The 72,089-nt window shown below is 39.5% G+C and overlaps 4 protein-coding genes across 4 annotated transcripts; 1 reads left to right on the forward strand and 3 right to left on the reverse strand.

Annotated features, from left to right (window-relative positions):
* Positions 1–10,976: 10,976 nt before the first annotated feature.
* Positions 10,977–21,120, reverse strand: fndc7a (fibronectin type III domain containing 7a). The gene is made up of 12 exons (XM_054596766.1): positions 21,063–21,120; positions 18,077–18,334; positions 17,138–17,398; positions 16,258–16,515; positions 15,930–16,184; positions 15,094–15,348; positions 14,070–14,327; positions 13,207–13,464; positions 12,493–12,747; positions 12,014–12,277; positions 11,873–11,902; positions 10,977–11,026 (listed from the first exon to the last, which is right to left on the reverse strand). Exons 1-11 carry the CDS (start codon positions 21,118–21,120, stop codon positions 11,889–11,891), a joined length of 2,394 nt encoding a protein of 797 aa, XP_054452741.1. The 3' UTR covers positions 10,977–11,026; positions 11,873–11,888.
* A 989-nt stretch (positions 21,121–22,109) lies between these two features.
* On the reverse strand, positions 22,110–25,685 carry tmem59 (transmembrane protein 59). Its single transcript, XM_054596031.1, has 8 exons — positions 25,439–25,685; positions 25,160–25,265; positions 24,754–24,848; positions 24,479–24,631; positions 24,266–24,338; positions 23,666–23,783; positions 23,433–23,550; positions 22,110–22,831 (listed from the first exon to the last, which is right to left on the reverse strand). The coding sequence occupies exons 1-8, from the start codon at positions 25,592–25,594 to the stop codon at positions 22,679–22,681; spliced, it is 972 nt and encodes a 323-aa protein (XP_054452006.1). The 5' UTR covers positions 25,595–25,685; the 3' UTR covers positions 22,110–22,678.
* A 1,345-nt stretch (positions 25,686–27,030) lies between these two features.
* tceanc2 (transcription elongation factor A (SII) N-terminal and central domain containing 2) lies at positions 27,031–29,570 on the forward strand. The gene is made up of 4 exons (XM_054596565.1): positions 27,031–27,213; positions 27,311–27,452; positions 28,630–28,823; positions 29,070–29,570. Exons 1-4 carry the CDS (start codon positions 27,115–27,117, stop codon positions 29,256–29,258), a joined length of 624 nt encoding a protein of 207 aa, XP_054452540.1. The 5' UTR covers positions 27,031–27,114; the 3' UTR covers positions 29,259–29,570.
* A 61-nt stretch (positions 29,571–29,631) lies between these two features.
* On the reverse strand, positions 29,632–33,101 carry cdcp2 (CUB domain containing protein 2; the record flags this gene model as incomplete). Its single annotated transcript, XM_054596800.1, has 5 exons — positions 29,632–29,937; positions 30,080–30,258; positions 30,473–30,826; positions 31,709–32,050; positions 32,750–33,101. Coding segments are annotated over 5 exons (1,533 nt in total), but the record flags the coding sequence as incomplete, so codon positions are not given.
* Positions 33,102–72,089: the final 38,988 nt, after the last annotated feature.

Raw genomic sequence — 72,089 nt, forward strand, 5'->3', positions numbered from 1 at the left:
GTACTGCTCCTACAGGAAATATAATGCTGAGAGCTGTCCTCTCGAGCTTGTACAGTGTAGTGCACGGCCCCGGCAGCAGCTTCCCAGGACACCGTGGCCGAGTCCGAACCACACTGTAGGACACTGGTCACGTTGACAGGGTCACATGGTCCTGGTAGAAGAGGTAAAGAGAGGATATGTGTCACATCGTGTGATCCAAGTCCAAGAAAATGCTTAACATTAAATGTAAACAAATATGTAAACGTACCCGTTGTCAGGGCGGTTTGACTCGGGGAGCTGGTGCAGTTGCCCTGGGATGCCACCGTGACGTTGTACTGACTGGCACACTGCAGGCCGGAGACGGAGCATGTGAGATTTGACGTGGAACAGGTTTTAGAGAAGCCACCGGGGCCCGTCACTGTTGTTGTGTAGGAGGTGGCACCAACAGAGGCGTTCCAGGAGGCCAGAAGAGAGTTTGCGCCACAGTCTGTCACTGCTGTTAGGCTGTCAGGGGGGCAGGGCGCTGGAGGAATATATTACTGCATTAAATAAATCCAAGTAACAAAATAAAGTTCATGGAAATGATCATCGTTGCATCATCTTTATTACCGGTCTGAACGGCCTGTGGGAGACTATACAGTCCACTGCAGCTGCCAGAGGAAGCTTTGACAGAGACATTATAAGTCCGTCCACACTGAAGACCACTCAGCCTACAGCTGGCACTGCTAGTGTGGCACGTGACTGTATGGTTATCTCCATCCAGAGGCACAGCAGCGACGCTGTAGTTGAGCGGCACAGCAGAAGTGTTCCAGCTGGCCGTTGCGTCATTGGTGCCACATATCAGCTCCGTCCTGAAGTCCTCTGGAGCGCATGGTACTAACAGAGACAAAACACAATGTGAATTAGTCTTCTGAGTCAAAACTAGAAGTTCTTTAATTAATAGGTACATTTCTTTTTTCTTTTTTTCTTCCTGAGAGTTAGATGGAAAGATTGATACCACTCGCTAAATATTAAATTACCACAGGCAACAGGTTAGCTAAGCGCAGCATAAAGACAGAAATCAGGGGGAAACATCTGGCCTAACTCAATCCAAGTTTTGATAAAAATTTGTATTTCTTGGCAGATTGCAGTGACTTTCTGGAGTCAAGTGGGATAAAGAATATTTTTATTTCCTCCATTAATTGCACAATAAGGATGGAAATTGAAAAACAGGAAATTGAATAACCATAAATAGACCCCAAAATGTCAAACTATTCCTTTAATACATTGTGTTATATTTTTACATGCATGTTGTGTCAGAAACATTCAAGACAAAGATGAAAAGTGACCAAAGCCCCTTGCATGTTATGATATGGATTAATGATAGCTCTTTAACAGCTGGCAGCTCCACTCATCAAACTCCCTCTTAGCAGCTTGAATAATTACCTTCGTGATCTATTTATCTTTTGGCTAATAACCAGACCTCTCTCTCAGTACCTTGGTCTTGTCTGAGGGGGGCACTGACGTTGCTGACACAGGTGCCGTCAGTGGCAGTCACAAGGATGTCGTACGCTTGGCCGCAGACCAGGTTACTCAGCGTGCAGTTGGGGCTGAAGCTGCTGCAGGTGAGGGTCTGTCCGTTGCTGGTGGCTTTCACTGCATAGCTCACTGCGTTTGCACTGGGGGGCCAGTACACCTGAGCAGTGGCAGCGCTACACATCAGCCAGCTGGATACATTAGAGGGAGGACAAGGCTCTGGAGAGGGAAACAAATCAAACCTTATTTATAAGTCTTTAGGAATGACACTTTCATTCCAGTCTTGCTGGTGGTCAGCGTTGCGTTACCTGTGTTCAAAGAGACGGTGTCACTCAGTTGACCTGTACAGTTGTCATCAGCTCCTGACACACCAATGGTGTAAACCTCTCCACACTGGAGCCAAGGAAGGCTGCAGGAAGTCTTATTGGTCGTGCACTCTGACCTGTGACCTCCGCCGCTCACAGCGACAGCAGTGTAGCGTTTGGCGCTGTCACTGGCCACCCATGACACAGGAACAGGATCCGGAGCGCATGTGTGCACGGCCGTGACGTTGGTAGGAGGACACGGCACTGGAAGGGAAATAAAGATGAATGAGAACATTTCAGACTGCTTGGTCTACAACCTTAAAGAAGTTAAAGCAGCCTTTCTCACATGTTTGCACTGTGACCTCCGTGCTGGGCAGACTGAAGCACGACCCGGTGACAGAGAAGACGATCACCCTGTAGGAGCTTCCACACAGCAAACCTCCCATGGTGCACTGTGTCTCTGTAGAGTTACAGTACAGAGGCTGACCAATTCCTCTAGATAGGAATGTGGTGTAGTTCTCTGCAGGAACTGAGATGTTCCAGGTGACCGTCAGCTCGCCGGTAACGCAGGCCACACTGGCACTCACATCCTCAGGACCGCATGGCACTAAAAGGAGAGGCGACATAAGTTATTTGTAATATTCATTTTTTCTTCCAGACAGAAACACTTCGCCCCTCTCACTTTACTACCTGAGTTCATGTTGATAGGTGACGAGGTGGACTGACAGGTTCCATCGCTGTAGGCGACAGTGACGTTGTATCTCTTTCCACAGGGCAGAGAGGTGATTTTGCAGTTGTTGACCATGTTGCTGGTGCAGTTGAGCTGAACTCCGCTTGGATCCTCCAGGGTTGCAGTGTAGAGGCCTGGGAGCTGATTGTTCTGCCAGACTATTAGAGCATGGTTGGCGTCACAGTCTCTGAATGCCTCAATGTTGGTTGGAGGACAAGGAGCTGGTGGAGAGGCAGAGGATTTAGTCAATTAGATGCACAGTGCATTCGACTTTGGATCAGTTTTGAATATATGTTTGTAAAAACTAGTAAGACATGAATAACCAGAGTGATCGAACCCTCTGATCTACCTGTCATAAAGGGGACCTCCTCGCTGGCGCTGCTGTTGCACTCTAGATTTGAGCCGATAACGCTGGCAGTGTAATTCTGTCCGCATCTCAGGCCTTCAATCAAGCAGTTTGTGCCCATTGAATTGCAACTGTGCAAATTCCCATTCTGGTCCTCAGCAATGGCAATGTAGAATATAGCACCAATGCTCGGCGTCCAGGTAGCTTTTACAGAGTCTTGGCTGCAGTCCACTGATGCGGAGAATTGGTTAGGAGCACAGGGAACTGGAGGGGAAAGTTTGTGGTTAAGGCAAATATCTCATAAAAAAAGTCAGAATAACCGAACATCAATGAGATTAATAAGTGTCTAACAGAGTTCCCAATACATACCAGTCTGAGCAACATCTCCCAACACCCTGTGAGTGGAGCAGTTGTCATTGGAGGCGGTGATAAACACACTGAGGTGTTCACCACACGGCACCCCGGTCACCGCACAGCTGTTGGAGGAGGAGGTGCAGTTGTAGGTTTCTCCAGTGTTCCCCTGTGCCTCCACCGTGTAGGAAAGTGCTCCAGCAGCAGAATCCCAGGTTGTGAGCAACATGTCAGCCTGACAACCGGCTCCTGTCTTTACGGTTGTTGGTAGACATGGAGCTGGAGGAAAGGAGTGACATAAATAATGATTTATTTACTCTCTCTTCTTTTGACATTAATTCAATGTAAATGTTAAAAACTAAGGTGCTATTTGAGAATGAGCATGCAAATACTGCAGTATATCTAGTTATTGGCCTCATTATATTTAGTTATTATAGTTATTGTAGTTAAAGTCAAATATCAGATATTTTGTGTCTAGCAGTACTACCTTTTCAACAAAACTTTTACTAAATTTTATTACATAAAATCGGAAGAAAGGTGCGTTTGTTGGGGACTATTTTCAGCTGCGGAGTAATACACACTAGGTGCTCTATTAAATTTAGTAGGCAGGGCATGTATGGGGGACTAAAATAAACTAGAGGGCCCATTTTCATCATAATAAAGGAGTGTGGCTCATTAATGTATTCTTAATAGTTTTTGGATGATAACGAAAAATATTTTCATGGGAATTGTTGACAATAAGAAAAGTATTAAATATATATAAAACAAACATATCAAGTCATACTTACAGGTCCGGATAAACTCAGGTGTGCTGACGTCGGTGTTGCAATCAGAGCTGACAGCGTACACATTGTACTTGTAGTACTGACCACAGCCCGTATTAGTGAAGAAACACGTGGTGTCTGCCGTCCTGCACTCGGTCACCACGCCATTTTTGTCCACAGCCGTTGCCACATAGTAGAGGGTGTTGTTGGTGGCCTGCCAGCTATAGACGATCACATTGCTGGAGCAATCGTGAATGGTCTGAGGATTAGCCGGAGCACAGGGGACTGGGGGAATGCAATTTGACATTTAAAAAAAACAAACAGTTAATGTGGAGGTTATAAAAGTGTGGAATATATCTCATATCTGGCTGAATAAACAATAGTTTATATTGTGATGCCCTGCATTTGTTTAAAAGTAGGTATTTACAGCAGGCTCACATGCTCAGCAATTCACCTTCCACTGTTTGAAAGCCCTCAAAAAGATCCTGAGATTTGACTCCAGTCTTTTGTAATTAACCTCTTTGTAGCATTCAACACTTCACTGGAGGAAACACAGGTTTGTGCTGGACATTCGATCATTTCCCTGGGGGACTGTATGTGTGTTTGTGTGTCCTTTACATTTTCACTTCCCAGACTGAAGCTATAGCTGACCTTTGAGATAACTCCCTGACTTCAATAGGCTGTTTAGAGCTTTAGACTGACTGGTGTTGGATGTCAGGTCTCGGTGGCTAAAGAGAGGGCGTGTTTCACCGCTCAGCATGAGAAAAGACCAGAGGACACACCATGGGAGAAAACTAAACAGCGTCCCACAGGACAGACTTATGGGGACTGTTTGTGATAAAGAGCCTTCCAGATGTGTCAGTGTATGTGACAATAACATGTAAAATGAGTAGGTGTGCGCATACATGTGGGAAACACATACAGAGAGGTGATGAGGCATGGGGAGAGGTGTGACAATGACAAATAAACGCCATGTTTTATAGTTCCCTACAGGTGCTCCACTTACCTGTCTCAAACAAGGAGGTGGTGTTGGAGGTGCTCTCACAGTCGTCAGAGATGGCTGTCACACTGACCAGGTACTTCTCTCCACATTTGAGCATAATGATGTGGCAGCTGGTGGAGGCCGATGTACAGTTGAGGGAGGCTCCGGTGCTATCGACGGCCGTGGCCCTGTACAAGTTGGCCCCGAATACCAAATCCCAAGTTACTGTCACCAAGCCGCTGGAGCAGCTGTAGTCCACAGAGATGGTCGGCACCGGGTTAATAGCTGAAGAAAGATGTGTGAACAGATGAGACAGATGTTCAGAATTCTTCTTCGGCCTAGTCCTCATGTTATGGTTGGTCCAGCAGGCTCTGGGCCCTCTTAAGCAGCTCAAAAAACAACCTTAGCATTGGTTAATCAGCTTGATTCTTCATGAATTTTGTTATGAGAATTTCTCACAAGCATCATTTTAAAATGTTGAATATGTCAGCATCAGAAAATGCTACAATATAGACCTCAGCTGTTAAGTACAACATTTTTTGTATTCTTTGTATGTTTTAGGCAACATTACCCCAAATTCCAAATTCGTTTTTTATTTATTTTTGTTTTACATAAGAGGTCCAGCTGGGAATCGGACCCTTCTGGCATCTGATTGAACCTAAACATAAGTAACATCCCTATGTGACTGACTTTTAAGGCCAACAAAATGACTATGTATTCGATCTCGCATAGGCCAAAGAACACAGGAAATGTGTGTATTGACAATACTTTATGGGGATTTCCATATTTTGTCAACTCCATAAAATGTGCAAGCTCAGATTGTGGTAAGAGCGTAACTATTGCTTCAGTACTTTTCTATAAAGTTATGACTATTGATTGCACACATGCAGCAGTGTCTGTGGGACCCCAAACACCGAGGAAGTAACGCCAATATCAACACAACACAAAACTAGAGAGTGTATCTTTTCTGACAAATGAATTATACTGTTAAAATACTCACTAGCGGTAATGTAGTTAACATCAGAGGCCTCCCCCGGAACTAAGAAGACATTGACGGATGATACTCCCACTGTGTAGGTGGAGCAGGGCTCCAGATTGCTGATGTCCACAGATGTGGTTGATGTGTTTCTGACCACCGGGGCGTTGCTGGGGTTGTCATTGTCGCGCACGACCACTTGATAAAGCAGGACTTTATTTACAGAGTTCCACGTCACTCTGGCTGTGGTCTTTCCCGTCGATACAAGAGTCACACCGGTTGGTGGCTGCACCACTTCCAAGAAAAATACAGGTGTTAATCGAATGTATTTGCATATCCCCATTCATGTTTTCACATATCCTTAAGTGTAAGGGATTGGCTCACACATAAATTGCTGTTAAGTTGTTTTCTGAGTATCAATCTTTTAATTCTGCTTTCCATAAATCAGCAAAAAGAGCATCTCATGTGCACTTACACAGTGTGATTGTCCTCGTACTACTTTTGGCACCTCTTCCAGCACTGTTTGATGAGTAAACGTAGCAGTTGTACGTTTTAGAAGGAGTTAGGCCGTCCACTTGTCCACCCAGAGTTTTGAAGGTCTGATTGTAGATTTTTGCAGTAGAACTAAACAACTCCTCCACAAACAAGGTATAGCTGTCCGCTCCCGACACACTGGACCACTCAAACCTTATAGATGTGCTGGAAATAGCTTTGGAAAAGGTGATCTGAGATGTGGCAGGCACTGTGGGAATGTAAGATAAAGGATTAAACGTCATTCAACAGAGAGATTCTTCTGCTTGGTTTTATTTAAGTGGCAACTTTAAAAAAAATGTCATTACCTGTTGTGGCTACTTCAACGTTTGTGCACACGACAGTGTAAAACTCAAAGACCTTCAGTGTGACTTTATAGACACTTCCGGGTCTTAATCCCTGAATCAGCCTCTGTGTGCTGGGTGCAGTCTGCATCACCACCAAGGGGGCGATGCTGGTGGAGTTTACAACTCTCAAGTCCAGTAAGTAAACTGAAGCTCCAGGGTAGCTGCTCCATATCACATTCAGTGTTGATGCAGAAGGAGAAGTCAATGACACAAAATTACATCCTGAAAGAAGAGAAAGGAAGAATTGATCCTATCTGGAAATATAATTTTAGTACCTTTTGAGATTAAAAGGGTAAAAAAATAATAATAATATTCAGCATTTAGTCAGATTTTTTGTTTAATTATTTTATTGTGTTTTTGTTGGAAGTGGAAAAATGCCAGACTAATATAAAATTAATGTAAAATTATTTGTCATCATGTTATTCATTTTAAAAATATGATGTTATTCTTGGGTGATATTATTGCTTTTCAAAATTGAATGAATGTGCTTTCAAAAGCTTTTTTTCTGTGCTCAAAATATCTATATTTCACCGTAAGCCTTTAGTGTGTCTGTATTTTCGAGGGGAATCAATCAACACCAATGAGTTTCTCCTACTTATCAAGATACACGTCACCTGGAGGGCTTCTTTAACTGGCTTTCATAAATAGCAAGAACAATCTGTCTTTGCTATCGTTTTTTCTTTAATTTGTCAGTTTTGTTAATATCTGTCATTAAAAGTAGGGCCCATATCCTTAGTGGATAACGGTGCATTTTAATTTTTGTATTAATTTCTAAGACAGTTTTGATCACAACCCCATTTTTCGGTTAATATTTTTAGGCCACAGTTAAGAAAATACAATGTTATATACAATATAGACAAGTAAAGATTAACCATAAAGATATAAAGCTTATCTGTGCTGTTTATCTATCTTGCCATATCAAAAAATGTAATTATAATTGTTAGCATCTAGAAAATCAGTGTCAGTGTAGCAGCAGCAGAACACTCACCTGTTGCCAAAACATGTTGAGTCTAAAAAAAGACAAAACATATTAATTACAATAACAAAATATGTTTAAAAAAAGTGACGAAATAAAAAACTGAATTTAAAATAGTATTATTACCTGTATGACAGACAAAAGGATGACTGATGAATAAAGCATCCACTTCTTATCCATTGTAATTGTCAGGGTTTCAGTGCGTTACATCCATATGTCGGTTCTTTACGCTGCAGCTCAACTGGAATTTTAACAGGGTTAGTGCTGTAGATCAACTAAATGGGAACCAATCAGGACGTCCTAAATGAGGACAGGTAGATGCCTGTGGCCTCTCTGTCATCATGAGAAGGAAATATAGTATGAGGCCTGTGAGGGCGGAGGCGGGGGCGCTTGGAATTCCCCACCCATTTACGCTAAAACTGCACTTACACCATGTTTTCCTGGAATATTTTATTCCGATTACATGGATCTGGATAAGATAAGATAAGATAATCCTTTATTAGTCCCGCAGCGGGGAAATTTGCAAATCAGCTCCAGCTTTGAACGGGAAAACATCAACTTTAACATTTGACATAAGAAGGGATTTGTGTCTAAATATCTATTTTCTTTAATAAAGCTAACTAGTATATGGAACAGGATTTGCCTGCTGTAAAATGATATGATCTGATTTGTTTGACATACTGAGTGACTGAAGAGGGGATTGAACCAAGTCCCCCTGCTGCATCCTCCCTGGATTGATGTCATTGTTCTTTGAAATGTTCGGTCATTATACATTTTTTGCATAATAAGTGATATTTATAACTAGTTTGGTATATATATGTATATACCCAGCTTCTAAAACACATTTTGTTTTTTGTTTTTTCGATTTTTCTTCAATCAATATGAGGAATAGATATGACTGGTTTATAAAGATCATTTTGTGCCCCAGAATATTAAAATTACAAACAATAATGGACCCATACCATTATCACCACTTAAAATGACTAGATGGCTTTCCTGTTCATAATATGTGCACTATAACAACTTTTAGCTCATTGTATTCGGCTGAGGCTGTTATGTAAATACGTTAATGAATGTGATATATTTCTGTGTGTTGCAGTTTGTGACAAAGAGAGCAGTTGGGTCTAAATCTCTGTCCCCTCTCAGAGCTCTTCCCGGCTGCTTGTCTTCAGCGCAACATCTCCCAGTTTGAGAATGCAAATTATCTGGGTGAAATGTATCCAGTGTTGAGTAGCTTTTGTCTGCCATATACGGGAACCAAACATTCTTGAACACACGTTTTGTAGTAAAGTCCACCTTTGGGATTTCTGGCCACCCTGCTTGTTTTAGTGGGAAATATACTGAATGCTAGAATTAAATAAAGCTATATAGGACTGGATATTGTATAGTTTATAAATAATACTAACTGGAGAATCAACCAAATTAGCATTTCCCTAAAATCAGAAAAACTTGCAACAACATTTTGTGAAGAAAATAGCAGCAGCATAACCTTGCTGAGATAGAAAGGATAAAGTGTACATTGGTTTGACGAGGACAATCTGTAATCCAGATTCTCTCTACTCTTTAATTAAGGTTGTTTGAATCAAGGCACAGTTGTATTGTACTCTGTTTGTACTAGAGACTACAAAACACATAAAGGATGGTTTTATCTTTAATCAAGATCATTTTAACAATGTTTAAAACATACTATAAGTTTATGTCAGTTTGCATGCAGTGCTTTGTCAATACTGTATCTGAATATGAGCATGCTGAAAAACCCTTTATTTTACTCTTTAATGTTATTTAATAGTATTCATGTATTTTCATGCAAAATAGGTCTACCCAACCAGCAGACAAAAAAATTCAACCCACGGCAACGTCTCAAAACAAATGTACAAATGTTCAAAGTATAAACTGACAGGGTACTGCAATGCCATCAGGTTGCCTTCTGCCCAGATGACAAGGTTTTATACTCCAAAAAGTGCAATTCTGTTCTGCCTCGTTCTTTTGAGAGTAAACCTGACATAAAAGCACATCTGTTAAAGAAGAAGGGTTGGACATACTCCGTTCAATTCTATGTTTGTATTGCAACGCGCAACTGAATGTCAAGACTATGAATGTGATTCAAGCAAACAAATCACTCATTGATAATTTATACAATTCAACAATTAGCAGCCTGTTAAGATTTTATCTTTTGTATATAGATTGGTCATTATCGTCATTACTAGCCCAACCCTCATGTAGAATATATATGCAATAAGCTCAAGCAGAGTCACTTCGGTCAGTTTAAGGTCAGTGAAAATCACAACAGGTCTCTTGAATGAGTAAAACCTATTTCAGGAAGTTTCTCTGATGGTTTTGTTTCTGGATTATTTGTTGGGGACTGAATGTAGCTCACGTGTCCAACCACCTGATCCTCTACTTCTTAAAGAAAAACCCAAACAAGATGATTGACAGCACACGTTGTTGTGATTCAAAAAGTGATGAGCTTTATTGTTATCGTCCGTCAACAGCGAGAAAACAAATCCAATGAAAGCAGAGGCAAGACTGAATCTATCTCCAGCAATCCGATCAGACGTATCATCCACAGGACTCGTCATGACTTCAGGCTAAATAGATGGACACCTGCTGCCCCACTTCCAACTGACCATCTTATTTGGACATGTCATACGGTCGCCGTGTGGAGGTCTTCTACTTGAGGAGTCCTAAGATCTTATTTAGAATTTAGTTTGTCTTTGAATTACTTTTGCCATGATACATTCATGTAGAAGGGTTCACTGTAACGTTTCTGTTTCTGCTTTTTTTTAAACTTTACTAAATGTCATTACATGCTGAGGTTACATCATTATGAAAGGGCAACTGCATTGATTAAACATGAGGCACAGCAGAGCAGAAGATAAAAAAACATGCAGCCTATTATAAAAAGTAACAATATGGAGAATATTATTCAAAATCATTTGATACATGCCCACAGTTATTTATTTGAAAGCCCTCTTTTATATATTTTATTGAAGTAGTTCAGTTTTTCAACTTTATTTTTTTCATATTTATTCAGCGGAAACAGTCTGTCAGACTCTATACAGCTTTTCTTGCAAACAGAAGTAACAACAAAACAAAAATATCACCTCTAACAAGGGTGATATATTTATTTTGGGTAAGTTGATTCTTTACAGTTGTCGTTGGTGTAAACCCAGTCTTCTGTCCATGTTGGGGGGGTGGTGGTAATGGGGGTTAGGGGGTGTTCACTGTTGGACAAGAAAGATGAGAAAGAGAGGAATTATCAACCTGAATATGGTGGAAAAAATACAAATATCTCATCATAGCTTCAGTACTGAATCATCACACTCAATAAGATGAATTCATAGTGGAACTATATCTGCAAAAAGCAGAATACAGCCTTGTCATAATGACTCAGGGGCTATTGAATATCCATCATCTTCTCCATCATCACAGAAACAATAAAACGCACTTGTCACGTTTCTGCAGCAGCTCTCAGCTTTCCCAGAGTCATATTCATCTCATTCTTCCTCCCATGCTTTGTAGACGCACACATATCCCAGATGTCCCAGAGGTAAAGACAGACAGAGATCAGCCTAATCCGTGCTTTTCTATATTATATGCACTACTCAAACACGCCTATTGTTGTGCCAGAGTACTGTAGGCACAGTCAATTTATGGCTGATGTGATGCTGTCACAAGGTACCCCTCAAGCTGTGAAGTAGCACAATGGAAGCAACCTGTGAAAGCAGCTTCCATCAATTTCTTACACAACTGTAATATCAAGGAAAGCACGTTGTTTGTCTCGTGTTGTTACGCAAGTCCAAGTGGTTTAAAGACTGTGTTCTTATCTGGTAGGAGTTGAGTACTTATAAACTTACCGCAATCAATCCACAGTCTGTCTTCTGCTGGAGATCACTTTTAAAAGAATAGTTTTGGTGATTGCGCTTATATAACTTCTTGCCGAGAGATACATGAGAATATCCGTACCACTCTTGTGTCTGGGTGTTATCAAGCTTATCGTCTAACCCTTAGCAAGAAGCAAATAGGTGTGTATTAAACAATGTAAAGTTTACAGTTTAGAGGATACTTACACATACCAGCATTACTTCAAGGGCAGAGAACTGAGAATAAAACAAAGATAAATACATTAATGCATCTTGTTACTACAAACATACACAGCTTATAAAAACAAATGTTTTACACACACTCTACTCATCCACTCTATGACTCACCTGAGTATCTCCTGGGTTGACAGAAGTTGACTTTGATCCCATTCTGTCCCACTGGTGCCACCACTACTGTGTACACGTCTCCACACGTCGCCTCCTGGATGTCACAGTACTTGCTGCCGGCGGCAGCGATGCACGTGTAGTCGGCTGCCGTCCCGTTCAGCTCGACCGTGTGGTTCTGCATCTGAACGCCCAAAGATCGCCAGTACACCCTGAGGGAGTTGTTGTCCCTGCGGTACAGCTTGACGTTTGTTGGACAACAGGCACCTACAAGAATGAGTGTTGAGAAGTTGCGTTTGTGGTGATGTTCATGTCAAGGACCGTACTGGTTGCTTTGGATGTGTTCTCTATAAACTTTATTACCACTGACCCAATGCAATCTTCCACCTGAACATTAACCCCTCACACCACAATCTCAAACCGGTGCACATTTCATCTGTGTTCATTTTTCTGTGTGTGTACATGTGTGTGTTTGCCCTTACTGGATGAGAATCCGCGATATTTGCACTCCGACTTGTGTCCCGTGCTGCTGAAGGCCTCCAGGTTGACGCTGTAGTTGGTGCCACAGGTGATGCATCCCATCAGGCAGTGGTTGTCCAGGGTGTGGCATTTAGCATGTCCGCGTGAGGACGTCAGGGCGGTGATGTAGGAGCGAGCTCCGCTGCTAGGTGACCAGGTCACGTTGGTCATAGCCTGGGTCACCTGGGTCACATTGACATACATGGGGCAGCAGGGACCTTGGGGAGGGAATCACAGAACAATAATCGACATGAACTGAATGTAATGAGAATATTTTGACTGATGTTTCATGATACTTTATCATCCATTTATTCATATATTAATTATTCATAGATAAAAATGTTTGAAAATAACCTATTTAAGCTCATATTATTCTTACGAGAAGTCTATTATTACCAGAGGGATCAGCATTTTACTGTCCTGTTTTTAGCTGCCTACTGCATGTTCTCATACTTTTAACTAGTGGGAGTGTTTTTATTTGTAAGAAAACTTTAATGGACCAAAAATGTTTCAGCTGGGATAGTAAAAAAGGGATAATCATCACAATCAAAAAGTTTCACAGCCACTTTGACTTTAGCACATGGCCCCCTGGGACAAACTTGTGGTTTAGGGCTGCATAAATAAAATTGATTTGACTTGCCATTCAATTCTAGCGAAAACCAATCATACCGTCATACCTGTTTCCAAAGTTTTACTGAATCCAGGTAGACTTCTCCCCACAGTTGTGGTGGCCACTGCCATGACCTCATAGGTTGAACCACAGGGCAGCTGTGTGAGCTCACAGGAGTTGTTTCTTGACTGGCAGCTTTGGGTGCCATAGCGTCCGACAGCTGTGATGGTGTAATTTGTTTTGGGGTTGTTGGGGGTCGTGAAAAGGACTGTGAATGTGGAGTTGTTGGTCTGCGTCACATTCAGAATCTCTGGAGCGCACGGGGCTGTCGTCATAAACAAAAAACACACATGTTAATACAACAGTGAAAAATGACTTTAAATGGTAAATATCACGATTCACTTTCTTCACAAGAGTTACATGAGAAGAGTGATACCACTCTCATTTCTGTAAGTAGAAATTTGAAGCTACCTGATCAGCTGGGTGGCTTAGCTTTGCTTAGCACAATGACTTGAAACAGAGGGAAACAGCTAGCCTGGCTCTGTACAAAGGCACAGAGTACACATACCAACACCTCTAAAGCTCATTGATGAACAAATTTATATTTGAATTGTGCTTATCTTTTAAAAACAACACATAAGTGCTGGTAGTTTTGGACAGAGGCAGGCTAGCTGTTTCCCCCCCGTTTCCAGTTTTTGTGGTAAGCTAGGCTAATCTAATCAGGCTGCTAGACGTCACTTAATATTTATTGAGTAGACACAAAAATGGTGTATTTTCCAAAATATTAAAATAGCAGTACTGTGTTATGTCTAAATTCTTTTAGGTTTATCAGGCCATCTCAATGAATTCCCGGCCTTCCCTTTCTGGTGTGTTTGTGGATAAGTGTGTATTTCTGGGGTGAGATGTCACTCTAAATAGCTACACTGATACCTGTCTCATGTGTGCGTGGTGCACAGGTGCGGTTGCAACCTCGTAACTCGCTGCAAGGTGTGACAGTCACAGAATAGGCCGTGTTGCACCTCAAATCTGACAGCGCGCACACTGGTGCTGTGTCGTTACAGTGGATGACATCGTTAGTCTGTGCCGCCGTCGTCTCGTAGAGCTCGGCCCCTTTGACCGAGGGCCACATGATCTCCAGCGTCTCTGTAGAAACTAGCTTTATGCTAACATCCTGTGGGCAACAAGGGACTGGGGTATAGGCAGGGAAGAGAAATGCAAAAAACAGGTGAGAATATTATTCAGCACTGTGCAAAGAACCATACTGATGATTTTGACATGTTTCATAATTATTTTCCACCTTCCACGCAGCCATTGTTTTCACTTCATGTCAACTTGCATGTACTTGAAACTTAGGTGTGTGGTCGAGAAACACATGCTAGTGTGCTTAAAGGAATACTTTGGGCAACCTTTACTTCTTAAAGATAACATTTATCGCGAGCCTCCACGGCTAACAAATAATCAAATACCGGAGTCAACTCTTAAGAATATATCATGTAGAAGTATTCCTTTTATACTGAGGATTTGGTATTGTGAGAAAAGGGCCAGACCTAAATGGAATGAAGCCATGAATGATTTACATCTGATCTTTTTCTAACAATGCCATGGTGGACAGTTTAGGGAATCTCCATCATTTGAGATTTTAGAGTGAGCTGACAAGAAGCCTTGCGATCATGGGCTATGATGATAAAAAATCGAATCCAGAAGCCAAACCACAAAAGATAGGACACGGCAAAGGATAATATGGATTTAGACGTTTCTTATATTAAAGGGTTGCTGTTGAGCAGCCACAGGTTACATTTTTTATGTGAAAGTTGCTGATAATAAATAAGGCAATGGCATACTTTGGAAGATTATTGGTTGTAAAAAGCACAAAACCACTAGTATGGTCCTTTTGATTTGATATCATGAGCATGTATATGTGGTGGTGCTACATGTGGGTGCTTCTGGCCCCTACTGGTGGTGTAGTTGCGGACTTGTGCGTAAGGGCTGGAGCCGGCCTGGTTGTAGGGGAAGACGGTGGTGAGGTAGGTGTAGCCACACATGCAGGAAAACGGGCATCTGGTTCCAGTGGTGTTACACGACTTCTCAGTCCCGTCATCCCTCTTTATGAAAGCCACGTAGTGCTCCACCAGTGGCACATCGTCCCACACCACCGAGCAGTTGCCTGCTACAGGTTCCTCCACCCAGATGTTCTCTGGGGGACACGGATCTATCACAAAAACAAATAAGACAAAAACAAATGAGAATGGACAACACTTGTGAAAGGAATAGTCTGACATTTTGGGATTGATACCAATCGTAATGATGTTTTTTTCTAACTGTTAGCAAGAAAGCCAATAAGGCCAAAACTAAGGTCTGCCAATTGTTTTTATTATTATTATGATATTGCTGTTGAAGCATATATTTATTTATTTTCTACTGTATCAGTTCAACTGCATCTGTTGTCTTTCTGCCACACATCTCATAGACTACTCCAACATATACTGTTGCCTCTTATACAAACATGCATAAACACACTCCCACAAACACTCTACTTAACCCAATCTAATTGTAATATAACTCCCAGACTCTTATCATTTCATAACCTACGTCAGCGTGACTGCCATTTTGTCACACTGCTTCACCAATAATTAAAAAAAAGAAAAAGAAAAAAAGAAAGCTAATAAGTATATTTCCCAAAATGTAAAACTACAATTAAAAGATGTAGGATTTGGGGTCTGATGTATCAATTGCATACAAGTATGTTGTATTGTATGTGGCTATGGCTGTGTGTTTGTTTGATATACCCACATGTGATGTAGTCTGCTGGTTGCGAGGGGTTGCTGGGGCCGGCACTGTTGAAGGCTACGACAGCGACTGAGTGGTTCTGGCCACACTCCACAGGTATAATAGAACAGTAACTATTAGCTGTTGCAGTACAGTTTTGGCCAGTAGTGGTCCAGGCCATGTAGTTCTCTGCTCCCTGCACTAACACCCAGTACACAGCGATCCCAAGAGACCGACCCTGAGTCACCTGGACGTAGGTCACATCTGGGCTTGGAGGACCTGTAAAGTAAAACCAGAGAGAGTTGAGTTACACCATCTGCTGCATTCAGCTCCTTCGTCTTATCATGCTTACGTGTGATCTGGCAGACAGTGAGGTCGTCTCCAGCTCGCCCCTTAGAGTCCCAGGCTGTGCCCTTGATGCAGTAGGTGGTCCCTGCTTCAAGGCCATCAAAGGTCACCATGGTGTCAGTGGTGTTCAGTTTGACGCGGGAGTTGGAGCCCTCCCGGATGATGCAGAGCATGTAGAGGACGGCTTTCTTCACCGGGGGCCAAGTCACCAGGATGGTGCTGTTGTCAGGAGATGTGGTGTTCAACTTGGGCGCCATTACCACTACAGACAGGTTCAGGTAGACGAAAATCAGAAAAAAGAAATGACATGACAAACACAGATTTCTTACTTCTACTCTCTTGACATTCTTTTGTGTAAGAAGTGCGATATGGAAACAATATCTCTGTGAATATGTTCTATTACTCCTGATGGGAAGGGAGACAACCCAGTTCTCATGGTTTCACTTTTCATATTATGAGAATAGTATAGTGCAAAAGGATGGATACAGTTTCCATCCTCCTGCGTTGGCCATAAAGAGTAAGGACTCTGTGACAATGGACGGTGAAATGACACGCTGTTATGGCCGGCGGAGTGAGCCAACAATCTATTGTCCTTCAGAAACAACAGAAAGGCTGCGTTTCACTCTTCATACACCGATTACCATCTTAAGTAATCTGCTTCTAATGTGCAGTCTCTGGACATGTGAAAGTGAGAGAAAAAAGGTAAATATTACTAAATTTTACGGATTAATAGTAATAATATTATTAGTCTTATAGTTAGTGAAAATCAAAACTGTGTGTCTGTGTTAAGTGATCAGCTTTTCAATCTTCGATCACTTTTTGAAATGCTCCTGCCACACGATGGAGTATTTTTAAGGACTCTGTATGAGACAGTTGGTCCGTACCTGTCCTGGCCTCGATGGGGTACGAGGGCTGGCTCCTCCCCCCAGAGTTGATGGACATGACACTCAGCTTGTAGTCCGTGTAGGGCTGGAGCTCCACGACAGTGCCTGGGGAGCTGCTCACCATGGTCTCCGAGAAGAAATCACCAGTCTTGGACTGAGCCCTAAGGATGTAGCTTGTTGCCCCGGAAACCTCTGTGAACTCCACAGTGATGCTGTCGCTGTGTTTGGAGTAGACCTGTTGAATGCTGGGGATTTCAGGAGCTGGAGAACAAATGACAGGAGTTAGATAGATTATAGAATAAAACGTTTAAAAAAGTATTTGTACTTTTCTTGAGTTCCTACCCCACTTTATGCTTCTACTCCACCACATTTAAGAAAGATGGTGTACTTTTTACGCCACTAAATTTATTTGAAAGCTATGGCCACGGTTTTAGGATTTTATATGCAAAACATGAGAAGACTTTATAAATTAGGGCTGCAGCCAAAACGCTTAATTGCTAATTTAACTTCTAAAAATAGTGAAAAACATCCAATCCAGCTTCCCAGAGCCGACAGTCCAAAATCCAAAGATATTCAGTTATAATGATTATAAATAGTTTTCTCTCGATCAACTTATCGTTTAAGCTTAAAAACAATGATGTATTGCTTTAGACACCTCTCTATACAGTGTATAGCTGAAGCATGTTGATGCTTCACTAATAATAATCCAATTACTTTGTTGTATTATTTTACTTGAGTAAAGAATCTAAGGACTTTTCCCTAAACTGTAGAAATACATGATATGTATTTATAGGCTGCTGTAAGCCTGCAAATTTCCCCGCTGCGGGACTAATAAAATATTATCTTATCTTATCTTATGTCTTTATGGACAGTACCGTATCTGAATCACCTCCAGGACTCATTTTTTTCCCTTTCCCTCTCCTTGCTGTTGTTACTGACCTGTTGTCTCCTCTGTCTTTGCACTGCTGAGGACATTGAGAGCATTGTCCATGGCTTCTAGCTGCATGGTGTACACCGTGTTCGGTGACAGGGAGATGACTGAGCCCATCACGGAGTTGCCACTGAACTGAGTGAAGACGGATCGTCCCGGGGAGTTCTTGGGTGTTGCTGTGATCTTGTAGGAGCTGGCGTCAGAGTAGCTGCTCCACTGCACGGTTATACTCTTAGATGTGACCGTAAACACTGACAGAGTGATGCCTGGGGGAGATGGAGAGGAAAACAATGATGGGATACATTCAAAAAGAAATTCCTATTCTGGGTAGAAAACAGCCAGGTGCTAAGTAAATATGCATATTTCGGTTGTTTCAGAAAAGGTGTCGTGATTGATCTTTATTTATAAAACCTTAACCTTTTCGGGGGACTTTTCAAGGTAATTTGCATTTCAAATGAATGGATACTGTACGTTATTTGTGTTTGGGATCATCATAAAGTAAGGCAAATATAAAAGAAGATAATTTACCATTTTGAGCAGCACAGATCTGAAAATGACAAAAACATGGCAGGTAAATGAATGAAACAAGGTAATGATAATGATAAACGACAGGAAATGCAGTACTTTCAAGACAAGGACATCATTCCAAGGGTAGCAGGCTATTGGTATTTCACATTATACCCTGAGGCTTATTATGCCTCAGGATGTAATGCCTGTATCATATTCTCGGCGCATGAGAGGCAGCCGGCTGCACATTACCTTCACTCAACACAGATTTCAGGAGTGGTCAGCGCAGGTATTTCTTTCAGGTCTGAATGAATTTGTCTATTGAGCTAAGGTTGGGCATGCCGCACACACTTGTTGAAAGCAGTCACACTCAAAAGAGCCTGTGTTCATATGTTTCTAACGTCCGCTATTATTCATCTGGATGTATAAAGTATACACTGTATCAAAGATAGGAAAACATGCAAACTACCTGCACAGAGGACATTAAAACTGTTATTTGTTAAATACTTTCAGAAAATCAGTGTACAATATGAGAAAAATTATCATCTCTTACCTCTGTGAAGGTCAATAAAAGCAAAAGTTTCAGCATTTTAAACTGTGTTGTTCCCATGCCCTAAGCAGATTTATTATTTTAATATAAAGTGCTGAGCCACTGCCTTGAGGCGAGATGTGTGATGCTGTTTCTCAAAATGACTTCAGGGAAGCAGCTCTGGCTTAAATTTGCCTTTTTTTTTTGTTCTCTCTCCCTCCCTCTCTCAGATGAAACGACAGGTCCTTTATTGTTTCAGCAAATACCAAAGAGCCCAAAGGCTGTGACTCCTCCCCACAGGGGTGTTTGGGTGTCCTATCGGAGAGAGAGGAGAACGCTCATCTTTTCTAGATGAGGATGTAGATAAAAATGTCTTAAATGGTATACATTGATTGCTTTTTTTGTCATCTTGAAATATTTTGCACCCACAGAAGAAACCACTCTAACATCACAGTTGAGAAACATACATTAGTACAACTTGTTTAAAAAAAGATAATTTGATACAAGTGATGACCTATTTCTGTGTCTGAAAGGAAGGTGTATGACCTGATTAAGGTTTCATCAAAACAATATTTGATCTCTCCTGGTTTCCATGTCAATGATATCTTGTGACCATAACTGACAAAACCTCTTTTGCAGCAGTGAAACATTGTGTTCTCAGTTTGTCGACACAAATCTATCAACAACACTTTGTGTACTGTAAATAAAGATATGACATATTGGTTGGGTGTTAATAAAGTTTAGCCTTTGCAAGTGAACAATTCACCTATTTGTATTCCTATACGTGTATATATATATATATATATATATATATATATATATATATATATATATATATATATATATATATATATATATATATACTTCATCTGTTTCTGTGTCAACTGAGGTCAATTGTCACTTTCGCCTCAACACTGACAAACAAAACAAACTAATAGAAAGAAGCTGGCTTATGTAACGACACGCATGCATTAGGTAACTTCATACTACGTGGACCTTTACTGTACTCTACTGTACAGTTCTGGTTGTGCATCCAGTCTGCGTTAAGATGAGAAAGGCCAGGCGAGGTTATTGTAATAGTGTTTCTTTTTTCGCCAGTGGCCTAGTATCAGCCTCAGGTGTGCATTATAAAGATGTGCTGTGACAATCCCAGAGGACCAGATAAACTCTTTTGTGCATAAAGGCCAATAGGAGGGAGCTGATCAAATTCAACTCCACACAAGTGAGATAATCATTGCTTTCACGGAACTCAACAAACAAAAAGTAACAGTGTCAGCTTTCCAAAATCGCCAGTGTGTTTGTTTTGTTCAGAGATCATGCTCCGGAGAAAAATAGAGATATTGAAGACATCTTAAGAAAGAAACACAAAAATGAGAACCCCCTTTGTTCTATGTAAACCATTTAACCTAAGTTATTAAATCCATAGACTCTCGCTTTGGATACCTGCACCTTTTCAGGGCTCGACATTAAGTGTCAACCACTACATTACATTACATTACAGTCATTTAGCAGACGCTTTTATCCAAAGCGACTTACAGTCAGTAGTATGTTACATATCATTCACCCATTCACACACTGATGACAGGCTACCATGCAAGGTGCCACCATCAGACTCTAACTAACATTCATCATCCAGTCCACACCGATGGCAAGCCTTCAGGAGCAACTTGGGGTTAAGTGTCTTGCCCAAGGACACATCGACCGCTGAAGCCGGGTATTGAACCATCAACCCTCTGATTGGAGAACTACCTTGCTCTCCACTACGCCACAGCCGCCCTAATCTAACTGTTTTAAAGAGTACTAGGTTTGTGTTTATCAGTCGCATTGTTCTAAATCACTGTGTTAATAGAATTCATGGCATTGTTAAACACACGATGGGCAGTTGAAAAAAAAAAAGGTCTTATTTTTAGTTCACACATTCTTCTTCCTTGGCTAAACTTGGCACCTATATTACCCACAATGCAACTCTGGCATTTTGGTCAGAGATTCAGGTGTGTCATGCTTGTAGCAGCTCATGTAGTCTCAACCCGCTACAGAGGTCTGGTTAAGCCGGATCTCCCCTCCCACGAGATTTTTTTATGTTTTATTTTCAAACTTGTACCCTGCAGCCCCAACTGATGCAAGAGACATTACTTGAGGCAGTTTATCACACTTTGCACGAACCAACTTTTTTTTTTTTCATATATGCAGTAGTACTCCCCAAGACCTGTAAACAGACTTTGATGTTCAAAGTCTGTGCAGTTCTGCTGCAAATCAAATTACCACACAGCAAACCTGGAGGCTTGGGAGTATACCAACACAGAAACACTGTACATAGCACAGCGAGTGTGAGGAGAAAGGGGGCATTGCAGGCTAATTCAGCAAATACTACAATCTTTTTTGTTTTGGGAAATTGCTGCCTCTTTGACACGTCACCTTATAGCCACACCCACACACTTAAGTGATCACGTTTAGAGGATAGTCACACTCAACAAGCTCGGGGAAAACCTGTAAGCAGGTAAAATGTAGCTGTGTGTTTACAGATTACACATTCCTTTTCCAATCATGGTGGGAAGCAAGCTGTCTGTTGATACATTACTGCACATGCAATACCTTAGACATTTCATTACCCGTATACGAAGATTCGAGTGATAAAACACTTGTCACTTTCATCACACAAGAAAACTATTGCTATTCAATTGGCTGCATAGCTAGACAAAAAACACATTTTTAAACAATTTTAACAATAAATGGCCACCGGAGCTTAAATGTCCTGCAGAAAAAAAAGGAAGAACGATCCCCACTGTGATGAAATATTGGAGATTTAAGTAAGATCGTCACAGCATTGTAACAGGAAACAACGCATCATAATTTAACTTTTAAGGGTTCTTAAGTTCTGCCCTGGAAAATTGTTGCACCATCCTACAGCTACATCCTTGTGTTGAAAAGGAGTTTACAGAGAGACTCCTAGTTACTACAGTAAATAATGACAGAAAAAAAGTCACACCCATGTCAATAACTTAACTCCATTGTATTTAATCAATCATGAGAAAAGACAACAGTGAAGCAGGAAACACCTACTGAGTGTACCGTCACTATTAATTGAGATTAAGAGCATAGAATTTTATTGTAAAATCCAATATCAGTAAATCATTGCAGTAGAAACATGAGAACGTACAGAGAGAGAGTATGCCGTATTAGCACAATCTATATGACAAAAAGGGTTTGGGTTAAAATCACAAGCATTTCATTTAACCATTATTCAAGAAAAATAGGCACACCAACAGAGGGCAAATTCACACATCAAAATTGAAAAAAAATACCCAAAACCTATTTTACGATTACTTTAATGCCTCATTAAACCAATATACAGACAAAAATACCGTTTCATCACTCCAATTTTAAAAGCAGTCAAGGGAGACCAGACTTTACATCAGTTATACAAAATCTTCTGCAATTATTTACTCCTGTTTAGACCGCGAGAAACCCTGCCCAAGAATGTCTTCCAGAGGATAAAAAAAAAATATATATCAAAAAAAACAACCAAATGTTATTCATTAAAGAAGAAATCCCTTCTCTGCTATGGCTTTGGCTTCTAGATGTCAGACTGGCTCAGGTTGACTTTGGAAGGGAGCGGCCCGGCCTCTTCCTCTGACCCTTTGGAGGTAATGATCAGCAGGGAGGATGCTGGATATGGAGTTAGTTTCTTTTCATTTACATACTCCCTGTCACCATAGATGCTCAATTTCTGAATGGAAAAAAGAAAAAGAAAAGAGGAAACTATTTTAAATATTGTTTTGACATTGCCAACAGCTAGCCTGGCCTTGTCCAAAGGTAACAAAACGTTCTATCTTTTTGCTCAAATTGTACAAAAGTCAGAGTGTAAAAACGCTTGGCGACCAGCTAAAACTCGAGTTACTGATCCCAGTCCAGAAATATTCTGCTAATCAAAACAAACAAGATATAAAGTGTTAATGTGTGATCTTTAGAGGTGCTGGTAGGCATATTGTGTAACCCTTGGACAGAGGAAGGCTAGCCATTTCCTTGTTTCCAGACTTTATGCTAAGCGAAGCTTACCAGTTGCTCGCTCCAGCCACATATTTACATATTCAGCAAGAAAGTGGATAAGCAAATGTCCCATAATGTTCAATTACTCTTATAACTTTTGAGGGAAACAAACATTAACAGCACATTAAAAAAGGCAACCAGCCATAGGGATAGCAAAAACAAAACCACCAAATTGCACTGTAAAAAACATTTACATGCCTAGATTGAGTTTGCATGTTAACCAACGTGCCGGGAACTCTAGAAGAAAAACAAATTAAAATAAAATAAAGCCCAGAACTTACCTCAACCGGTACATACTGGTCTACTGCAGTTGCCACAGTGGCACAGCAGATCCAGATCAGGACTAGCACAGAAAGGATCAGAGTTGTGGTGAGGATCCACCCTGGTAGCCATGGGTTCCTGATGAGACAAGTGCAAATACAAGACTTGCATAACTGGTCCTGTTAATGTCATGCTCTACGAATCAAGATAACAATCTAACTCCCTTGACATTGGGGGTACGTGCGTTCCAAACCTGGAAAGACAGTTGAAGAGGTTGTATTCATCATAGCTGCGGTCCCCGGTCAGGTCTCTGTCCCTCTCCTGGATTAAAGTGCGATGGTAGTCCTTGTAAACTGGGCTCAATCCGGGAACTTGAAAATGAGAAGTAACACTTACTTGACCTGCACTGTGCATACACACACACTATCTTTTTACTTCCCTTTTGATTTTGAAGAAAGAAAGTGGAATCAGTCTATATTACTGTCTCTTGCACTGCCCTGTCTGTGGGCAGTGTGTTTCAGCTGAGGATTGATACATATGGGAATGAATGAAAATAACCCACAGTGCCAATGTTCATTATAATGAAGGAACACGTCACTCAGTGCAACTATAGGGCTCATTTCTGTATTTTTTGGGACAACAATGGAGGTGTATTACACAGAGAAATACACAAATCAGGTTCTTACTATAACAAATGTCTCTTATTTGTTGATTTGTTTGTTTGTTTGTTTGCACTATCCACTATGCTGTGGGACTAATAAAGGATTATCTTATCTCATCTTATTTTAAACAGGCAATCCTCACAAAGACACTTTTATTGTTGTATTGTAAGAAAATCAAGAGGAGGACTTACAGCTCTTCTGTGGCTCCTCTCTAAAGTCTTTTTCAACCTCAAACTGGGAGAAAAACTTGACTTGTGGTTCAGTCTGTTTAACAGAAGACAGTGCAGCATTTGTCACATAGTTCTTCTGTACATTTAGACAGCAACAGAATGTTTCCATACAGTATGTTGGAGTAGATCGCCTAGTTTCTCCCCCACCCCCCCACTCCCTACACAGTACATTACCTGGAAAATGACAACTTTGCCATCATCAGCCTGGAGGTAGAATGTCCACGTGGAGGTGATGAAGCTGTGGGCCTGACTCATCACATCCTCCCAAAACACTCTGACCAGAGTCAGGGGGTACAACAGGTGAATCCTAGGCATCATGGCCTCCAACTGGGGGAAAAAACAAGCAATCCTGAGTACACTGAGAGATTGTGTATATAAATACAGACCACTGAGTCATTGTTACATATACTTGGCATGTATGGCTTAAGTATGTACCAACCAGGCATTACCTGCTCATGTCTTTGCTCAGCAAATGGAAGCTGATTCTGACAGCCCAGGTTGCACGCGTACTGCTCATCAGACTGGGAATAGGCTTCACGGCAGGCTGCGGAAGTGTGGATGTGGTGAGAGATACACGTTAAAGATAAGATAAGATAATCCTTTATTAGTCCCGCAGCAGGGACATTCACAGGATTACAGCAGCATAGAGGACAGTGCAAACAAACAAGATCAAAAAGAAGTATTATAAATAAGCAAATGAGCAACAAAAACAGTAAAGAATCCATAGTAACTGAAATATTATATATACAGACAGAAACTATTATATTGCACAGTGTATTAGTGTCATGTGTCCTCTGATCACAGAGGTCTGGACACTGAACTATGAAAAAGGCCAAAGGCTCAGTGTCAACTTACTTGATTCACACTCAGATTTCGTCTGATTGAGATCTTCGATGTCACGAACAAATTGACAAATGGAGAACAGACGGCAGCCTCTCTGACAGGCATAGAGTTCCTCCTCCTGCAACACAAACAACAGGACCAGTTAACAACAACAACAACAACAACAACAACAACAACAACTCATATAGACGTTCTCATCCACAAACAACATGTCATTAAACTAACTAGGTCGTAACAAAGTGATTACAGGGCACACCTTTATTTCCTCATCGAGAGGAGAAGGCTACTCACCCGTGGGTACGTGTGCAGACTGTATGTCATTTCACACGACTTGTGGCACGATGTTGTGTTTCCCAAGACGCTCTCAAACACATCTGTAGATGCAGATGTGCACGCAAAGAGGACGAGCAGTCCCGACACACAGACAGAGACGGAGAGAGTCCCCATTTTGTCAGCGAAAAACCTAAACAAACAACACGCTCTTCTTCCTCCTATTTAATCTGCCTGTAATCTCGCGGGAACTCGCAATCACGCGAGATTGTTGTTGTAACATTTCCGGTGTTTAAGTGCTGCTCGTAAACTTGAGTTAGTTTTTATTTAATGATAATAATAATAATAATAATAGTAATAATAATAATAATAATAATAATAATAATAATAATAATAATAATAGTAATAATAATAATAATAATAATAATGATAATAATAGTAGTAGTAATAATAATAATAATAATAATAATAATAATAGTAATAATAATAATAATAGTAATAATAATAATAGTAATAATAATAATAATAATAGTAATAATAATAATAATACTAATAATAATAATAGTAATAATAATAGTAATAATAATAATAGTAATAATAATAATAATAATAATAATAATAGTAATAACTTTATTTATATAGCACCTTTTAAAAAAAGGTTTACAAAGTGCTTTAAAGCCAGCAAAACAAAATGAAATAACAAGTGACAATAAAATAAACAAATAAAATAAATAAAATAGTGAAATAAATAAAATCAAGTGATAATGGTAAAATACAGTAAACAAATATAAGATAAAATACCAAGACCAAATGAAAATGAAACAATAAAACGACGACATCACATAAAAGCCAATCTATAAAAATGTGTTTTAAGAAGTGATTTAAAAGAGATTACTGATTCTGCCATGCTTATCTCCTCCGGTAGGTCATTCCAAAGCCGAGGGGCTTAGTAGATAAACAAACGATTACTAGTGTGAATATGTCTTATTAAGAAACAGTTCTTGTATCACATAATGTTGAGCAGTCTGAACCCCTGTGGAAATAACTTTTTGTGTCCTAGTTTCTTAAGTTTCCTCACTTCAATGTTTGAGTTGCATGGTATTTATAGTTCCTTTATTTGTGAGTCCTATACTTGTTTGATTTTTTCTTTTGTTACTGCTTTTGTGTATAATTGGCAAGAATATTGTTTGTATCTTGGCAAGACAATAATAGTTACCGTATACATGAATAAAAAACACCTGCATCTGTTTTTGGAATATTTCATTTGTACAATCAGGTACTGACATTATTCCATTCACTCCTCTCTCATGTAATGATTTCACTCAATAAGATTGTTTTGAGAAGTGACATAATCAAATAGCACCCAGGTTAAGAAATTGCACTGTGAATTGAAGACAGAAAGAATTTGGAGATTGAATGAGAATAATAAAATGTTATCATAATAATGGGGTGTTGAAACATTCTGTAATCTATTAATATTTACTTGTTTTGCTGTATCTATAAATATATACTTGATACTTATTTACTTAATTTTATAGTTTGTGTACTACTCTCAAAGCAATTTCCTTATTTCCCACCTTGGTGGTGCGGAGCTGTTATTTCCGACAGCATCTAAACGCAACATTGGTTCCTTCTGTTTACCATCTCTGCTGCAGCTAGCTAGCTAGCTTAAGTAGCTTGCTACCTTGTATTTGAGGATGGACAAGTTTGTAGTGCGGCTTCCCAAGGGGGAATCACCTAAAAAACCCAAAAGCAACGGAAAGGTTTACAGACAAGCAACCATTGAATCGTTACGGGTGAGCTATCAGTCCTGCATGTGATTTAAACAGGCAATGTTAACGTTGTGGCAGACCTACTTAAGCTCTCATTGCCCTTGTGTTGGGTGTGTTACAGAGGGTGGTTGTGATTGAGGACATATTGCGCTACAAGTCCATCCTGGAGCTGCCAGAACAGAACAAGGACAACCTGCTGACTGCCCTGAAAGAGCTGAGCAAGAAGATCCCATCCAGGGAGGTGCTCAAATCCACTAAAATAGGTACATTGAGGAAATACTTGTTGTTTTAAAATGTGCTCTTTGCAATGCTTATGTATTATTATATTCCTTTATTGATCCTTGCAGCAGCTCAACTACACAGACACAGACAATAAATACACATACTATACAACTACACAGACAATAAATACACATACTATACAACTACACAGACAATAAATACACATACTATACAACTACACAGACAATAAATACACATACTATACAACTACACAGACAATAAATACACATACTATACAACTACACAGACAATAAATACACATACTATACAACTACACAGACAATAAATACACATACTATACAACTACACAGACAATAAATACACATACTATACAACTACACAGACAATAAATACACATACTATACAACTACACAGACAATAAATACACATACTATACAACTACTATACAACTACACAGACAATAAATACACATACTATACAACTACACAGACAATAAATACACATACTATACAACTACACAGACAATAAATACACATACTATACAACTACACAGACAATAAATACACATACTATACAACTACACAGACAATAAATACACATACTATACAACTACACAGACAATAAATACACATACTATACAACTACACAGACAATAAATACACATACTATACAACAAAATAAAGATAGAACAGGAATAAAAATGTATATGCTGGTCAGCATGTTGACAGACTGTGGTCTCCGCTGTTGTTGTACAGTCTGATGGCAGTGGGCACAAATGAGCGTCTGAAGCTCCGTCCTGCTCTTTGGCAGAATCAGCCGATGGCTGAATGAGCTGCCCAGCTGCCACAGTTCCTCATGGAGAGGGTGAGAGGGATTGTCCAGGAGACTACTGACACAATGCACTATTGATGTGGAAAGAGTACACATGTACTGTGAAGCCATGAAAAGTTATTCTTTTATTTAAAGTTTATTTATCTCTGCTCAGGCTATAACACAATTATAGTATATTGGACAGTTCATAGGTTAAGAATACTGCATGGTTACAAGTCCTGAGTTTTCTCTCCCAGCAGCATTATTACTTAAAAGAGCAAACTGCTATCAACATTTTCTTTTCCTCATACATGAGAGGCCCCTTAATCAGATTCACATTCCACAAATTGGTTCATCACATTATGAAAACATTCCCTCTCTTCTAAGGTCACACTGTCAACAAAATGCGGAAGCATCTGGACCCTGAGGTGAGCTCGATGGCTGCAAAGGTTTACACCGACTGGAGGACATTCATTGAGGAGAATTCTAATAAGCCGTCTATTGAAGTGCGCTCCGACAAACAATCTGAAGGACTCAGGAGCAACGCTAGAAGACTAATGTCTGAGCACCTGGAGGTCAAGGTGAGAAAGAGCGTCTGCAGTGAAGTCCAATGTAATGTGTTCTACTCATTCTATTTATTCCACCTCTAATTTGCATGTTACATAGCATTAAGTGTTATATTTTGGTTATATAAATTGATGGCGAATCCTATATACATTCAACTAGAAAAATAGTGTTACTCTCAAATGTGACTGTGACAATTCCATTGGAATCTTTTTATATATCTGTTTGCTTATTCATGTGTGTTCTCTTTTTCTGTTCTACAGGAGGATTCTGGACTTATTGACAACATTGAGAGAGAAGTGTTTCACCAGAGCTCTCGGTTAGTCAGCAGTTCATACAGACGGACGGTTAGAGCACTGGTGTTTGCTTTCAAGCACAACCCTGATATCCGAACTCAAGTGAAGGACAACACAATATCAGTCAACCAGCTGGTTTCTAAATACAAGAAATAACTGGTGTTGAATACTTTTAGTGGTTTTACTTGAAATTTGTCAAGGTTTCTTTTGATGCTTACACATTTCATTGTTACATATATTTTTTATCATTTTATTTATTTTCTGTAAAGGAGATATAAAATACTTTTACACTTTGTGGCACATAAGCAGCCATACGATGTTTTATAAATGAATGTCAAATGAAGTGCTTTATTGTTGGTGGTAAGGATAATGTCATCCCTTTGTACTGAAATCATTTTGGGGTTTTTTTGGTTTATGATCTGTTTTTATACTATTGGTGAACATTTTTATCCAAAATATGATTGAAAATAAGACAACGTAAGCTTCCGAGTCCTTTGTTAAGACCATATGTATAACTGTACATATATTTCTAAAGCAGCACCAGCCAAACAATAGCTATCACCATGAGAATAACTGCCAAAACACAGATGCTAATGAAGACAATATCGCTCAGGTCATGAGGCACAGCTTCTGGACCACTTGCATTGTCATTGCTGGCAGTGTGAGTTTGCTGGGCCTGCTCCTCGAGACGTCGCTCCTCTGAAGAAATGATGGACACTGACGCTATCTTCCGCAGGGCGTCACACTGCACTCTATATTCTTGAACATTCTGCTGCTTCCCATCAGAGAAATCAATGTAGAGTTTGTTTACCAGCACAGTGATGTTCCGGTGTTTCTGCAAGGGATCAGGTGTTACAGTATTAATAGAGGCAAGTCACAAATGTCTGTCACAAATCAGCATCTTTAACAGCTCATGTATGGTAAATCATTGCCAGTCATGATGTACCAGTAAGTGATATGAGACTGTGGCTAGTCACCTGGCCAGCAGTCCCACAGTTGACAAACTGAGCAAGTATCTTATAGGAGGTGGCTGTCAGCTGGGCGGCACAGGTTGGGTCTCCCAGATAGATGCTCTCACGGTCCAGCTGAGGTAAGGACTGCTGTGGTATCAATATGGTGAACTCTGATCTTGTGCAGCTAATGTTTACAGGTACCACTTGGATTGAGGAGGGAAGAAGACACATTACACACATTATTCATTTTCTTATGACATGGGAAAGAGTTGTTTGTCCAGATGAGTATTTAGCAGTTTTTGCACAAAGAATTTGACTGATATTTAGAATGTGAACATTGTTAGCAGTAGATGATAAATGACTTAAACCTACAGCACCCACAGTATAAGTAGAGTTAACCACAAAGGGAACATTTACCTCCAAGATAAGAAGCAGTGAACCCTCTATGAGCCTCATTTCTGTCTGTGCTGAGCACCACCAGCAGCTTGTTGCCCTTTGAGACGAGAAAGGGAGGCTGCTCCCGGCCACACCAGCGGCCCAGCAGGGTGTCTGTCTGACTGTCCCCATCGTAAACTGCAACAGAGTCGTAGTCACACTGGTCTGACAGACTGTTGCGGTCTTCCAAGTCCACGACGGGGAAAAAGAGTTTGATGCGGTACCCGGCTGCTAGAGTGATGCTCCAGTGGCAGTTGATGTTGTTCGGGTAGATGTTTGGGAAATGCGGGCTGCTGAAGTTGCCGTTGACAGCTGACAGCACTTGCTGGCATTCACCTGTTAAAGTACAGCTGATCAGATAAGCTTGTCAACTTTATTTATATTAGATTCATTCAGTGGTTATCGTTTTAGGATGCTGCATTCATTTGATACGAGTGACTCTCTAAAAAAGTAAAAGTCTCTGTTTATAAAAGTATTAATATTGGTAAAATAGGATAATTCCTTTACGGTTTTAAGGAATAGTTCCACATTTTAGGAAAAAAATCTTATTTGTTTAGTGCCTGAGAGCTTGGAGAGAGTGGTATCAGTCTTCTCATATAACACTTTGCAAAAAAAACAAAAGCATTTTCAACCTCTTGCCAATTGGTTTATGCTTGACAAGGTGAAATGGGGACAGTCTGTGATGAGCTGTCTAAAAGTAATTCTGTAGTGTTTCAATTTGATTCAAGCTCGGCTTTGGTTAGAACACGCAAGGACTTTTACTTTGGGGACTTTTTCTTGATCGTGGTAGGGATGGTGTGAAACCGGTGATGAGCTCCTGTCTATTCAGAGATAATGCTTTACATTGTAGCAGAGGTGTTCAATTTTCATTTCATCAGATGACAAGATCTTTTTTGTCATGTTCTAGGTCTTTTATGTGCCCTGTTTCAAACTTCCCGTTTGATATAATGTGTTTTTTTCCTTCTAATGTTTTGTAGCTTTTCTGTTCTAATTAGGCAAATAAATAGGATTTCTGTAAAGGTTGCTTTAAGTGAACCCGAATGTCTGACAGAATCATAATATAACACTTTCTCCTTTTATTCCATTTCCAATTCCTGCAGTTTAACCAAAAAAACAAGACAAGATAGTCAAATACTGAAAGCATTCTATAAGCCTATTGCATACTGGTGTTAAAAGTTTATATTTTGGAATACAACTAATCAAATCAAACTTTCCAACCTGAGTAATAGTAGGCCTTGAACCCACGTCCACCAATGTTGAAGTCGGACTTGAAGACCACCAGAAGATGATTGGACGTGGTGACTATGTTGGGGGGTTTGTCTGCACCGCAGTATTTACCCAGGTGGCGATGGGTGACTGTCGGGCCATCGAACAAGGCGACAAAGTCAAAATTACATCCCTCGTTGTTTTCCAGCTGGAAGTCCAAGAAGACCAAGGTGACCACACTGGTGTTGGACACGTGGATTGCCCAAGAGCAGTCGGCATTGTTGCTGTACTCCTGAGGGTAGCCTGGGCTGGAAATTACACCTGATAAGCCAGTTAAGACTCCACCGCACATATCTAGAAAGGATAGAAGGAAAACTCAGAGGCACCTTACATTTTTCCTTTTGAATAAGATTAACACTACAGATGACAGTTAGGGAGTCCAAAAACCTCTAGAGAGGGTTGTACGGATTGCAAAGATATTCAAGGTCCCTAGAGGATGAATTCTAATGACTTTGATGATCCACTGACTTTTACTTCAGCACCACTATGAGGTTAACATTTTGTGTGTTTTTTACTGAAATACCTCCAAAAATATTGAATCAATTGCTGTGAAATTTGAAATCCCCTGACCTTTAACCTAGCACCATCATCGGGTCACATTTAGCTTAGTGACTAAAAGTTGTAATAAAAAATAAATGACATTCCCATCAGCCATAGCTGTACTTTCTGTGTATTGCTAATTAACAAATGTTATCATGCTAGCACACTAAACTCAGATGATAAACATGGTAAAATGATACCGGCTAAACAAAAAATATGATTGCATTATCATTGTAAGCATGATCGTTTGCTGATATTAGCATTTCGCTAACAGCCTCACAGAGTCTCAAGCATGTCTGTAGACCTTCTGTATAATGTTTTAGAGTCTGAGTTAGAGGTCTAGAAGATTTATCTAAAAACCAGGACTTATGGCATTGCCAGAAAAAATCAACTCAGGTTTTGAGCAGTTTGCCCACTGATCCCTATCATATTGCATCAAATATTACGAGTTACCTTTCCTGTAGCCAACACTGAAGCCCCTGTAGGCCACATGGCGGTCTGAATGGAAGAGGATGGACATGACATTCCAAGAAGAGGTGAACTGTGGAGGGGAGATGTCACCACAAAATGTCCCAAGGAGGTTCCCCTCATCCTCGGATATGCCGTTGTAGATCTTGATGTAGTCATAAGCACAGTTAGCATGGTATTCCAGCCCAAAGTGGTGAAAGGTGAGGAGGACGGAGGAGCCCTCTGCCACAACAATAAGCCAGGAGCAGTCAATGTTGTAGGGATACAGGCCTGGGAAGTTTGGACTGGAGATATTGCCAGATGGTGCAGAGAGGATTCCTCCACATTTGACACCTTGTAATGACAATAAAGTTGAATTTCAGCTCAAGAGACAAATATAATAAATAAGATTTATGGCTCTTTTCTTGATTACTTATTTATTTGACATTTTTTTCTGCAACCTCATATAACCCCTAAAAGTACATTACAAGCTGACATTGAACGATTGAGGCTGAACTTTTTCTGTATATACACTACCTGCAAGATAAAGCACTTCCATCAAATGTAAGCTTAGCTCCGTCAAGATAACAAATAGCAACTCACCTTTTTTAGAATCAGCCTTGTCGACAAGCAGTAGTAAATGAATCAGTATAGCCACCCTGAGACTCATGTTGTTATTGTTGATTCGGCTTTTGTCATGCCTTAGCGACACTACCAGCAGAGACAAACAGCGGCAGTGTCAGAGTGCACAGCCTTGAGACATCAGCAGTGATGCCTGTAGAGGTAATAGGACTTTGAAAAATTCATTCACTGCCTCAATGAGAAACCTGATACCCACGTAGGCCGCGCTTTGCCCTCTCTTCACTAAATTTTAATGATTGATATCCAATGAGCATGAGTGGCTTGTCAGGACACTGTTTGGAGAGAAGCCATACATTTTTAATGACAGTCTCACACACATACTGAACACAAGCTGCAAGTGGAGTTGATAAAAGAGATAGGAAGAAAGACAGGAGGAGTATCACATTTGTCACCAATATAAATGGCTTCATTAGACCGCTGTGAGGAAATGAAGATCCCAGAACTGTTGATGCAGTGGACTTAGGGGCACTGTGTAGACTTTTCTTGTGTAAAAGCAGCTTCAGCACGACACAAAGACACGACAGGCACGACAGGCACGACATCTTAACTTTGAAAAGGAATGCAAGGCTTTGAAGAAATGTACAGTTTTGTTAGATGTGTATAGATTAAGAAAGAAAAGAGAAATATCTCAGTTTATTGGATCCTTTTTCAAATTGATTTAACCTTTATTTAACCGGGTACAACCAATGTAGATCAAATCTGAGTGAGTTAATGCATGTTGATTTAGTACATATTATAAACAACCAACAGCAGTACATTACAGAGTAAAAACCAAAGTCCTTGCATTGACTGAAATTGCTACGTGTTGTTGCAGGAATAGTTTGTAGTTTAAACTTTTGGTTATAAATGCTTCGACATATTAGAGACTTTAGATTGAGTCTAGCCTGAAAAGCATTACCAACTGAAGGCCAAAACAAAATAGACATTTTTTCAAATCTCAGTCCGCAAAAAGTTAGATGAGAAGATCAATACCACTCTCATGGCTGTCCATTCAATATGACACTACTGCTGGGAGACAGCTGGCTTAGTTTAGCACAGAGACTAGAGGCAGGGGGAAAACATCCAGCCTTCCTCTGTCCAAAGGTAAAAAAATACTACTCGCTTATATATACTTTGTTTAATTTGGGCTGGGGTCTGGGGGTAACTATTTTTTCAGCAGGAGCAGTGACATCCTGGAGTCTCTTAAGTCTCCAAGCCAACTTTCTTCTGTCTGTAGCTTCATATTTAACTGAAAAAGTCATCTAACTCTCGAACAATGAATCTAGCGCGGATCCTTTAAGTATCAACACCACTCTTATAATCCATCATAACTAGTCATCTTACATTTAAATGTGTTAAATCACTTGCATTCTAATGTAATCAAAAATAAAAGTACCCGCTGCAAGAAATCCTTCCTGTCACTGCTGTTTCTGTTACTGCTGAGACTCACACATGCAGCTTGTACTTGAGAAGAAAATGACAAACCTACATCCTGCTTTATCGAAGTTTTTAACAATGCATAATACTGTGGATCTAATTAGCTCATCATATGTTTTGCAAACATGTTTCTTTGTCTGTATAGTACCTTATTGCAGTTGTTATTCCACCTCTCTTCTGTTATTTTATCTAATAAATCAATTGATTTCATGATTAATTCATTTTTTCATTACAAACTAATTGAATAATAGTCAGTAGAAGTCACTGGCCATCGCAAGGTCATCTCTCTCAAAGATACAAGCTTTTTTCATGCAAATTTTGAATACACTTCAGTTTCTGTATCTGAGACAAATGCTGAAATGCCTCTCAGACAGAGATTTTGTTGTATTTGCCAAATGCCAATCATATCCCCTGACTCATTCCTCCTGGTTTAGCTCGGTCTTATACTTGAACAGTGCAGACACATGTAAGCAATCCTAACTCAGCGGAGTGTATAACAGACAGCGAGATAAAGCACTCTAGTAAAATCCTATTCTGGAAATAAATGTTTGCTATTCCAGCGGTGCTGTGAAGGCCGGGGCTTTTAAAGTGAATATTTAGTGGCTTCAGTGAGCAAAGCCAATTTCCACATAGACCTGCTAGATGGTGCTGTTACACTATGAAAACACAGTGGAAATCACCACTGTTTTTTTAAAAGCCATGCCGAGTTCTACACTGAAATAAATAAGAATATGATTAAAATCAGTCAAGTGTTTTTCACACAGCAGTTCCTGGAACTAAAGTCAACCGCCTTGCCTTTGAATTTGAATTCTGTCCTCTCTGAAAGCTTGTCATTGTTCAAGGATGTGAACACTGGGCAGTAATGAAATGTGTTTCAGAAAGATATCGTTTGTTTAGAGCAATTAAATCACCTATAAACAAGTAAATACTCAAAGAAACAAAAACAACAACAACAAAAATATTGTTGAAACTATTAGAAGATTTCAGCAGAATAAATGGGAAGGTCGTTTAAACAAATAGCAGCCCTTTGACCTGGGAACTTGGAGCTAATTGAATGGTTTTGGTCCAGTTATATAATAATATGGTTATATATATGGTTGTATAACATAATGTATTACCATCCAGTGGTTGGCAGGAGGAGTGTTTATATTTGTGTGTGTGTTGTTGTTGTGGCACTTGACAGTTATGGCATCTGGCAAGAACACAGATGATGTGAATCTTAATACTTGTGTTTAGTTGGAGAAATTTTAAAAAACCTAATCTGTTTACAAAACATCTTTTTCCAGCTCAAGACAGCTTATGTTTGATTCTGCAACGGCTATACAGGAACTGTTGGTAACTGCTCACTCTGATGAATGTTCTCTCAGGCTCCTGACAGTCAGGGGGAAATGAGATGAATACATAAACACATATGTCACAGGATAATAAAAAGTTAATGTTTCTGACACAGCCTGCAGCTGGGCAGAAACATCTCCATGCCATCTCTAAGTATTCAGGGTGATATGGTGTCTTTGTTAGCATGATTTGTCTTTTAATATTGTTTAATGCATGGTGTGTTTCTGCAGAGAGAGCCTAAGGATAACCCTAAATCAATTTATGCTGTATGCTGTTTAGATGCAATAGTGTTTAGTCCCTATATTTTGCATAACTGGTTTTATATTCTACTCCTGTTTCAGCTGCTTTTGAGTGCAGTTTGCACTAAAAGCAACATTTCTAACAAAAGAGTTTTACTTAATGACATCAGAGTATTCAACATCACAAACAATTTTCTAGAGGATCAGTGGCAATGTTTACGCCGAAGTGGACCATCCAAACTGAATGTATACAGAGGAAACATTGCTACAAGCTTGTACATTGTATTCCCAGCTGGCGCTCATTTACAGCCAGAAATGTTGTTTTGTCTCCCTCACAGTGAATTTGTTAACATTTTCTCTGTGCCACTTTGTTACATTTCCACCCTCTCTCTCTACCAAGGACAATATTGATATGCCATTGCACCTCCAATTCAGGGAGCTCACAGATTGGATTATGGACCATAATGAGCTAAGCCTCCCTCTATAGTTATGAGGGCAGTGAAACCGGTTATCTGGGTTGAGCGACAGAAGGGAGGAAGAATAGACTTCCCATGAAAACCTCCACTTCTATTCCCTTCAATCTGCTACATTAGAGGAGATTACTTGTGTTATTTTGCTGGTGGATTTTTGCTATTATACAAATTAAAGTGCATATAATGTGAATATGTACCAGGAGTATCACAGAAAATGACCACAGAAACAAAGTAAAATGCAAATAATGAGACACTGTAAAGTCAGTGCTTGGAAGCTTAACAGGATTTAGCTGTTTTAATTGGAACTTCTTTTTAAAAAAAAACAACAACATTGAACTGTATGAAATAATCTTACTTGTAAAACATACTGCATGTAAAACTAATGGGTTGTCACAGCTGCAGCACAGATATTCTCTCAAATATTGATGTTTGGCATGCCATATTTTTTCTAAATCCTAACAATTGTTAAAAAAATATGAATAGCATAAAGAAATTGAAATTAATTTGAATGAACAAAATACAGTAAGCGTACAATATAAAATCTAAAGTTAATATACAGTACACCTACATACACTATTTTTATTTACAACTGATGGACAACCTAGATGGACAGCCCCAAAACAGACAAAGGGTATGACTAATTCCATCACTAAATAATAGTTCTATAATTAAAATGGAATGTAAACAAAATGTTGAGCTTCATACTTTTCCCTTAACCTCCATTCATGCAAGCCAATTTCTAGACATTAAGTTCATATATAGTCAACTTATGACAACAGTGTTTTGAGAGAAACTTAAGGCCATCTTAATAAAAAAATAAATAATTCTAACCAACATTATGAGGAAACACTGAACACTTGAACCTTATCTGACATTGTGTTTTATTATTTTTCCCGAGAAGAATATCCACTAGATGCAATATAATAAGCCTATAACGTTATACCAAACCAAAGTGCATTTACCTTAACCTAAACACAAGACTATGACCACTTGTTTATATGTTTCTCATTAACTGTAACTGTAATTGTAATTGCGTACCATGGAGGTCAACATGATTGAACAGGACAGAAATTGAGGGAAGGCTGCAGCTAATTTATTTAGACCTAGTGATGTGTAGGTTGCGTACGAGTCGGCTCCTTTAAGTGAGCAATGAGAGTCAGCTGTTCATTCTTTTCTTTTCCCAGAAAAACCAATGCATGATGCCGAACAAAAAACATTATTGAACAGAGCAGAAATTACCTTTGTTTTATATTATATCACACAAATTAAATTGAAATATACAGAATGTGTCTGTGTAAAGTTGTGTTATTATTTATTAACCATACTATTGCATTAGTTGTGTGATATTTTTGCTATACAGCTAGGATCTTATCCCACCTTTTAACTATCAATATGAACAAATATTTCAAAGTAAACCAAACATATTTGTGGAAAGTTGGTTGTGTGCGCAGGCAGAAATTGATGTACACCATGCCAACCGTGGTTAATAAGCAAGTATATCTCTGGCCTGAAGCTCACAAATGAACATATTGTACGTAATTTGTCTAATTTGAGTTAGGGTAGGCTATGTGGATAACTATTTATTCGGCAGAAGCAGTGACGTCCTGTTCTCTTGATGATAAGCAAATCCAACCGTCTCCTGTCTGTAGCTTCATATTTAACGTACAAAGTGGTATTGACCTTCTCAACTAACTCTGGAACAATGTATGTCCCGCTGATCCTTTAAGAATCAACACCACTCTAATATTCCATTAAGTAGTCATCTTGCATTTAAATTCAAGTAAAAGTGTTACAGCATTTGCATTTTAATGTAATCAAAAATAAAATGGCCCGCAGTGAGGAATGGTTCCTGTCACTACTGTTTCTGTTACTGCTGAGGCTCACACCTGCAGCTTGGGATTGAATAAGAGAAAATGACATCCTACATCCTGGTCTATGTTTGCATCATGCTGTGCATCTTATCTCATCATATGTTTCATCAATATGAAAGAATATTTCGATGTATACCAAGCATCATGTGAAATGATTGTGATGCAAAAAATAGTTTGCATCATACTGTGAATAGTATCACATCATATGTTTCGTGAATATTACAGAAGATTACAATGTATACATCATGTGAAATGATGGATTTCTGGAAAATATAAGGATGAGTAGCCTATAATTATATGAAATTAAAGCTAGGGTGGGTATTAATTAATTGAAATATTTGAAAAACTGTCCTAATAGCCAGTCAGCTATATGTAGGTGAAGTGATAAAATATCTGCTCATAACTTTGCTCTCCCATATGCCTCTGTGGGCCGCACCCAAAAATTGCCACCGAAGACTTTGACCAATCAGAGCGAGGCTCCGATTCTATATTGGCTGTGGGACTGTCCGGTCATGTGAAATGATGTCTTCCTATCAATGTAACTGAAACATGAACGCGCATAACTGACGTTCGGTGGGAGGAGCTAGCAGGTAGCGTGGCAGGGAGATAATTATATGAAATTAAATGTTGTGGAACTATAAAAGCAAAAAGGGGTAGCCTACAATATAATAGAGAGTTCTGGGAGACTCTTATTGCTGAGCTGAGCCAAATGATCTGTCTCACTAAAAAGCGCCGCAATTCCCATCACTATCAGCCACCTGAGGTTGGCTGCTGCACTCACGTGACTTACTCTCTACAACATAAATGTAACGCATCTTGCGTGCCATGGCGGTCCTTTAAGAGTGACTATAATACATATTTTTTTACAATAAATATGCATCAATTAACAATGAGAAAACAGTATTATAATGTGGAAGTGGTCGCTCTGCATCTAGGCTTTAGTTATCTAGACTTTAGTTATCTAGACAAAGTGTGTTCAGGTACAATAGTGAGTGTAGGTCACCTGGTAATTGGCAGCGCAGACTCATTGTGGTCTGTAACGCCCGCAAAACGGTAGAACATAAAGCACGCTCTTTGCAACGCTAACCGCCACGCGGCCTGTGCTGACAGCTGGGTTGTTTCAAAAAGGAACTCTTTTCTATCAGACTGTCAACTGAAAAACAGGCGACTGGTGTTTAGACAAAATGGCACGAAGCTTCCTAGAGTTTAGCTCATTGTTTAGCTGCCTGGTCTGTCACTTTACTGTTTTGGTTCACTCTCGCCGCTCTCGTTGCATCGTTTTCGGCCGCAAAGCACCACCAAACATCGGACTAGCAAAAGTTAGCCACTAGCTAGCTAGTGGAGCATGTAGCAGCTAAAGAGCTATATATTTCCTGTAGGAGTTGGTAGGCTAAAAATAGACTGAATATTAGTCTTATATTCACCAGCTAGACAGAAGCAAGACCCAAATGAATGTTTCTCCATAACTGCAGTAGCTAAACAACTGCTAAAAAGTAGGAAATATCAACTTAAACGATGGTTATATTTCAATGTTAAGTTCACAACTTGGTTTTGCTGCCCTCAAGTGGCCAAAAAGTGTGTTATTGAAGGGCTGAGTTGTCAAAACACTGCCCACTATTGTTTGTTAAAGTCACACTGGTATTTGCTCATGTGCTAACTCTACTCCTCATGTAGCGTTTCATAAGAATTATATCGTTAGCCTGCTAACTGTCCAATAATGTCACTTTCAGGACAGCTTTGTGAAGAAATAATTGATGGTCGTCTCTTCAACTGTCAAGCAAAGGTACTGTAAGTGCTTGATGCTTACAAATACATCTTGAGCCATAAAGTGTTGTTGTTCAGTCCAGCCAGCAGAATTGCTAACTTGCAGTAATATGGCCTTTTTTTCTGCAAATGACTGCTATGTTGTTGCTATATATGTGCAATTGTGAACAACTTTCTTCAAGTGGCTAAGCTTTTCTTTTGGTCTGGCATGTGTTATGAAGTGGCATGCTGTTGTTTTGAGGAGATGAAGAATAACTTGAATAGGTTGTGCCAGTTTGATTCCTAATAGAGGCTAAGATTGTGTTGCTTTTGGGATGCAAACATCACTGTTGCCTTTTACACAGCTGCTTTAAATAATTATTTCCCTATAATATTGGCCTCATGGGAACATTTTGTAACACATAGGACGGGTTGTCTCAATTTTGATCATACTGCTCATCAATAGCCCATCACCTTACATAGAAGAGTTTGTATTTGTTTCTATGATTTTGTGTGACATGCCCAAGACGATAGTTCTGCCGCATAGTTGAAGTGATGGACGTTCGGACTGAAAACAGCATGTTGCTGCAGGTAGCTGTAAGATGATGAAATATGATCCAGGAAGGTCGGTCTGAGTAATAGATTTGTGAGGCTTACCAGACTCCAAAACATAGCACAGCAGTTTATAGCACTATGCGGAAAGATTTTATTACTCTGAAAAATTGTTCTGGTGACAGTCGTTTTATCCCTTCTTTTGCAATTACTGCAACGTAAACAGTAGAATTACCCAATACAGATTTCAAAGTAATTTATCATGAATGTGGCTCTCATGTATTTCATTTGCCAAGACAGTGAGTTGCCAGACGACACCAAGTTTAATTTTCCTTCCAGGCAACATTATCGTTTTCTGCTGAAGCCCTTTGCATTGGGTCTCTTTTGTGTAATTGCAATGGTCTCATTGAAAGAAATGAAGGGTCTCTGTTTTCCGTGCAGGACGGCCTCCTGCTGCAGCAGAGTCGCTGCCCATCTTTAGGCGCAGACTGAAAACTCACCTCTTCAAGAAGTACTACCCTGAGCCTTCCTCGTAGCATTTATTGCATTCGTATTAGTTGTTGCACTTACTGTATTCGTATCAGTTCGCTGCACTTATTGAATTCGTATTCGTTTACTGCACTTATCCTATTCGTAGTAGTTTGTAGCACTTACTATATTCGTATTAGTCTGTTGCAATTATTGTTCTCGTAGTAATTTGCCTCTGCACTATACTTTTGCTCTGGTTTATGCTTTAAGATGCTTGTTTAAGAAAGGAGATGCACTTATGACTTCTGGTGACTAGTAGTTCTCTTGAATACCTATGTTGAATACACTTCCTGTAAGTCGCTTTGGATAAAAGCGTCTGCTAAATGACTGTAATGTAATGTAATGTAATAAAATTGTACATTGGTTTTAAACGTTGTGGTTTTGCACACAGCATGACACGTAGTTATTTCCCTGTGCTTTTGGTGTTATGGGCAGCTCAACTTGGCTATTGTCACACATAGGGTAGGTATTCAGTAACATTTTCTCCAAATGCTTTACAGTGAGTGAAGCATTCGCAAAGTGTTGTAATAAAACTCTGGATACAAGGCAATCCACACATGTTCCTTATAATACTTGGCTTTGGGCTCAGTATCTAAAGCATTTCTTTTGGTGGAGAAGTTTATTATCATCACTTATCACACCCCAATCTCTGCTACTGTTGTATTTTTGTGGCCTGCAACTGGCCTATCTGAAATCTACTAGTTTTTCTTATAGGCATAATCTGTTGTAAGCAAAACGAGAGCCATCCTACTAAAAATCAAAACACAAGGTTTGAACCTGATACCCTGCTCAAATTGATTGAAAAGCCTTTTTAATACACATATACTGGACAACTATCTAGTATTTGCTGATGCTGTTTGTTTACAACTGTGAATACAATATCTGTTCATCTTTGCTAATTGTGTAAAATCATTTTGAAGCGCACAGTTTGAGATTGTACTTCATCTGTGACAAGTGAAGTGTTTCTGTTTAACGATAACATGTTTTTTTTTTTTATATCTCAGCCTTTCATAGAGCAAACATACAAAAGTATAGCATCAAAAGCTGAGCTCTATAAATCAATTCCAATTGAGGGGTCTAGACGGCGGTGTTGTTTTGAGCAAAATTCGACAGCTTCTTAATTAATCACTCGCACAGTGATGCTGCAGTGTAAATACTCCAGATAACAGAAACTCAAGGGGGGGGGGAGAAGAGCACCCTGGCATATAAACAGAGTACAATTATGGCCCTTAGCAAGAGCACTTGATTAGGCTGTTTTAGTACCCTTTACTCACTGGGTACTAAACATCTGACTCATAATGCATCAGCTATGTCAGAAGATTGCTCTTGCTATGATCTTGCATAAATATTCACACAGAAATTAAAGGAATGGAATGATGACACAGACAGCTCAGCTACTCAATGACAAATATGATGGCAGTGAATTGAAAAAAAAATATATAGCTTGTGTCACATTATTTTGATCTTTTGAAGTGAATCTTGTAATCTGTCAGTTTAACATACTGAGTCTGTCCTCCCCAAGAAAAACTGAAGCACTGGTCCTTTCAGCAGATGTCCAAAAACAACATATGTTTACTTACAAGTGACTAAGTGTTCTCTCAGCCGTATGAGTTATGTCTCTTGTCCTTCAGGAGCAAAGAAGGAAATAGTGTAGAGTCCATAGAGGAAGACGGTTAGTGTGTGTTGGTAGAAACAAAAAAATGCTTTTTGTTGACTTTTCCTGCCAACAATCAACATTGGTTTCTTTAAACCATGACCAGGATCGTTCCAAAACCAAGTCATGGTGTTTCTCTGAAACGAACCAAGTCTTCCTTCTACATAAAGCTATACAAACCTTTGTTGAACATACCATAAATAACCCATACCTTTAGGGCACAGCTTATAAATGCCATGACCAAGGTGTGATTTCTGCTTGATAATTTCCAGTATCCTGCTGAGTTGCAGCATACTGAGAACCTGTGACTCAAGGTCAAAGATTTAATACCTCATTGCCATGTCAACAGAATTGACATTACTTTTTTTCTACCCTAAAAACACATAAACAACATGGTCAGTGTGCAACATGGTATTTCAGTGTATTGCATTGTTACTGTATGAAATCTAATAAAAAAAATTCTCTGGCCACAGTTTTCCTCCCTACTGTTAACCCTTTTGGCCTAGTTGGCCTTTTGGGTCTGAATCTACTCGTTGCTTCCTGACAGATGGCCTAGTGAACCAATCATTTCCTTGGTCTGTGGGGGGGCACCAGCTGTATGTAAGCATAACACGACCACAGTGTACCTCTCATTCAACATTCGCACTATATTTAGTTGCAAATAATGTGAAGTCTTGCATTGCACAACAATATGAAAACCAATTTCACCGGTGCTTGACAAAGGCCATGCCGATGGTGTTCCATCTGAACAGTTTACATAATGCTGCAGTAATCTGACAAAACATGCGGTACGAACACAGAGCAATTTTGTGACATTTCTGTCTTTGGTATTAGATGTTGCTTTCGACAGCAAGAGAAATGTATTCCAAGAGATACATGCCTGCATTCACAGCAAAACAAAGTGTCTGTTTGTATGAGAAACCAATTCAAAGTAAACTCTGAATAATCCACCTTGCATAAATAAACAGTTGGAGATAATCAACCCCTTATGGGGAACCAATGGACATTCTTCCCAGGAGTCATTTGGAAATGATGCCCACCAGTATATTAATTGTTTGGGGGACAACAGCAGCGATCGAGACAGAAGGTTAACTGCTATTGGCCAGTTACACTCCTGGGATTCAGAATGGCCAATTACTGTGATTAATAGGGGTCTAATTAAAAAGTCTCCCTCCTAAAGAATGTTGAAATGCAGTAAATGAAGATACTGCATTTTCCCTCTCACATTTTATTACTCCTACGCTGTCCATATCTGTGGATCTCAGTGTTGTGGGTAGATCGTCAATGCCGGTCATAAGACATTATCATTACTTGCATGCAGACTGATGGGTGTCTGTTTGTGTATTTCTGTGTGTGCATGGGGTTGTTTGTGCCATGTTCCCTCATCTATCAGTACGCTGCCCTTCTCTGATGGCCACTGAAGCTCCATTAGTACCCACAATCCTGATTGATGTTGCACAGTGCTGTGTTGGAGGCTAGGATTGTTGTTCTGAACCAGCGACATGCTTATTACAACAGCTTTTGACTGCAGAAAACATTTCTACGATGTTGTGAGGCTCAGGTTTGCATGGGTGGTGAGCTCAGCAAATGTTTCTAAAATGATTTGCTTTTCAGGAACTTTGAAAATGTACCATTACTCTGAGTCAGAATACTGGGTTTTTGAAAACAAAGCGGTTTAGATGATAGGGTGTTTTTTTGAATGAATTTTAAGAATATGTTATTTCATCTAGAAAGGTTTTGGTCCCTGATTGACAGACTGGACAAGCTCCCCTGATTCAGATGATTCAGAGCTGCTAAGTGGTTACATTTGAGCTAGTGTGTCGGTTGAAATGCTTCAACCCTGCATGATTGGAAAGATTTAGCAGTGATTGTGAGAGCTGTGACAGTAAAGGTCCAGTCCCCTTACGATCCAGTTTTATGAGTCAACTGAAACAGCATAAAAGTGAATGAAGTTTTCTTATTTCAAATGAAATGAGAAGGCCCACTGATCAAACAGAATGTACTTGCAATGTTCTAAACATCTTTGATGATATCAAAATGAAATAAAAGTTGCTATTAAAATGAAAAGCAGAAATTGGTTTGATTATGAGATCAGACACTGATATGGTTTCACTGTGTCACCTGTCTCGGTCTCTTTTTAGCACAGTGTGTGTCAACGAAATCGGACAGCATGAAAAATGTATGCTTGAGTTATGTTGCTACTTTCCAATATGGCCTTTGAATTGTTGTCTGCATTCATTAGTGGGAAGCAATGCCACCATGAGTACCAGGGCCAGCTGCCAAAAACATCCATGTTGCGAGACAATGAGGGAGATCGCCGGCTCTGTAGCCTGCTGATGAATACACAGTCTCTTTGATTTTGCATTTGAAACAGAGATGTTAAGCTTGTAGCCCGCTGGAATGTGAAAAAAAGAAAAAAGCAGAGACGAAATCACTCAAGTTCGGATTTACTTTGTGCCAGCTTTGCTTTGTTTCTTCCACAGCGGCTCTTTATTGTCGTTATCAAGGTCATTACTGAGTCAGAAATGGAAATGAAAATAGTTCACACGTTGTCTTCGCTCTTCGTCGAAGGAGGTTTTGTGAAAGGTTATTGCCCTAAAGGGTGGGTTGTTGATGATTAGGATGATGTTTGAGATTGTTAATGCAGAGATGCAGGGAATATAAGAGAAAGGGGACGACATGCAAAAGAGGCTGAGTCAGATTCAAACTGACAGCCTTAACTAGCTGAGCTTCCTACACACAAACAATTCTTTTTTTATTGTTAAATTCATGCTTTTGGCCGGTGTACATTTTTTCTTCATATTTATTTTTTTGCCAGCAGTATATGCATAGCATTGCCTTATGTACAATGACATGTGACAAAGTGCAGTGATTGCGTTGCTGCATATTGAACGCACCATTTTAGTATTCCAACGCCGCACATTATTACACCAGTTTCCACACATTAACCTTTCCCGAGTTCTTTCCTCACCGTGTGCTCATGTGTTCCTGGACTATGATTAATATGCCTTCACCCTCATGTGATAAAATCTTGTGAATCTCCCTCCCTCCCTGCCTACCTACAACTCCAGTCACCTTATTATTTTGGAAAGGTTGTTCGGTCACTGAGCTTAGATTATTCCATTCCCTGCTCTACATCTTATGCCCCACATGTCCTTTCCTCATTCAAATGTGTTTTTTTTTCTCTCCAGGAATGGAATATGGAAATGTGTTTTAGCTTATGTGTGGATGATGTTTCACTATAGCCTATTGCCATTTCATCAACTTCCCACCAGGAAGGCTTGTGTGGATGTCCTCGGTTTGTCAGTGTTTTCTCAGCTGCTCCTTTGTTGCTATATTGTGACAAAGGGTAGAATGGGACCAGGCTACATGTATTGGGGGATAAAATGTTACAATAAGGGCGTCATGAACCTTATTCCTTTTTGACAACCCCTTTCTATTGAAAAAAATTGCCTTTTAGTGTATGATTTGTCCTAGTCATTTAGGTTTAGGAGTTGATTTGCAGGTCCTTAAAGGATAAGAATGACGTTATTCTCTATTTTTGAATGTCAACGAATCCAAAGGAAATAATAAAACCATCAATGCCATAGGTTGTTTCTCAATATCTCCAGACTTTCCTGCCTTCTGGGGTACTCAGCTCCAACCAATTAATTTGTATCTACTGAGAATATATATATTTTCTAAATAATCTATTGTCTTTCTACGGAATCATATCGTGATAAAATCATATATTTAGATATTGTGATACACAGATTGTCTAAATTGTTAATAACAAGCACATACTAACTCAAATGGTTATTTTACATTACATTACATTACATTACAGTCATTTAGCAGACGCTTTTATCCAAAGCGACTTACAGGAAGTGTATTCAACATAGGTATTCAAGAGAACTACTAGTCACCAGAAGTCATAAGTGCATCTCCTTTCTTAAACAAGCATCTAAAGCATAAACCAGAGCAAAAGTATAGTGCAGAGGCAAATTACTACGAAAACAATAATTGCAGCAGACTAATACGAATACAATAAGTGTTACAAACTACTACGAATAGGATAAGTGCAGTAAACGAATACGAATTCAATAAGTGCTACGAGGAAGACTCAGGGTAGTACTTCTTGAAGAGGTGAGTTTTCAGCCTGCGCCTAAAGATGGGCAGCGACTCTGCTGTCCTGACGTCAGTGGGGAGTTCATTCCACCACTGAGGGGCCAGGACAGAAAAAAGCTGTGACCGGGTGGATCGGCCGCAGGGACCTCTTTTGCAGTCAAGTTCTTAATTAAGTGATAAAATACTTCTAAAATATTCCAAAATAACTAGTATTTAAATCACACGAGAATACCAATCCATATGGTTATTATTTAGACTATTTATTCATTGACCTACATGAAAATATGCTATATATCGTGCTATCGTTATCAAAATATGAAATGACCTATATCATGATAGAAGATTTGGGCAATATCCAACAGCCCTACTGAAGATATTCTTTTTTAAAGTCTTTGGTTTAACTTCCTTAAACTCTGGAAGAACTCCACACACTGTGTCCAGGCTGTTGTGTCAAGACGTCATTACAATAAACATGAATAATTGACACAGCTCAGCTCTTATGAAATATTCATACAAAAGTATCAGCTGGATTTGTTATTTGCGCTCGACAAACATCCAACCTCTGGAATATTCTAACTATTATTATCTTTTATGCATGACACCATCTATTATTTATTAATTGTGCTGTTTTTCTACATGACAGGGGAAAAAATCTCTCTCTGGCTGCACTCAATGCTTCCCATTATCACTAATCTGAGCTGCCAGAATAGGTCTTGCTGTTTCAATCAAAATCAAAATGTAACATGAAAACTATCTAATGAGACCTGTTTCTTCTTTCTGAATTAAACAACTTCAATATCTGTTATTTCTGACCTCTACTCGGTTGGGCGAAAACCCGCCAGAACTTTTCCCAAACATTAAATTTCTAGGTTTTTTTATCACCTCTGGCTATGTGGTTAGAAAATACTTGACAAAATCCCGAAATCGGAGAAGCTATTAGCAGTGATTTCAAGTAAAATCTTCACCGTCCATGACTGAAGCAACCCGACTTCTCTCTTGAGTCAGAGACAATATTTCGATTAGTATTTGCTCAGACAAATAGCTTGGTGCATTAACTGGAGCTAAAAGCCCTGCCTGACCAAATGGGCCTATCTACCCACAGATTCCGTTTCAATTAGCACAGAGACAATGATGAAAAGACATCCATTACAGCCCACAGCATGTTTTGCAACTGGCAAATCTAAAGTATTACGATAGGCTGAACAAGAAGAGGAAGTGATTGCTGTTGTCGGCAGTGTCACTTTGGGGAGACCATTTAGTTCTGCGGTGCAGACTTGCACAGTATCTCTTCTTGAGCTTTCCAACACATCAGCCATTTCACATTTCCTCAAAGCACGCTGTTATTTTCAGTACAAGGTTGTGAAAGATTCAGTATGTTCACAATCCATCTTTTCTGTTTCAATGTTGTTGCTCTCCACTATAAGGTGTCCAAGTAACATCAGAAAGAATGGAACATACTCTTAGGACTTTAAAGGATAATTTCAGGTTTTGCCCTGTCAGATTGTAGGGATGTTTATTCGATCAACGAAAAGAATAGTCCGCAGCTATTTTTCAGTTTTAAGCAAAAAAATGGCCGCCATTTGCTACTCTAAGTTTGCAGCTGTGAGGATTTGCTGCTTTTCTCAGTCTTACATCATGACAGTTAAATAAGTTTAAGTTTTGCACTGTTAGTCGGACCAAATAAACTATTTAAGGATGAGCCAGCATTTTATAGATGATTTATCGATAGTTCGACAGATTAATCGAAAATGAATTAAGAAATGTAACCATTCGTTAAATGCAGCGTCAGTGTTTATGCCTGTTCCTTACACATTACTTTTATTGAGTACAATTGTATTATTTCTTATAGAAATGGGAGCCAAATCTACAAGACAAAAGGTCAGTTGTAATAAACTGGAATTAGGACATGCGGTCTCCCAAGCTGTGGTATTTTTTTATTACTTCTCCTCAAGTACAAACAATTTGTCCCCTTTTTCTCAGGAGGGCACCTTGTACTCATACATTACTGCTGTGCGTGGTGTGTATTTTCCGACCAGAGAGGGACCCTGCATCTCACACCGTGCGTGTACTCACTCAAAAGTGGGCATATTTGCGTGTCTCTATCTGTCTGTCTAATTTAGGTAGAGGCTATTAAAAGATGTTCACGCTGTGCAGATGCCCTTTCTATCAAGGCAGGATCTGCCCCTAATGTCACCTTTGTCACTGTGACTGACAGCACTGAGGGAAGAGCAGGAGGGGGGTCACCTGCTCCCCAACACAGGACCACCTGTCAGAGTCAGGAGGCACTCAACTGATGATGTTTAAGATCAACTTGGGGGCAGTGGACTTCACTTCAAGGATGTACGCCTCATAAACTCAATGGTAGAGCATTCATTAGCTGCATTAGGCTTAAACTTTCAAAGGGTGACGGTGTCATTGACCTGAATAGAGCGATTTCTGTTGGAATCATCACTCACTTAATGTCCTGTGGTGTTCGATCTTTCCTCTGAGGTCCTACTAGTCAACTTTCTTTTTAGCTGATGGCCCATATCTGGTTTTATGGCATGATTTAATTTTCTTTTGGTCAGTGTTCCAAATCCCCTTGTGTGAAATCACCATTTCTACATATTTCATGTGTCGCATAACTAGACATGTGATGTCACTTTGTGGGGGTATTTCCTGGGGATAGGTGGTCCCTTGCTTCCATAGGATGCTCAGTGAAGCAGGAAATTGAAAAAGGTGGACTACCAGATTCAAAACCCATCACCTTTATTAAGCCTTGTTTGCACGGACAGAAAAGTGAGCGTGTTCATTTCACGCTTAGAGTTACAAGTGTCAGCCGTGCACACTTTCTACTTAACTCCGAAGGGGAGCTGAGACAGATCTGCTGTTATCGTCATTGGCCTTTTAGCAGATGGGGCAGATCACAGAACATAATCTCGGCATGCTTAGCTGTTGATGTACTGCGTGAAGGCAGCAATCAACAGAACCAGAGAGGAATTTATGTTGATACACCGGTGAAAATCACCCTGTGATCCCAATGAATCAAGCTCAGTATGAGCAGGATTAGGGTATTTCAGAGAAATATAAAATCACAGTGGAATAGGTATAACCCTGGACTCCAAGGAAAAAAATGTTCTGCATTGTCATTGTTAATATTCTCCTTTTTTATGTCTAGCCATGGAGGCATATTTGCTGCAGATGCCATTATTATGTACAAACTGAAACTAGCCAGCTGCAACAGTAATCCTGAATCACCCTGGGACTTTTTAAAACAAACGACCAGTTTCCCCTGCAGTGACCCCCAGCAGTCCTAGCAAGCGGCCTGAAAAAACCCAGACTTAAACAAGAATAAGGGGACTGGGGGATGGAGTTTAGGAATATGCATGTGCATTGTGAAGTGTGGACGATGAAGAGACGCCTGTGCTGCATGAGACAAAAATGGGTCATGCAAGAACATCTTAAGGGACTGCTGTGAAATTCCAAAAAGTAATTTGCCGGGAATTGAATTTCTAATGATACTAAATGAAAATGGAGCTGTGAAAATGTTCCACTCCTGCATGAGCCCCGCTTTCTACAACCCCACTGAGGCACCGAGGCGGCATGGGAGGGTAGTAAAGGCATGGCTTATGGAAATGAATGGCACCATGTTAAAATCACATTTCATTGTGATTTATTAAACTTTATGGCTGCTTGATGAGGCCCATGGCTCTTAGATATGATGTCATTAGTTAACAGTGTTGGGGGATGGAAGTTTTTGTTCTTCATTTTCATATACAGTTTACATTTAATCAGGGGAGTTGGCCACAGTTACAGTCAGGGAAAAGTTGTCTACATCTACCAAAATCCCAGCAGTTCTGTTTTGTACAGTAGAGTGAGAAGCTTTATCAGATCATCAGGGCTAGAAGTTAACGGTTATTGATTAAGGGATCAGCAATTACTTCTCCCACCCAGTTATTCCCAGCTACAAATGTTAATGGGAACCCATCTTTTATAAGCTCTCTGATATTCGGGGCACTGCCTGTAATGGATTAGTTCTGTTTCATTTGACTAATCATTTTTTGTCATTATCAGTCTTATTTTTGGATTCACTGGTTCAGTTGTTTTGTCATTTAAATGTAAAAAAACCCCAAATATTAATTTTACAATTTAAAAAAACAAACAGAGAAAGGCACCAAGCTGAAAACAGTGAACATTTGGCTTTTTTTGTTAGATTTATTTTTCCATTGTCATATAATGCTGAAACAATTATTCCATTACCCTATATGATTGTTTAAATATTTTAAGTGCCAATTCATTTAAATCGCCCAAAATCCCTGATCACAAATTTGCCTCAGAGAACTTTACAATCGGTACAACATAAGACATCCTCAGTCCCAGGACCCTCGCATCGGAACAGGAAAAATTCTCAAATGTGAAGAGGTGCTGCTGCATTTCTCTGTGTTTTATTATTGTAAATGACATTAAAATGTGATATGGTTGGTCTGAAAAAACAATCGATTAGTACCCCAAACACTGCTGGTGTGACAGCATTGAATTCACCTTTAACTTCACCAATTGTAAATTAGTAATGATTGTTTGGTCGTGGAAGTGTTTTGATTATTGGCTTTTGACCATATATGTCTAGACTTTTGTGTGTTCACGTTTAGCCTGTGTCCTCTGTTACTCTCCTTTCATTATATGTTTTTCCTGTCCTGGTGCATCTTGCAACTGCTGCCCTGTATAAGCACCCCGTTCTAAGTTACATAAGCATGACAAATGCTCTTGAGTTGCAAAAAAAAAAAAGAAGAAAATAAATATAAGCAAAGTGAATTATCTGTGACTCATTCCAACAGTCGTGAACACTTGAAGAATTTTCTAATTTGTTTGATTATCTTTGAAGTGACAGTCATGCATAGTAATCCTGTTTTATGCTAATGCACTGCTCCCCTTACTTTTCTCCCAAACTGAGGCAGAAGATATTGGTTTCTGGTGTTTTTGACGTGCACGCGTGCGGCAATGGAGGGTCTGAAATATAAAATGAAAAATGGACCAGTGTGATCTGTTAATCCGAGTGCGTAAATGCTGCGCCATGGATGCTGCTCATTGGCCTAGTGGTGGAGAGGCTAATTAAAAGCAAAAGCCTGCTGGTTTGGTTGCCAACATCAACAGAAGGGCATGTTCCAGATGCCAGCTGGTATCTGGAGGGTGACTGCTTTTGGATTAATGGAGAGGATATAGTAAAGGGGTAGAAGTACCGTTTTAGGGGCTCACATTTATACCATACACGAGATGGGCAGCAACAAAGCCACCTTCCGTGAGAAAAGTGCGCAAATCACAGATGAGACAACGTGACAGCTAACAACTTCAGCCCTGGCGGCAACAGCCAGTTCTAAAAAAGTGCAGCCAATATGAAACAGCCTTAAACCTGCATTCGTTCTAAAAGCCAGCAGGGGGTGACTGCTCTGGTTGCAAAAAGAAGTTCATGAAAAGTCTATGAGATAATGACCCTACATCTCACTTGATTTATTACCTCAGTATACAATGTAAACAGGAGTTTCTGGTCTCAATCGCTAGTTTCCAGTCTTCTTCAATCCAACAAGATGTTTATTTAGTAAATGATGGTTCATTTAGAGTAAAATAAATGATCAAGCAAGCTATGTTTCACAGGATGTAAAGAAGAATAACTTGATTAAGTTAAATGACCAGTTTAATTACAAATTGAAGCATGCAAATGCTGCTTACTTGACTGGCCTTTGAGTGAAATTCTGCATCCCTATCTGCTCATTTTACTGCAATTAAGATCTGAGACTCTTCATCCTTGCAGGCAGAGTCATTTTAACATTCTGGAAAGAGACTGCCGATAACAATGAATGAATATGAGCTAACTCTGCCACATTTACGGTGCATTCTCAGGTTGATAAATGTGCAGTGTCCATGACATTTAAATTAAACTGAATACAATACACCCCTAGCTGATAAAGTAATGTTAAAAACTTGATGAATGGGACAGCTTTGGACAGTTTGTGATATATGGTGGGCTGGTTCTTAAGGGGTTTTTCCCCATTCCGTGTTCTCATAAAAAAATGTCATTCAAATAATCGTTACCGAACATAGAAACATGGGATTCTTCTGCATGATTTTAAAGGAAAAAAAGGTGGATTTTGTTTGAATACAATAATCACTGAAACTGAAAAACCCTAGTTGTGGAGTAAGGATCTTATCAGGATAATTCTCGTTTTTACTATTTCCTCTTTTCAAAATCAGCAATAGTATTTAGTAGTGAAGAACTCTTAACGTGTTTCCTTGAAAGCATTCCCAATGTGCAGCATCTGTGCTTGCTTTGAGATGTCCGTCAAAATGTTTTTTTCTTTGTTTAAGTAAACTGCTCTTGAAAGATTATTTGCAAACTCAGTAGAGAAAAATATATATTTTGTGTGCCAATGTCTTGCAGGAAGTCTTTTTACGCAGGCATGCTTGGTTATTAAACATTATTCGTGCTCATGGTGTATCTTGCTTGCTTGTACATCACAGAAACAATAACGTATCAATACCATGCAGTAATTAAGATATTAGGTATAGTCTTCAGTGCACGATCCCCGAGGTTTGCTTCTCCGGTCCATTGTGCTTCCTGAAGTATAATGTTTGGTTGGAGAAGATGATGGCATGAGACAAAACTATTCGTATGGTGATGGCAAACAACTCCCCAGATTCATCAGTAGTCCACCTGAGCAAGTGGTTCTCCTGTGTAGCCGACCCAAGGCTTGTCTGAGAAGAGAACTACACCTGATATGATGCCAGCAGAGCACTGTGCTCTCCCTCCTGGCATCACACGGATAATGATTGCTTCTGATGATATTCATAAAGTAAAGTAAACCATCACTTTCACAGAATCGTTCAGTTTTCAACCTATTCTGTGGTTTTCAAAGGTATTTGGTGCGGTATTGTGGCTTGACTACCAGCATTATCATTTATTTTTCAACTTTGTGCTCCTCATCCAGCTAATGGTGACAACTCTGCCTACAGAGAAAGGGCCACAATCAGTCAGCTGAAGGTGGCATATATATTTTATCTTTGTCAACTGAAGAAGATATTTGTAACAGCATAGAAAGGAGCCTATGACTGCCCTGGAAATAAATAGGGCTTTGCTAGACATAGATACAGCACTTCTCCCTTAAAAATATAAAAAAATGATCATAAAAGAAAGCCTTAGTGTAGATATATCTGTTAGCATTTTTAGTAACTCATGAGCATTTATTTCTTCAAATTGGGAATACTGTATTAAATTAGTTTTCAGCAGAGCACTAATGAAATGGCATTTTAATATCCGTGGGCCCAAGAAATCTTTGACAATAAGGAAATTTGAGTCCAAAATGACAATGTTATTTGGTAAAAGTAGAATTATTTCTGCCTTGGGCTGATGATTACGTAATGAAAAAAACGTTGCTCTTTTTACTGGGCCCGGTGACCTTCTGTCGCAATTATGTATAACATATACAAATAAATTATATTACATTTTTTACATTTACAATTATAATATTTAGGGATAAGGGTAGTTGCAATGGTTTGCTCAGGTTTTATAATCATAGTACATGTCCCTATGGGATTAAACTGAATTGGAGAATGATTTATGACTCGTTTTCTTTTAAAATGTACTGTCACATAGCTGCTATATGTTGAAGGGTTTATTTGATTTAACAGACACTTTGCAATGCTCCTACATTGAGCTGTCCCATTAGACATCCGATTTCTTAAACATCAATTTAAGGTATTTACGACAATAAATGCAGCCCCAGCATTTGTTATTCTATCTAAGTTGCCTTTTTGACCTCTTTAGTTTCTGATCAATAATTAGGTTGGGTGTGACATTGAAACAGAAAAAAACACGTGCTACTTCATTCATGAACATTGTGTCATTTTGTGGTGGGTGTGGGGGTGTGGGAATGATATTTTCATGGAAACATGAGAATTTCGGTGGTTTACATACCTGACAATAAAAGTTTCCAGCTTGTTTGCTTGCTATTAAGCGGGGACCCTTGATTTATTCATCTGGCCCCATGATCTGTGATATTGCTGGTTAGAGTGCAACCGTTTACATGGTCCTGTGCAGATGTAGCCATCGGTGAAGCTGCCTGGGGCATGCCTGTGTTTACCATCCCACCGATATTCATCTTTAATCAGCCAAGTCCACAGATGGATTAGCATGCTACATGTAGGGCTGTGTCAGACATTAACATGCTCCCCATCTCGCCGGCGGAGAGAAGATGTGGTGGGGGGAGAGAAGATAAGGTCAGCAGTTAAATATTATCACTAGCCACAGGAGAGAGACCTGGAGGGTCTGGAGGAGGGAGGCAGGGAGGTAGCCACCATGCCTAAACTGCTCCATGAACACCAATAAATGAGGAGTAACCGGGGGGGCCCCTTAGAGCCACAGCAGGCATCACTCTAATAAAAGCTAGGAGCAGGGTAAGGACACATAGTGATAATCATCTCACTTAAACTCCCCTACTTATCTCCATCTATGCAGAATCCTACCAGACAACTGGGGCTGTACAGTCTGATTCACTGGTGATGCTGTAAAAGTTATATTCATAAATCCTTTATGAATGACAGTCGGGATAGATTAAGGCTGAGTCTTTCTTTCTATTGACCTCCAAATTAGGTTGAAATCAGACATTAACAAGTAGAGTGTTGAAATGTGGCAGCAGAGCTATATATATATATATATATATATATATATATATATATATATATATATATATATATATATATTCAAACATCTCTGTGCACACTGGGTCTTGTTTGTTTTTCAATCAGCTGGGACACCCACTCCATCTTCTCCAAAAGCCATGCTCCCATCGCGGAGCAAAGCTCATAGTCTTTTTCCGAAGCCTGCATCACGTTCGGTAGATCCCTCTAATAAGCACAGGTCAAATAGCCTCCATAAATCATAAAACATAGCACTTTCCCTCTGGTTTTCACTGCAGCTCTGCTGTAATGGAACAAGGAGCTAAGATAAATTGTTATTACTGCTCCTATAGCTGGAACCACTGGTGAAAAAAAATAAATCAATTGTATAATCACTCGTGGAGGAGAGGAGGAAAGGGCGACATTGAAGTGTTCCTCCATTTCAGGTTATTCCTCTCATGGAGGCTTAGCGCTGTTCACAACATGGGTAAGGGGCAAAACAGAGCGAAACACTGAGAAAAATGATTGATACTCAACAGCTCTCATCCAACTCAAGCACCCATCAGAAAACAGAAAAAAATAACAGGTATGCAACTCTTTCAGGCTGGCATTTACAGTTCATTTGTTCTTGCAGGAAGTCATTTTCATTAGCAAAACCAATTTCCCCCCCAAGTTCTCAACCTGAATAATAAACAAACTCTTTCAGGGAGAGGGCAAAAAACAACATTTCTGCTCAAACTCGTCTTAGCAAGCGCTCTAGAAATATTTTGGGATGCTGTCTTTGTTTGGGCTCCAGGTAAGAGGTGTCATAGTTTGCAGAGCGTGTCGTAATCACTTGCCTTAGGAGAATCCTGCTAGAGAGCTAATCATTACCACTCTGCCAGCTTGTAGTAGGGGGGGGCACATTTCTCCTGCTCATCTTTAGGCTGTTTTTTTCGTCTCTGTGTGACTGCTGCCTGTCAAACAAGCCACCACTGGCTGAAACGGCAAGTTTACATCAAAGCCACTCACAACACAAGCTCATTTTGAAGCTGCACTGAAATATTCAATGGTGTCTGCTTTAAATCAGAGCTGAGGAGTGTTTCTTTTCTCTGCAAAGAGTTTGTTTCTCTGAAAACAAGCTGCCTTTTACGAGCTTTATGCTGCAGTATCATCGCTCTCATATAGCTCTACTTCTTCAAATACCCTTCTGCTAGTGAAAGTTTCCATTGTTTGCTTTAATTGTTTTCATTAATTTGCTTTAAAGCCGTCAAAAGTAGACGATTGCTTGCATGTGACAAGAGTCCTATAAATACTATACTTTTAATGCCTTTATTTTTTCAAAGAAAGTTCTTCATAAATGGTGGTTGTCTATCGCCTCATACAGTATTTGTATTTCTATATACATGTCCAATTGTTTTATGACTACATACTTGTAAAAGTTATAACTTTCCCCTCAAAATTCCCCTCAACCTCAGCTTTACATGTGTTTAGTGCCAATTAGCAAATGTTAGCATGTTGACACACTAAACTGAAATGGTGAATGTGATAAACCTGCTTATCAGCATGTTAGCACAGTCACCTGCATGACTATAGCCTGTTAGTCCTGTTATATGCGGCAGACGCTTGAATGCCCGCTCATTTTAAAACCATATAGCTGTGTTTTCTTGGTTTGTCATTGGTCAATTAAAGATACTCTGATTGTTTATAGTTCCTTTTTTGATTTAAGACTTAAAACAAAGCAAATTCATTTGGAGTAAATCATTATTAATTTGCAGTCAGACTGACTCACACATGTATAGATCATCATCCCACGCCACTGTTCCCACGGGGTTCTGAAGAAGATAGTAGCCTCCTTTCATCAGACAGGTGTTGTTATACTATCATACACTGTCCAGATGTCTGAACATATTTATTTTGTGATTTATTTCTATCTCTGCTGATATAAAAGCTCCCATTGTGTTTGCTGTGCTTAAGAAATTAGAATACAAATCCATAAAGAAAAGCATGTCTGCTGCACAGTTTGGTGGTAAAGAAGGAAGTGACCTAAAAGTAGGCCAGCCTTTTGATTACCTCTGATCAAATCCTGATAGCTCATCTTTAACATTCACAGCAGCACTGTGTCCACCCCTAAGAGCGACTAGATCAAATTCTCAATTAGGTTTGTTGTAAGTGCGCCATCGACCTTGAGGAGGGCTTTTTTTAAAATGTGGTTCCTGGTTTGAATGTTAAGCCTTTCAAGCCACTTGCAGATAAACAGGTTGCGAATCAGAAACACAACTGAATAAATGCATAAATACAACACGATGGATTCTTATTAATACCTTTGATGTATAATAAGTTGATTGAGCAGCCACACCTTGTTTTTACGGGTCTGTTGTATTAATAAATGAAACTGATAATTTGGGTAAAGCTTTGTTGTGGTACTCTCAATAGCCCTATCTCATTTCATTTACAACAAATGAATTACAGCAGACACAGACACATCAAGACACAACTGATTCATGGCTCCTAATCAGTCTGTAATGGAAGCACAGTGTGTTAATAAAAATCAACGGTTTGTATCTTTTTAGGAGTGTTGAAACTTGGGAGGAAGTGATTAAATTGCTTATCAAACAGGTAAGATGCTCAAACACTGGGGCAATTAATTCCCCATGGAGAAACTTTCACCGGGGCATCCTCTGCAAAGATGAACGTAATTGTTCCAATTTCCACCCTGAGCTCGTCTCTCTCCACACTAATTCACTGTCAGTCCCCAGTGCAGACCAAGTGTACTAAAACAAAACTAGTGACAGATGCACTGTAGCACTGTTTAGGGGGGAAATGAAAACTGAAGGCACTGAAGCTGGAAAGCTTTGAAATGAATTAAACTCAAGCAATTATCCAGTGTAGTGAAACGGTAATTACAGGCAAATGATCTTGGGATTTGTTTAAGAAAACAAAATGTTAACTAACGTTGTTGATGTCTCATCCAACACACCGTGCGTACGAGCATTAGTGCCTTTCAGAATATCAATAAATGTGTTAGAGATTCCTGCCAAGCAGCATCGTTCACACAAACACCGACTTGGAAAATGACTTTGGTCAGTCAGACATCTGGGCCTGAGCCCAGTAGGTTCCTTATTTTCACCAGCTGTATTTCAGGTACCACTCAATGAAATATTATGCTAATCATAACAATTTATTTGACATTTTTTTTAACTACACTGACTGCATGTTAGTGTTTTTGCAAGTTATTAAAATACAAGATCGTTTCAGTGGTTATTAATGATGTTGGACAATATCACTATTCTAGAAACAACTCTGGGTACTAGAAAACAAAATACAGAGCAGTAACATTTAAAACATATTTGATATTGTCATTCACAAAATAGTGATAATATGTCCTAGCTAGCCTTTATTCCACTAAGCATCAGTTTTTCAGAATAGCTGAAATATGTTTTTCTGTCAATATGTTAAGCTAAAGGGCTATTGTACCTGCTGCATTCGGTAATAAAGATAAAATAAGATAAATTGCTATTTACTAGATAGTTAAATTATGCTCAGCTACATGGCCTATCATTTTAAAGTCCTATCATTTACTCGCTAGTGGCTGCCAATTGAGAAAAATTGTGCATATCAAATACATGGCTGTATCTAACAGTATATATCACAGTATATTCGTTTTTCCTAAAATGTCAATACAAACTCTTCTGAAGGGGTAGAGTACTGGTATGGCAACTGCATGGCAACATTTCTAAATGGTATCTTTTGACTTTATTATTGCCATCTATAGTGGTTATTTGAGAAAAAAAATGCAATTCAAATCAATACGAAATAAATGATTATACTTTGTTTAATTACTAGGTTGATAAAAATATAAAAATTGGCATTAAATAATTTAAGTATGTATTTTAAGCTGCCTAGAGGTAATATCAAATATAGTTTCATAATACTGTGAAAACATCTCCTTCAAACAACTGTATTCATTCAAGTTTACTGCCCAAAAATACATGTTACAAGATAACATGATTTATGAAATGTTTACTTTCACTGGCTTTTTGCCACCACATCACCTTGACCATGTGCATGTGCATCTCTTTGGAATCCCTTATGCTCTGCAAATAACAATGAAAACTGTTATATACCTAGAGTGGCAGTTACAGAATGCAAATACAAATGTACATAGTACAGGTTAAGTAAGGCCATGTTATACTGCTATTGTACTGTATGCTGTGGGCAACACAATATAAGCTACAGTGCAATATTTCCTGTGGAAAATGGTGCACTGTGCATAACATAAATGTAACTTAGCAGCCATCAAAAGACTTGTCACCATAGCATTTTCATAAGAAAAAAGATTGCTTTTCAAACACTCACTTTATGACATATTTCACAGGAGCTGCTATTGAATAAAGTAAGCACTATATTAAGCCTGTGTTTGCCACAAGGAAGACTCAGATATTGTATTTCACAGTTGAAAAGTAACATTTTCCAACACTTCACACTTCAAAAATCATCAAATCAAAACACTTGATGAGAAAAAGAAAAAAGAAAACATTTATAGACCTGAGTCAAAGACCTATCACGGGATTGCATCCTAGACAGACAGATTGAAATGAATGAATTGAAAACGTGATAAGAGCTGCCTGGGTGGATTGGGAGTTATGCAAGAAATTCAGACTTTCCTGAAAGCTGAAAAACCTGCGATGCACAACCTCAAGAATTCCTCAGAAGCTCTTCAAAGGTTTTTGAGGTCGCTCAGTGAAAACGAACGAGGGGAAAAATGTGACTGATGCTCTTGTCTCACAGCCTTAAGAAAGTTGTCGTAGTCTTGTCTGTGATTTCTCATCATGCTCAGATCGGGGAGACTTAAGAGCGCCTGCACGGTGTGTCAGGAAGAGGACACGTTTTTTTTTAAGATAGCTGTTTCATCAAAAGAAGCTTAGCTGTGTAATTGATGGTGGTAGCAATTGCCTTGTGACATAAACCATTGCATTGGCAGCTAAGACAGCTCAGTGCCTCATCAAAAAAAAGTCGGGGCACCATTTACTCTAGTTCATATTTTCAATAAATGCTCGGAATGCTAATTGAATCAGATATGTACTCCGCCCGTTATCCATCTTTCATGTTTTTTTTAGTTTTTTTTTATGGTAGTTTTCTCATTTGTTCCTAGAGGACCAGATAATGGCCCGCTGGAATCGTATAATTGCTTGGAAGCAATCTGCGTTTTTTCCTAGGTGAGCTCAACAAAGTGTAACAGAATGGATGTCTTCTTTTGAGGTAATAGAGTGACTCCGAGTTTCTCTGTAGCACAGTTTTATGAGATTAATGATGAGGGCCAAGCGCTCCTTTAGGCTCATTCATTACTATGGCCTCATCTCCCTATAACCAAATAAAACGCCATGAATCACTATTCTGTCATGCCATGTAGCTGTAGAGACCTCTTTGGATAAATTTACTGTTTGTAATTTCCTTCTCCGAAAGGTTGAGAAGGAGATGTTAGTGGAGACTGGTGAGTTGTGTGTGCAGTTAGGGTTATAAATAAATTGCCCTGTGTTATATATGCCTTTATTCTCTAGATGAGTCGTGTTGCTCCTGAAGGCTTGCCATCGGTGTGGACTGGATGTTGCATGAATGTTAGTTAGAGTCTGATGGTGGCACCTTGCATGGTAGCCTGTCATCAGTGTGTGAATGGGTGAATGATATGTAATATACTACTGACTGTAAGTCGCTTTGGATAAAAGCGTCTGCTAAATGACTGTAATGTAAATGTAATGTAATGTGTTATTACCCTGCCAAATAAGGAGCAAGACCTGTTGCAGCACAGACTGTCCATCTTCTGTTGTTGTGTGGCTCATAGCCTTTAAACAAAGGAGACATTGGTCACGATGACCAGGGGACTTTCACGTCTGAATGGTGTTATGATACCACAGAATTATATTTTGGGTTTTTAAAAGGGCTGGGCCAGAGTGGATCATATTCTTTATAGACTATCATGAAGATATTGCATATATGTACATGAAAGGATTCAGAGAAAATAGTAACAGTTGGAGTCGCAATCGTTTTTTTGTAAAGTAATACATAGTAGAACACAGTCAGATGTGCTTTTTGCATACACTTGCTTTATCATGATATTGATAATGTATACACTATGATACACACACACACACACACACACACACACACACACACACACACACACACACACACACACACACACACACACACACACACACACACACACACACACATGCAAAGTACAGCTTACTTGCAATATACTTGTGTATTTAGATTTAAGATTTATAAAAAATGATACACTGTTATAGTTTAAATTACCCAGGATATATAACGTAGAGACCCTGAAGAAGGCTTTTTGTCAACTCTAACTTAACATTTATAAACATTGTACATGTTTTTAGATTTAAAGGCTTTTTTAAAACCTTTTGCCAGAATAGTGCCATTAACCTTTATTCTTTTTTGAACTTTTGTGTTCCCTACCAAAGAAAACCTTCATTACACTTGTTTGAACTTCCGAGCACGCCTGACCTTTTGTTTTTGGAGCATATAAAGTTTTCAAATGGACTGATAATAGCATTCCCATAATGTGATATATCTCTGCATAAACAATACTTCCACAACTGATACTGAAGTACATTTTGCTGATACATTTTTAAACTCACTTAAGTAAGAATGTCAATGCAGGATCTTTACTTGTATATTTTCACTTTTTTTTTTTCAAGCATCTAAATACTTCAAATGTAAAAGCTACTTTTCATTTTTAATATCCTGTATTTCCTGCAGGTTTTTATATTCTTCCTTCATCTAAATGAAATAATGAAAATAAGCAGCTGTATTATGCAAAGCCTTTCAGTCAGTTGTAAGTTCTCAAAGAATTGCAGTGGGTCTATGTGTAAGGGCAAAGTGAATGCAATCAGCCATGTCATTGTTTGACAAAGCATAGCTTCAGCTAAAACAGATTGCTCCTCTCAACAACAGATAAAGGTGTTATGAAATGGAATTCAATCAGCTCAGTTCTCTCATTTTTTTGTTTCATCTAAAGTGAGGAGGCAGCCATTTGCTTGTTTATAACATATCATATCAATCAGCCTGCACTTGTGTAGATGTGTCCCCTCTTTGAAGGTATTGTATTTTTGAAGTGGTTTTGGGATGAAATAGAGGGGAGAAGTATTGACCGACAAGCCATCAAATTGCCACCTATATTGCAGCCAAAGTGCTTGCAAACTTTTGTTGAAAGCAAGAGACGGCTGTGTTATATGTTTCTGTGCAGGGGTTGTGATTGAATCAGGACTGTAGTCCAGTTGGCAACAATGATATTGTTACTGCTCAGTATTGGCTGCCTGCACCAGTTGGAAGAAAGGGAGCGAGTCAGAGATGTGATCGAGGTATAATGGAGTTCTTCACAGGTCAGCGCAGAACTATTGACCTCTCAGTGGGTTCTTTCTGTCCTCCACTCATCCGCCACAACATCCACCACTCATCAGCAGTCCATCAGCCCAGGGTTTCCAGGAGGAGCTGGGAATTGTGAATCACACTTGTGTCCAACCGCTGCCCCGTTTCACCGATTCCATTCTTCTTTTCCTTCAACATTCGGCGTAAACTCCGGCTGCTGATGCTCTCACGCATCAATCAAAGTAGCAAACGGTCATCTGAAGAGATGAGACGGCAACGAACAAAACAACTGGCCGGCACCCAGGCACATTAGTCTCTGTAACAATTTTCTCTTTATCAGCAATTTTCCCTGCTTATCATGCTCCATTTATTATTCCTTCTTTTTTCATTTGCATTTTACATTCTGGATATTGAGGGGACTGCAGAATTAGAGGTTATCCTAAACAGCCCGCACAAATTGGATTGTTTTTCCTTTCCCTGCATATTTTCACAGCAGCAGATTTCTATCCACTGGGGATGGATGCTGGTTTACCCAATGGTGAGCCCATAATGTAATTCCAGTTGATCCTATAGGACAGCTGTTATGGTGTGCACGTTCAGTGTTTTTCTCTGATATACTGCACCTCTGTGCTCTTGATGTTATTCCTGTAGAGACTCGTATACTGGCAGATAGAAAAATAAATGATTAGGTCTCTGTATGGGTGTAATTCAAAGTATAGCATTGCTGAAAAAGAGCACACAACCTCAGCATATTTCCTGGAAGAATTTAAAAAAGTGTCTTTATCTGTGATTAAATTCTTACTCAGCAGCGGATTATCATAGATAACGTTTTTTGTTTTTTTTACTTGAATATGTTTAGTGATAAGGCTGGTGTTATTCTGTATTGTTCAATTGTCAACAAATTCCATGAAAAGATCAAAACCAACAATGTGTCAGTTGTAGTGTTTTTTAACTCCCCCACCTGTTCTGTTCTACTCTTGCCTGGAAACCAGACACATCTGCAGGCTCATGTTTTATTTGCACTGACAGATGCTTCTGGTCACTCTCTGCTTTGGACAGATTTCCAGCAACTTGAGATCTGAAGGGCAAAGCACAACTGTTAATCTAATATGAGATGTGTTTGAGATGACGCCTGTCCAGAAGGGCGCCGTTGAGGCACTTTTTGAAAAACAACCAAGATGGATACAGCTGATGTGGAACTTTCTGTCGAAGCTACAATCGCCAGACCAAATCGTGAATGAATCAGCCTGAGCAAAAAGAACACGAGCTTGCAGTTCATCCAGTTCCCAGGAAAGTAAAAACACCTTTTACCTTCAAGTTCTGATGGAAAAACACCCCAATACGAGCCAACACTCGTTCACAGACATAGTGGTGCTGCACCATCACAGCTCATCTCTGCACGCTTGGTAACTCAGAGCTATGTCACATGATTTGTGGCTCTAATTTGTTGTAGGTCTATTTAATTGCATCAGAGGCATTTTTGTCTATGTTCCTGACAACCTCCCTGTAAAATGGAAAATGAACTGAGATGTTGCATTTGTTATTTGGTCTGGTGATATAAGGCTTAAAACACTCAGCCACAAGTCATAAATCTTTATAAACGGTTTTGGCTTGATATATAATTTAGCCACACCTGTATCAACTACTCTTGGATGGATTGCCATGAAATTTTGTCTCGACAATAATGTTCACCTCAAGATGAATTTAAATAACTTCTGTGATCCTCTGACTTCACTGGTGCCAGCCTCAGGTCACACTTATTTGTGTGATTTATGACCAAATAATGACATTCTCCTCAGCCTCATCTGTACTTTGTTTGTTGTGCTATTCTTGCAAATGTTACCATGTAAACATATTAAACTAATGATTAAAATGGTCAACATTTTAGTTGTTACTCTTAGTCTTTTTGGACAACAACGGAGGTTTATGGCACAGAGGAATAACATCAGCTACATATGAAAAAAGTCAGATCATTCATCGTTGGTTTTGGACTTTTCATAGGATTTGTTGACAATAAGGAACACACAGGTTTCCTTTTAATAACATTTGTGCTACTCTGAGAAAAAAAGACGGGAATGCGTTTGTATTTATGAAGGAGTTGAAAGTGTTGAAGTCACTAAGCAAAGAACTGGGAATACAAGCTATCTGTCACTATTCCTGCTTGTTGCAGCATGCCAGGCATGACAGTGTGACCACTCACCTGGCTGCTTCTTCAGGCTAAATTCCTTTCTTTGTCTCCTGCTCAGCCTCTCTCTCTCTCTCTTGTCTCTCTGCGTCCTGTATGTATTTTTTTTATTTCTGTCAGATTTTTGATTCATTATTTGCATACATTTTTCCTAAAAGTGTTCAAATTATTTTTTCTTGATTCACACAAGAATGTGTCTTCCCTGTCCTGATTCAACATGTATTTAAGCCCGAAATAAGCTTACAAATGCAAGGGGAATTTTCTTTGGAGAATGCATAGGGGACATGAGAGTGAGATTGTTCAGCATTTACTGCGTAAGAGAATATGCGTTAAAGGACCTTGACTGCTCAGAGGAGCACCAGCAGAATACAGAGAGGATAAGCGACAGGCCTCTGTAGCAATTTGTACTATTCATGCAACATTACACAAACAGCCGTTGAGCTGAAGCACTCTGAAGAACCTATTTTTATTCAATTGCATCCCCTGTACTGAAGAAGCCTCATAATTTCTGCTATCAGAGGTTTCTGAGAACTATTTAATGCCAGGTTTAGATACTAGTTAAGCGAAAGGATGCTGTGGAATTACCTTAGAGCCACGCAATGTGTTGCTCATGTCTTTAGACAGAGTTTTTAACACTGCCACAAGTACCTTGTGTTTCCAATTACTGCCTGTGTGGCTGGTCTCGGTATAGAATAAGAAATGGTCTTGTGATGACAGAGTGAACCCATCAACACAGTGACAGCAGAGGCAGCCAGCATTTATGAATCCTCACCATGAGACACAGAGCAATTATGCCTGATGTTACTATGGCGTTTGTTCTTTGCTTGTGAAGAACCATCCAATTATCAGCTGATCTTAGAGTTTCCAGGGGATCACGACAATTGTCACTTGTAATTTTGTTGATGCTCAGATGACAAGAGATGTAACTTAGCAACAAAATGAATGGCTTTACAGGACCGGGCTGCACTGGGTTGGTTTGCCGTCACACTCTAATTAGATCTGACAAGTATGTCAGCCTTTACAATTTCCATTCTTCCTGCTATTGCTTGTTTACAAACAAAAAGGGACAAAAACGTGAATGCACTTTTAAGGGGAAGAAAGAAGAAGAATAGGTCCATGTAGTTTTATTGTTATATAGGTTCTTCTGTAAAAGAGACTGAATATGTAGTTTTTATTGCTAATTCCTTTTTGTATCCTTTATCTGCTCTTGTTATTTTTGTTTGCTTTATTTTATTGTCTAATTATTATTATTATACCTGCACATATCCATCGAACTCTATTATTGTCTGCTTTTACCATGCTGTTTTTTTAATTGTGCTTCAGAACCTCCACTGGCTCTCCATACAGCAAAGAAAACCAGTTCAAAATTCTCCTCATCACTTACAAAACCTGGGCCCTTTATAACCTTCGGACCTCCTGCACTGACACACTCCCACCCGCAACCTCAGATCCACTGACGCCATCCTCCTCACCCCCCCTACTCGGTCCAGGCGCCGAAACTGGAGGGACAGGGCCTTGACCCTTACTGCCCCCTCCCTCTAGAGCGCTCTCCCGGAGGACCTCAGACATTCCCCGTCACTCGCCACTTTCAAAACTGTACTTAAAACTCATCTATTTACATCTGCTTTCAACCCGTGGAGCTAGTTTTTTATTATTATTATTGTTTTGTTGTTTATTACTGTTATAATGTCATCTCTCTGCCTTGTTTGCATTGTTATTGCATTTACCATGTAAGGTGCCTTTGTGTACCTTTTAAAGCGCTATACAAGTAAAATGTAGTATTATTATTATTATTAGAGTGAAGGATACTTTTCATCTTTCCATCTATGAACCATTATTAATATATCATAAGCCCCAGTGTCGGTGTTTCCCCGTTCTCTGGATGATTCTGCACAGCAGCTTCTGGGAGTGAGTCAGCCTTGGCGTGCTGCTGGTACAGCACCTGAACAGCTGCACATTCTACTGGCACAGAAGGAGAAAATCCTCTACCTCCTCCAGTATATGGTTTTATGTATTTCATTTTCAGCTGATTGGATTTATTAGCTTGTTTCATGTTCCAATCATTTTATTTTTGTTGCCTCTGTTGTCATGCTCTGTTTTACCTACAGGAAGCAACCGTGTTTGGAATTTGCACGATTTATGAAGTGTTTTGTTTGTCATGGGTACTAAATAGTGGACATGCATTGATAGTGATTGAAAATGAAATGCAGGTGATCTGCAGTTTAATGCTTCAGTTGTTAATATGCAATGCTTTTGCTTTTCAGCCTCTCTGTCACTCAACCTGAGCTATCTTAGAAGTCCCTGCTTTTAGCAAACAAACCACTAGGGGGCAATATCTCACCTGCAGACCCGTTCCACTTGTGGACCGGTTTCAGTGAAAGGCTCCAGTCTCTGTGCTCTGTGACCCATGCGTTCCCATCGCCACCCTATGTGTGTTGGGTAATTGTAGGCATTCACCCTGAGGCCAGGCTACATTTCAGACAGGCAGGAATTTGAATGCTTAGACTGATAATCTACTGATCCACCCACACATGCAGAGTTAAATGAGGGAGATGATTCCTTTTTGGTCTCTCACTGTCCTTATTCAGGCCTAACCCGGCTGAGTATAACTGTGGGAAATCAATAGTTGTCACTCTAAAACATTTTGGAAAAGAAATGTTGCGATACAAACCTAGATGATTTTACTGTCAGAAACATTTACTATTCTTTAAGCTAAGGAGGGATTGTGCTCAACGTCATCAGTAACTTATAATGTGATTTACTGTCACACCAACAATTCTTTTTCTTCTAAAAGTTGGATATTTCACTTTAAAATAAATCTCTTCAAATGCGCCCTATAAATCTGCCCTGCTCCTGAACCAATGGATGCTTGGCTTATTTAAAGGCTCTGCTTTTATAAGCGGTCTGATGTAATAGCTGAATTACTTCTCTATTGCCTTTTTTTTTTCCAACCGGGCACCTACACTTCTTTTCCTATACATAAATGCATGGCTATTTAGATGCTCTCAAGCAAGTGTGCTATTCTATCAAACAATGGTGAGCTTACATGTGAAAGCTACTGTGCTATGTCCTCTAACATTCATCATTGTAATGATAGGCTGCTGCCGGCTGATACATGCATAAAAGAAAAAGACAGACTTGTGGATGCGTGCCTTTCCTGTGTGAATATATATACAGGGCGGGCTGTCAAGCGTGTCCTTTTCGACTGCAACTTAACTATGCATGCTGTCAACCTTAAGCGTTTCTGTGCTTATTCAACTGAGTGAAAGAATGTACGGCATGGCAAGGTATCTACTGTGTACCTGACATTATCCTAGCACAGGGACACTGAGTCCTCCTGGAATATTCTTCTATTTTCAGTTGTGCTTGAATTATACCACATCATGTTTGATGGACCTTGTAGCCACAGCCCTACAGGTGGATGGCACTTGTTACAGTTAATGCAGCAGTACACAGTAAAGAGCAGCACATTGTTGTGTAAAGCTCTTGTGTACAACTTACACACTTCCTATACACATCCTAGGTGTTTGTCTAGTTCATTACACCTTATTCTGGTCTCAGTGTTGTATTGGTTATACACTTTATTATGGGATGGAATCCTCCTCTCTATTGAGGTAGCACAGCTACTTAAACCAACCATAAGCTGGTCAGTAAACATTGACAAATTTCAGTTTAATTTTAATTCATAAAGCACAAAAGTTGGCCAAAGTGCTTCTACAGAGAATTTCCAGAAGAAAGGAGAAATACAATCAGATAAATCCAAGAAATAGACCAGAAAATATAATTTAAAAGAAATACAGCATGCTTTATAGCTCTCCCAATTATGTGTTTGAGGCAAGCAAGCTTTTAGAGCTCAATAAAGATTTTTTTTTTTTACGTAATCACATAACAAACATCAGAGGAGGATCCATTTATTTTAATTTGCTTTTGAGAACTGTGACCTAGTTGTTTACACAAAACAAAATGTTCATGTGCTCTTACAAACTATATAATGGTGACAATTATTTGGTATATCTGTAAGACATTTCTTCTTCTTCTGCTTCCATCGTACATAAATATCAACTAATATCAGCTGTTATATCAACACAGCCAATTTATCAGTCTAGCTCTGATATGCATGCTACATAACATTAACAGTAAAACCACAATATGACACAATCATATTTATCAGTGGATGGGGAAGACTTGACAGAGAGGGGCATACTGTTCAACTGTGGAAGATGCTTAGTCAGATTTAATCACTGCAGTGCTTTTAAAAAACAAATAACAGAAACTTTAAAAGAATGTACTGTGTTGTTACTGGTAAACAGTAACAACACAGAAGACTCTTACCATTTGCAGCAACTTCTGCATAATCTGTGCAATGAGTTAGATGTCAGTTTCACTGTGTTACACAATGGGAGGTTGGAAATCAATAACCTGCCAGTGAGCGTGTGAGAGAAAGAGAGACAGAGACTTTGCATATATCCAACAGAGTGAAGAGAGTAATTTCCTTTCTGTGGAACAAAGCACTGATCCCTAGAACATAGCACAGTATTTAGGCAGAAGGCACGGAACATTTTACACTCCATAGCCTCTTTATTGAGGACAACTAACCAGCATCTAATAGGATTTTTTTTTGCCACCAAAACAGTTTAAATTCTTCAAATCATTGACTCTGAAAAGTGGTAAAAACACTTCACAGGGATCAACTGTGACATCACTTCTTTTGGATTATACTCAAAACATTCTGGGTTCAGGCCCGCAAAATGACCCGGCAATCGCGTACATTTGAGAGCCTTTGTTCCAGGCTTAAGCCCTTGAAAGCCCGATATAGCCCAATATAACGTCAGAAAGTTCAAGGAAAGCCCACGCTTATGATTAAATAATGCTTTTTTTGTCTGACTAAGAGTCCAAAAATATAAGCAGAGACAAAAATACCGTTCATAACATTTGCAAAGTTGGAACTAGCAGTTTTTTCATATTTTTTTCTTAATAAGAACTTAATTAACCCGTTGGTTGTTGGACTGTGAATACACACACGTTATTGTTGAAAATCCATCTTTGTTTGCAACTATGTCTATTTGAGTCGCCTCAAAAGGATGAAAAAAATACCCGTACGGGAAGCTTCACAATATCCAAATCTCTACTGTCGGTATTACAATTATTTCCAACCAACTGCTGTACAAACACAAGGGACAGACATCTGGGGAGACACCTTGATGTATGAGCAGAGCTGAATATGAGCTTTCATTAGCCATATTTAGCACCTAGCTTTCCTTTGCTCCCCTTTACATCTGTTAACTCCCACCTCCTGATGCTGCTTTGCTCTTATCTACAGAAGGATGCATTCTCTGCTTCCTCCCCCATTCTTGCATCTTTTACTGTATAATGACGTTCCAGCATCATACAGTGCTTTGTGTTTTTGCATGCCTTCTCAGATTCGGTTGAGAAAGTTCGCTGCAGGCTGCTACGTGTGCGTGTCTGACACTTGTGCTGTAGTGCGTTCATGTGCTGTGGGAACCTCCAACCTACAAAACTTGACAGCCAGCTGAGGGAAGAGTTTCCTATTTTAATGTATGATATGTAGTCCTTTTGATGGCAATCTTGTTTACTTGTTGCTTGCGTTTTGAGATGGATTTTCTGACAAAGTAGCAAGAATGCTGACACTACAGTTTCGGATGTCCAGAGCTTCACACCAGCACATAGATACACAGCTACAAAGACAGAGTTCTCCCTCTGTTCTCCCTGTCTTCTTTATTTCCTTCATGTCTGCAAGACTACCTTCTGCCGTGGCTTGCCTTCCAGATCCTGTTACTAGCGTTCGGCTCAGACATAGTGGAAACATGGATTCATGTTGTTAGCTCTACAAGCTGACCCTGCTATGAATATTACAATATTTACTGTGATTATCAGGCCCTTTTTCTCCTCCGTTTTGGAAAGCGCCCACAGTACCCTGCTCGTATTCTTAGCCGAAAGCCAGCAATGATCTCCAGCTGTCTGATCCACTCCGAGCCTTGATGAGTTGTTTGTTTGGAGATGCTCCTCTGCACACCATTGTTGCACAGAGCTGGTATTTACATACCTTGTCCCCCCAGTGTGTGCAACAAGCCTGGAGTCTTGTTTTTCCCTCTCATCTCTAATCACCACGGCATTTAGCCCACAGCACTGCATTTTGGTAATTGCATGTCCAGAAGGCAGCCATTTCTGGCCACTTTTGGATGTTTCTGAATTGCTGGAAACGAATTATCAACCATCATATAAAATTCAAGGTCACTTGAAGCTCATGTATTGCCACTTCTGACATTTGCTTGAACAGTAACCACATATTTTATCTCTGCATTATTTGTACTTAAGCTTTAGTCACACAGGAAGGTGGAGAAGCAATGTTGGTGTAAACACCAAGGTGTGCCAGATAAAGTGGTGTGTATGTGTGCTATACTTATAAAGTGTGAGTCTTCTTGTTGCACCCTGAGGGGTAGATGGCTGAGCTGCTCGAGAGGGGAGCCACAGTATTTACCACCTGCTATGAAACAAGCCTTCTGTGCAACTGTGATAGTGTCATACGAAATGAAATGAAAATGATGCCGCTCCATATCAATGCG

Source organism: Anoplopoma fimbria, chromosome 3 (assembly GCF_027596085.1).
Source record: "Anoplopoma fimbria isolate UVic2021 breed Golden Eagle Sablefish chromosome 3, Afim_UVic_2022, whole genome shotgun sequence".
NCBI classification, from domain to species: Eukaryota; Metazoa; Chordata; class Actinopteri; order Perciformes; family Anoplopomatidae; genus Anoplopoma; species Anoplopoma fimbria.

Bases quoted from the DNA above. Each gene is read 5' to 3' on its own strand.
- tceanc2 (XM_054596565.1), top strand. From the start codon at position 27,115: ATGGACAAGTTTGTAGTGCGGCTTCCCAAGGGGGAATCACCTAAAAAA. The intron at 27,214-27,310 runs GTGAGCTATCAG...GGTGTGTTACAG, and splicing joins CAACCATTGAATCGTTACGG to AGGGTGGTTGTGATTGAGGA. The intron at 28,824-29,069 runs GTGAGAAAGAGC...TCTGTTCTACAG, and splicing joins CTGAGCACCTGGAGGTCAAG to GAGGATTCTGGACTTATTGA.
- fndc7a (XM_054596766.1), bottom strand. From the start codon at position 21,120: ATGAGCTGCTACAAGCATGACACACCTGAATCTCTGACCAAAATGCCA. The intron at 18,335-21,062 runs GTGGGTAATATA...CATCTCCCCCAG, and splicing joins CAAAATGCCAGAGTTGCATT to GCATCACTCTGTCAGTGTTT. The intron at 12,748-13,206 runs GTATGACGGTAT...TCCCTCCCCAAG, and splicing joins CAGTAAAACTTTGGAAACAG to GTCCCTGCTGCCCCATGTAT.
- tmem59 (XM_054596031.1), bottom strand. From the start codon at position 25,594: ATGGGGACTCTCTCCGTCTCTGTCTGTGTGTCGGGACTGCTCGTCCTC. The intron at 24,849-25,159 runs GTAAGTTGACAC...ACACTTCCGCAG, and splicing joins GAAATCTGAGTGTGAATCAA to CCTGCCGTGAAGCCTATTCC. The intron at 22,832-23,432 runs GTAAGTTCTGGG...TTTTCCATTCAG, and splicing joins ACCAGTATGTACCGGTTGAG to AAATTGAGCATCTATGGTGA.